The following is a 72089-nucleotide window of genomic DNA, read 5'->3' on the forward strand; positions in this document are numbered from 1 at the left end:
ACCAGCTTTTCAGTTTTTCTTTTCTTTGCGGGTGTTAGAGGGGGTGAATCAGGGTCCTTGACATCGTCAAGGTCTGTTGGCTCCTTCGGTTGACCGGCTGCAGCAGCAGTCGGCTTGACGTCTGAGAGATAGCACTCCCTTGCCGTCTTCTAATCCCCATTGAGGGAGCCAACAGAGCCATCATCCTTTTCATACTTGAGAAGCATGAGAGCTGGGATGATGACGGCCTTGCACTCGTTCAGAGTGGGTCGGCCAAGAATGATGTTGTAGGCGGTCAGCTCTTTAACCGCCAGGAATCGGACGACCATGTGTTGCCCCTTTCCCTTCACCCCAAGTCGAATGGGTATGTCAATTTGTCCGACTGGGTGCACAACCCCTCCGCCAAAGCCAACTAGTGGATGGGAGATGTCGCGTAGGCTATCCCGCTTGTAATTAAGCCGGGCAAACACTTGTAGCTGATGAGATCAGCGGAGCTACCCGTGTCTATGAGGTTCCGACCAACCAGCTTGTTGGCGACCTTGCATTCAATGACGACTGGGTCGTCATGCAGTCGGCGAACTTTGCCCGATCCTTCTCAGTGATGAGAACGTTTGAGATTGTTCCACTTGAGGACGCCTGTCCATCATCAACTGAGTGAATCATCCTCTTCAGATGATCCTTGGTGCTCCAGATGGTCGGGCCACCACTTGCGAATCCTCTTGCTATAGTGTAGACCGGATCCTTGTCGGTATCCGAAATACTAGTAGGCTAGACTGTTTTTGACGACTGCCCCAGATTCATCTTAGAAGTCGCTTTGGACTTCAAGACATAGGACTTCAGCAAGCCCTTGTCAGTCAGACGGTCCAACGTCCGCTTGAGATTATAGGAGTCGTTGGTGTCATGGCCCACCTCCAGATGGAAGTGACATAATTAATTCTTGTTCCGCGACTGAACGGAACTCTTCATAGGATTCGGCTTCTCAATAGTCAGCCGGTCCTTCACCTCTGTAAAGATGGTGTAACAGTCTTTATTGAATTCATACCGTGAGAAATACGGCTTGAATTCCTTCTTCTTCTTTTTGGACGGTTGATCGGGTTCCTCAACCGCGCAGACTTCTTTTCTCTTTTTTCTCTCTACAGCTTTCTGAGCCAGCTGAGCAGTCCGACTCTCCTTTTGCCTGTCGGACTTCTTGGAGTCTGACTGGTTGCTGGACGAGCAGAGGTCGGTGGCCTGAATAAAGCTCTCCGCCTCTATTAACGCCTCTTGAAGGGTGAAAACACTCTTTCGGACAAGGTCGAACTTAAAGGTCGACCCGTCCTTGAGACCCTTGAAGAAGTCTGTATAGGTTACCTCGTCAAACAGTTCCTGGATTTGAATTCTCACCAAGTTGAACCGCCTGACATAGGAGCGAAGCCCTTCTCTATCTCCCTACTGGATGGTACTCAAGTCAAGACTTGTTTTCTTGGCAGGGATGTTCATTGAGAAGTTGGAGGCAAACAGGAAGGCAAGCTTCCTAAAGTTGTCGATACATCCGGCTGGCGGGTTGCCAAACCATTGTTGGGCAATGCCCTTCAATGTATCCGGGAAGCACCGGCACCACATAGCATCCTCCAACCCTTGCATGTGCATGAGGTTAGAGTAGGTCATAAGGTGGTCCTCTAGGTTGGTGGTACCATCATAAGCACCCACCAACACATTCTTAACCTTGGCCGGCTATGCAGCCTCGGTTATCTCCTTGGTAAAGGCAGAAGTTTGTTCACCAAGCTTGAGCAGGCGGAGCTTCCAGTCCGAAGGTTGGACGTTATATGCCGCCTGACCCCCAAAGAGGGTCGGCTGCATGAAGTGCGGAGAATACGGACCGTAGACCATAGGGGGTACATATGGTGCATTCCCAATCATCTGAGGGCCAAAATGGACGGTATTACCGCCTGTATGGCTCTTATGCAAGGATTGAATGTTCCTTGCAGATGTGTTTTTGAAGCTGTCTGGAAAGCTTGAAGTAGAGGTTGACTCAGACAGCTGCTGACTCCTCCGGCGTTCGATGATCTGCCGAGCGTTGGGGGTAGACTTTTTGTTACCCACCGATTGATCCTCCCGGGTGTGCTTTCTTGGACCCTTCTGGGTAGAAGGATCTTAGACCTGTCAAGGGTTGCGGCTGCCTTGTCCTTTGGATGTGGAGTAGGCTGCCTGTTCCTGACTGACTTATTCCTCGCAGTTCGAGGAGACTTCTTAGCCGGCTGACCCTTGCTAGAGCCAGCCGTTTTCTTTTCGATTAGGTCCTTGATCTCACCCTTGAAACTCGTCATGAATTTCATGAGCTCGTCTCTGGTGACTGGAGCCTGACCTCTTACCGACTGGGTTTCCCCTTCTGGCTTTCACCTCGTTCCAGAGTGTCTCTGGGACGGATGCGCTTAGTGGTTAGAGAGCCATCTTTGGAAATGTATGTTTCGACCTGAGGATCATCATCCTCATGGTCTGTAAAGACCTCCGGCTGGTTAGCCTTGGGGTCAGGAGACGGTACAGACTCTTGAACCATCCTTAAGGTACTCTCCCCACAGATGACGCCAAATGTTTTGGGTGGTTTTGTCCATCGGGAGAGTTACAGCTCGAGGACTGGTTCGACTGCGCCTGTACTCGCAAAACAACGGAGACTCCGGGTGTTTGGAGCTCCGCCTCCGACGATCAAGTTAGTACTTGAATGTGAGTAGAAGAAGGTGCGAAAAATGAAATGAGATCTTCTCGGATTCCGAGATCAGGTGTTTTTCAGATGTGGGAGAATGTAGGGTTAGTGTAATAAAATGATTGAATCTCCTAAAATTTAAGGAATATCTCCCTATTTATAGGATCATTGATGAACGTGCCCCTTCTAGGTCATTTGACCTAGATTTGGTGGGCTACGCCGTTTTGCGGCACTCTTGGGAATTGGGCCTTGAAGGCCGCAATTCAGGAAGCATCTGAGGTTAACATGTGTCAGCTGGCAATTGGCCCAAATGGACCTGCCTAGGCTTGACACGTGGTTCTCTCTGATCGGTCCACGTGGACAGGGTAATTTTACCCAAAACAGGGGGTATAATCGTCTTTTTAAGTATTAGCGAAGGGGTACATGCGTCTTTTCATGTAATAGTTGAGGGGTATATGTGTAATTTTCTCACCAAACAGTAAATGCAAGTTGCAAACAGTAATTGGACAGCTCACCAAAAGTAATGAATAAATGATCACGCTTTTTCAATATACTTACAGAAATGCCACCAGATTAACAAAAATTCGTTTATCTGGCAAATAAACTTGTATTTGCCCGCGCGATATACACTCCCTCTATTTTTAAATACCTGTTCTACTTTTCATTTTCGCCCGTTTTTGAATAATTGCTCAATTTCCTTATTCGGAAAACTTTTACAATATTTAATTAATTTCTCTCACTTATTAGACCCAACATAAATCATATATTATTAATTTTATATTATCTCTCCTCCAATTCTCTCGTACTTTTACAATTTTTTATTCTTCCAAACCCCGCAAATATTTAAAAATTCGCGCATGGAGAAATAAAGCAAATATTTATTCTTCCAACAACTCCACTATTTTCATATTTTATTACTTTCTTCAATTTCTCTTAAAAATTCGTGTACGGAGAAATAAAACAAATATTTAAAAACGAAGGGAACTTGTTTTAAATTACAAAGACCGTAAAAAGCAAAATGAGATTAAAAAAAAAAAAAAAAATACAAATGAAATATTAATGTATGAGTAAAACTCTCATAGGGAGTGGAAAACCCATCAACACAACTGTCCTTATCTTCAATTCTTAATTTCAACTTTTGTTTTTTCCTTTATATTTTCACTACTCCTTAATCTATTTTAACTGATTAGCAGCAACTTTTCCACTTCCCAACTCCACCATTTCCGTCCCTTCCTCCTCTCCACTCTCAAAACAAGCAACCTCCCTTCCAAATACCCAAAAACAGAGTCATCTCATCTCCCCTTCAAATCTTCAATTCAAATTTCCAAATACAACAACAATGGCACAATCAATAGAATCACCTTCCTCATCATTCTCCACCATCTCTGCTTACTTCCGGGCCCTGAGTCAAACCCCGCAACGCCTCGCTCGCCGAGCCATCTCCGTCTCTACCCCTTTCGAGGAGCTCAGCCATGTCCGAGCCCGCTCCGGGCCCGACATGCGACGATCCCTCCGTTGGTACGACCTCGTTGGCCTCGGCATCGGCGGTATGGTCGGCGCTGGCATCTTCGTCACCGCCGGTAAAGCCTCTCATTCTTACGCTGGCCCTGCCGTCGTCTTTTCCTACGCCATTGCCGGCCTTTGCGCTCTTCTCTCCGCCTTCTGCTACACCGAGTTCGCCGTTGATATCCCCCTTGCCGGCGGCGCCTTCACCTATCTCCGCGTCACCTTCGGTAACCTTAACCTTTCTCTAACCCTCTGCTTTTGTTCTTTTTTTTTGGAAATAAAAAACGATGGGATTTTAATTTATTTAATAATGAAACAGGGGAATTTGCTGCATTTTTAACTGGAGCAAATTTAGTATTGGATTATGTGCTATCCAATGCCGCCGTTGCTAGAAGTTTCACCGCCTACTTCGGCACCGCAATCGGCACCTCCACCTCTAAATGGAGGTTTACTCTCTCTCTCCTTCCTAAAGGCTTCAATGAAATCGACGTCATTGCCGTCCTCGTCGTTCTCATCGTCACCATCATCATTTGTTATAGGTACATTATACTCCTACCATTGCATTACTTTGACCACTAATAAAAAAAAACGAACAAATTAAAAACATTTAAAAATATATACCGATAATATATCAAGATAAATCTAACGAGATGATTTTTTTTTTTTTTTTCAGTACAAGGGAGAGTTCAGTAGTGAACATGCTTCTAACAGTACTACATTTGATATTCATTGGATTCATAATAGTGATGGGATACACAAAAGGAGATGTTAAGAATTTCACGAAACCAGAGAACCCGAATAACCCGGGTGGGTTTTTTCCATACGGGTTAACCGGAGTATTTAATGGAGCAGCATTGGTTTACTTGAGTTACATTGGATACGACGCCGTTTCGACAATGGCTGAGGAAGTTCATAACCCGGTTAAAGATATTCCAATTGGAGTTTCGGGTTCGGTTATTATCGTCACTGTTCTATACTGCTTGATGTCTATTTCCATGTCCATGCTCCTTCCATACGACGCCGTACGTCTCCCAATCAAAATTCATTTTTTAAGTAATATTTTCACTTTTTATTTAATTATTATTTCATGGGAGTATGGGTCCTATTTGGCTATTATGGTTTAACCCCAACCTTAAAGTAATTCATCAATTTTTTCATTTTTTGAACTTAATAATTAAAAATTAATTATACTATTTCATTTATAATTAATAAAATTGATTGATAAATGACAATAATATATGCGAGATTTAGACCAAGATACATTGTTGTACCATATAATCATATCCAATTGGTTGAAAAAAAAGAAATAATCAAATTCAATACTTAATTCAACTAAATTAATTGACATATCGTTAAAAATCTTGATGTTGAAGGTTATGGAAAGCTATTGAGTAATTATAATCTTAAATTGTCATAAATATGAATTTAATATTCCATGTGATGCATTTGAATATACTTTATCAGGTCATAGGTGCCACACCAAACGGAATCACTTGTATGGTAAAAGATGCTCCAATGAAAAATGATGCATGACTGTTAAAATAAGGAGTCTAATGTCATTGGATATTGACGATTCTAGATCAGAGTAAAGATTTAAATAATATTTAATTTTTACTCTTATTTATTACCACTATTTTTTTATTTTTTATTTTACTCTAATTTCTGTCTCTTTGGTGTTAAAACATACGACTATTTTTTCTTTAAAATCAACTTAGGTTTACTCTTTTTTTTTTTTTTTTAATTTTTTATTTTGTGTAATTTTTAAATCTTTTTGGTAGCTCAACTATAAAAGGTTTGACATTTGCGTGTACACAATAAATTCTAAATACTCATAGTTTGTATGAAACTCATATCATACAAAAAGTTTGATTGTGAGATTTTATTGAGGTATATTTTGACTATGTGGATTATTAAAAACAAAGCAAAAAACTCTTACTGAGTTGGAAAGGTCAAACTATTCTGACAAGTACGCATGTGATAATGAAATTATGATTGTTGCCATTAGTTTTATTTTACTATTTTTGTTAACTTATCTAAACTATTTCTATGAACCAAATTCACATTTAAAAATACTCCTTTTGTTTTTTTTTATTTACATAACTTTTCTTTTTGAGTGTTCTTTTTGTTTTTTTTAAATGCATTACTTTTATATTTGGTAACTTTATCTTATATTTTAGTGCGTATCATTTCTCTCTTTTAATTTAATCCCATCAACTTATTTTATCACTTCTCTCTCTTTCATAGTCTCCACTAAAATAATAAAAATATTTATCCTCTCTCACGTATTTTCTCTTTCATGGTCTCTACTTTACTTTTACTTTAATAATTTATTCACCACTCACAATATTATACTTCCTCTGTTTTTTTATACTATCAACACACCTTTTATCACGCTTATTGATAATGTGATTAAACTAGGTAAACGAATGAATTAAGTTATGAAATTTAAACCGTAGCAACTTATCCCTTTGTTTTTATAGGTGTTAAAATTTTGTAAATTAATTTATTCATTTACCTAGTTTAATATCTTCCTTAACATACGTGCCAACGGGGTGTGTTGCAACTAAATAAAAACGGAGGAAGTATTACTCTCCTAAAACTTTGTGCAATCCAAAGTGATGCAAATATAAAAAAATGGAGGGAGTATTATATTACTCCTTCCTTTCCATTAAGGTTGTCTTTTAAAAACAATATTTCGTACGGAGTATCTTTCAATCTACAAATAAAAAAACAATTCCAAATACTACTTTCGTTATTATTTATAGAGATTTAATACGTAGTATAAAGGTTGAGTAAAAACTATCTAATCATTATAAATAATTTGAAACGAAAATAGTATACTCCCTCCATCTTTTAATACTTCATTTATCATTTTCGGTCGTTTTTAAATACATTCTTCATTTCTTTATTTGGAAAGCTTGTACAATATTTAATTCATTATCTTAACTAGTAGATGCAACGTAAATTATATTTTATTAGTTTTATATACTTTTATCTACTTTTGTTTTTTTACAATTTTTTTTTTTGTTCTTTTACCTATTTTACTACCTTCATATTTTATTACTTTCTCCAATTTATCCTAAAACTCCGCAAATGGAGAAATAAAACAAATATTTAAAGAAAAATAATTAAAAAGCTAAAAAGAGAAATATTAAGGAAAAAGTAACATTAATTATATTGATATGCGCGTGATTTTGTCATAAATTTCTAACTTAATTCCATTTTTAGAAATATATTAAATGCTTTTATATAGCCGACTACACACATCATTACCCATATTTAAAAACGAGGGAGTATTTGGCCTTGTTTGGTAATTGGTTGTTGGCTGTTGGCTGTCGGCTGGTTTGATTGGCTGGTTTGACTGACTGTTTGTATTGGCTTTTTTTTTTGGCTGTTTGACTTTTTATTAGTCTAAAAACATGTTTAGTAAAATTGGCTGTTTGATGTTATTAGTAACTTAGATAAGCCAAAAGCTATTTCAAGTAGCTTTTTCATTTTAGCTTAAAAGCCAGCTTTTTAGCTGGTTAAAAAGCCATTTACCAAACACAAATTTTAGATGTTTGACCAAATGAAAAAGCCAATAGCCAATAAAAAGTCATTTACCAAATAAGTCATTTGTGTTGGATAATGTATATTGATGATCATATGAAATTGGACTAATACAAATTTTTTTTTTTGGTAAATATTGGTGATGGGGTTGTACAGATAGACCCAGAAGCAGCATTTACAGGGGCATTCAAGGGAGAAAAAGGATTGGAATGGGTGTCAAAAGTGATAGGAAGTGGGGCAAGTTTTGGGATATTGACATCATTAATGGTGTCGATGTTGGGACAAGCTCGTTACATGTGTGTGATCGGACGGTCAAACGTAGTTCCATCTTGGTTTGCTAGGGTCCACCCGAGCACATCTACACCCGTCAACGCTTCCGCTTTTCTCGGTAACGTTGCTTTCTCTTCCTTTTCTCACCGTACCTACTCATTACTACTATACGAGTATTATTATTAGGCAAAACTAAAATGGGACACTAATCTTGTGAAGTTGTGTAATTATTGACACCAGCTTATATCATTTGTTAAATTGACACTAATTTGCTATATAAATTACATAATTAATATAAATGATACTAAACAACTAATTTTATTAACTTTCAACCCTTATATAAGTATAAAATTCCTTTTCAACAATCATTTACTTTAAAAAGATCTTAATATATTGAAAAGATAAAATTATATAGATGTTGTATGTAAAGTATTATTGAATGTTTAATGCCTTTAATGTCAATTTTATTTATTTTTTTATTTTTTATTTATTTATTTATTTTTTATTTTTTTTTTGATAAAAAACAAGTGACACAAGTTCGTGTCAATATTTACAACATACTCTTGAGTTGGTGTCGATGAATATAATTTTGCCTTATTATTACTCCACCCGCTTTATAATAATCGCAATATTTTTTTTATATCCATTTTATATTAATTGCAACATTTTTATAGTTTTATATTTGAAAAATACTAACTATTACATCACCCACTAATTCCACCTTCATAAATATTTTATTATTTTTCTTTCCTATCAGACTATCAACCCTGCTCATAATTAATAAGTTACGGAGGGAGTATGATTTTGTTTTGGCTTCATCCTTCTATTTACGGAGTATGATAATTAAATGAGTATACTCTGTTTTTATTATCCTTCTTTTTTCTCTCTTTGGTTGCTTTGTATATTTGATTTTTCGTTTTTTCGTGGTTTTTGTTTGTTGTTTCTCTCAAGTTTGGCCTTTGTGTTTTCGGTTATTATAGGGTTGTGTAAAGCATTTTGCTTTAGTTGTGGATCGTGTAAGTTTTAGGTGAAAATCCCACAAAAAAAAAAAAAAAAAAAAAAAAGCATACAGTATCTTTTTACTGACTCTAAATTATGGGTTTTTGTTTGTTTTTTCTCAATTAGGTCGTTGGGTTTATGGTTATTGTAGTTGGATTATGTAGAGCAGTTTGCTTTCCTTCTAAATTGCTTATTATTATATGGATATGTTATCTTCACCATGATAAAAAAAAATATTACAAGCTTAATAAGTTGAGGTAAACAGAATGCACTTGATATGGGTTTTTATAAATAAAAGTAAAGATACGTCATTATAGCTGTTATAGTGGTTTAACATGCAATTTAATTTTGAATGTGATCGAGCTTAATTGGTCGAGTTTTAATATGAATTAAGAGTCTTGCATCTACGAGTATATAGCTATCTACGACCTCTTGTGACTCTACATGAATAAAAAAATGTAGGATGTACTGTTGGCCAAAACTGAAGAATAATTCGGTTTTAGAAAAAAAATTCAGTTTTATGAAGAGCATGGTTGGAAGATGCTTTTTCAATAAGGACCTAGTACTAATTTAATGAGTGCACCCTACAAAATATTTTTTGAAGTAGATATTGTCGAGTAATTTGATTACTTAATTATTGACGCTACTTATAGTATGTGACACTTTTATATTTGCTTACGTAGCAATTACGGAGTACAAATAATAGTTTGAACTTTAAAGTTGATTTTTTTAAGAAAATGTTTTCCGTATGTTCTTGCCTCATTAGAAATTTTATGTAGTTTCAAGACTAATGACATATTAAAATGACAATCAAATGGAGTTGAATGTTAGAATTCATGGATGCTTATTTGTGTAATGTACTTTCAATGGCCCGTAAATTTCGAGTAAAACATGAAGAAACCGTCGTAAATAAACTCTTTCCAAAACTCTAAAAAAACAAATAAACGTCAGTGTATTCAATTGAACAAGTTGGTTGATCTAAAATTTAACACAAGTGATACATCTAAAACGATTATTTAGAAGATTGCTGATGATATAGTTGTTGTCTTGTATAATATACATAGTTACAACTTCAACTTTCATGGGTAGCTGAAGTGTGTCATGTTGATGTGGGAAATGTTGTCATAACATATTTATTATTGTTTTGATAACCTGAAAATTTATATATAGACAACCTTACGTGTTGTTTTTGGACTATGTGGGAAGATATGGATGAATGATCATTAGTAATGGATTACAAAAGCCGCAAATGAAACAACATGTGGGTCATACTTTTATGATTTTTATTGTTTTTGTGTAATTGTCGGCCATTTTTCATTTGCAATAAAAATCCATTCATGTATAATGTGGGAATTGTAAAAGAAAACTTGTTGGATTATTAAATTTGATATTTTTACTTTTGGGGGGTGGGGGGATGGGGGTGGTGGTGGAGGATAAGTTTGTTGTTAGGTCTTGAATGTGTTAGTTGCGTACTCGTGTCTGATACGGGTACATATTAAGTGTGATGATTTCAGTGTAACCGCCTTATTTTTAATATGGTATAATGTGTTAAGTGTCGATATCTATATTTGAGTGTCATGGATTTGAAACGAGTATTTGATGTAAGATGAAGAGTGCGGGGAAGATAATATCTCATGTCTTTTTTATAATTTTATTGCTTATTTTTGGGTTAGAATTTGGATTGGTCGGTGACACATCACACATGAAGTGCTATTGGACAGAACATCTGATTTTAGAGAGGAAGTGCTCTCTTGGTGTAAAGCTTTAGGGTTCAATTTCAGCAATAAAGTTGCTTTTAAATCTCTTAGGTTATCATAAGCATGGCTGTATGAGATCCCAAGGGACTTCAGGCTTTAAATTCATGGGAAAAACGTTTATGTTTTTTCTGTGGCTCAAAGAGTCATGAAAATTGAGTATTTTAAACATAAATTTTTGAAGTATTGTATATTATTTGTTACATTTGAATTATATATTTAAAGCATCAAACCTAAGAAAATTGTTTTGATTAATTGAAATCTGATATGTTACACCACTGCACTACTACAACATTTGTATAAAAATGTAAAATGTAAGTATAATTAGTGAAGTTTTAAGCTAATTTTAAGTGCTTTAAGTTTTAAGCTAATTAGTTAAATAAAGTATTTCTCAGAAATTTCCTTTTAGGGATACCTTCAATTTTTGGGTTGCTAACTACCTTCAATTGGTAGCAAATTTATTTTATAACACGTGGCACATAATCTTTATTAGGAATGTTTTTTAGTATATACGTATAGATTAATTAGCCAAAAAAGGAAATCTGGTTTATTGTACCTTTAAATCATCTTATGGTATAAGAATTACCTCAGTTAATCGTCAATTGCTGAATCTAGTGATATGCATTTATTGAATTAACACGATTTATGTACCTATACTTGTTTCAAGCTCCATTTGAGACCTCTGATGATTGGAAATATACAAATACGTGCCAAAAGGTTGTGTTTCCTATTTTGTAAAGACTAGATACCAAGGAAAGTTGAGCTAGATTTTGATTTAGAAGGCTAGTCATTGTTCTAATGTTCAGTTTAAGATTCTAGGAAAGTTTAGATGGGGTAAAGTGAATATAGTAGCTACTTTAGTTACTATTTAAGTTGCTTGAGAACGCCGACTTTGTTAAAAAAAAAAGCATTGTTCTTAATATCCTTTTGATCTGTACCATTAGCTCTTATGAAAGTGATGCTTTGGTTGCAATATGCTCTCTTGATGATCTTCCTTTTTTGAAATATGCTTTAGTGGATAGACTATTTAAGTGGAATACTCTTATCACTTTTGAGAAGTTTTCAAGTGCTCAATCTTTAGTAAGTTATGCTCATTGGTGGATGTTCAATGGAATCGAAAATGTTCTTTTCAAATGAAAGTATATTGCTTGTGAAGCTTCCCCTCTATGAGGAGGGCGGCTAGAATCATAAATGTGCGTATCACAGGGTATTTGAGAATTTATTAAACAGATGCGCTACTTGTATCTTTTATTGTTGCGAATTTAGTGTTTCTCCTTGATGATAGCATATATTTGCGAGACTTTGTTTCATTCAAGTCGTAGAGATTTAAAGAACTTATATCATCTGAATATCTTCTCTGTAATCTGAACTTATTTTAACTGTATGTGCAAGTGTAACTTATATTATCTGAACTTTCAAGACTTTTTAGATTACTTGATTAAGTTGAATTTAATGTTACATTTGATGAATTAACAAGGTTCATATGTCCTTAATACCAATGCCCCTCCTCTTTCAGGAATTTTGACAGCAGCCATTGCAATGTTCACTGATCTTGATATTCTTCTGAACCTAGTATCAATTGGCACGCTCTTTGTCTTTTACATGGTCGCGACTGCTGTAGTTTATCGACGATATGTAGCTATAGGAACGACTAATCCTTGGCCTACATTGTCGTTCCTCTGCTCTTTTTCAGTCACCTCTATTCTGTTCACACTAATATGGCATTTTGTACCATCTGGTAGACTTCAAGATTTAATGCTCGGCGTATGTGCCATCATTGCCATAGCTCTCTTGCAGTTATTTCAGTGGCTCGTTCCTCAGGCACGTAAACCTGAGTTTTGGGGTGTTCCTTTGATGCCATGGCTACCATCAATGTCTATATTTCTCAATATTTTCTTGTTGGGCTCACTCGATGGACCGTCGTACATTCGATTTGTATTTTTCTCTGTTCTTGTTACTGTTGTATATGTATTGTACAGTGTCCATGCTAGCTTTGATGCAGAGAAAAAGGGGTGTTTGAGCACAAAGAACGACAGGATGGTCTTAAAGCAACAAGAAATGGGTGGTGTTTGAGTTCCTAAATGAAATTATCATTTAGTCTTAGCTAGTACTACGTATAAAGTTCTTTGTAACATTCCTTATCTATCCTCTTATAATTGTCTTTTGACATTGTTATTACTTAGCTTACTCTCATGTACAAGTCAAAAGAATTCAGTAGAGGGAATTTTGTTAAAAAGTGAAATATAAGGAATGAGATGAGAATTGTACGTCGTTTAGCATTAGTAATCACATTGTCTCACTTCCGACTAGAATTCCCTGTGTTTTGACTAAAATGTGTTTAATAACAATTTTTTTTATCTTAGGCGTGAAAACAAGTGTGATGATGATCTAGACGTTCTAGTAAAGTACAGTAAGCATATGTGAATATTAACTCTAAATGGAAGTAATATTTACCAATATCGATAAATAAGCGTTGGCGGCGCGTAATAAGTCTCATGTGGTCTTTAAATAATTTGGAGAAGATGAAGTCCACTAAAAAGATTTGGAAGGGGATATTGACTTGTGGATAGAAAGTTTCTTTGTCGAAAGTGGAGAAATATCATAGAGATTTTCTTGCAATAAAGGAGGTCCAAATGATTCTTTTTGGTGACTTATCTTGAAGATGCCATGGAATCACAAGCTTTGTGTAATTCTAATTGGTGGCAATTTGATCCTAAAAAGAAATGCCATATAAACTGAGACAATTTTTAGCCCTTTGACTTTCTAAATTCAACAATAATTCCATCTAATACAGTAAGTTTGAACTATATGGACTTTATATCACGAATATTCATATCTATGTACATGCACTGCAACATGTAAGAAGTGTTATTCTTACTCTTATCACCTCTAATTTCTTATAGTATCTGCAGGCTACGATTCCAGATAAGGATTGAGGATAATTTTTAAATCTCACATAATTAGAATTCTCCATGAAGGAATTGTAGGAGTTTGATGTTAGGAAAATTTGATGTCAGCGGTACTAGGTATGGTCGGTCTTATTTGAAAGGTCGCAACTATTGATTAACTTAGGCCCCGTTCTTTAGACCTGCTCTGCTCTGCTCTGCTTTGCTCAGATCAAATCTGCTCTGCTCAAAAGAAATCTGGTATGTTCTGCCCTGCTCTGCTTTGCTCTATTTTCAAATAATAATTAATATTGTATTGATGATAATAATTAATTATTTTAATAATTATTAATATAAAAAATAATTATAATAATTACTAATATTAATAATAATTAATATTTATTAATCATAATAATAATATCAATAATAATATTTAATAATTCAAACTATTAAGAATTAATATTTAATAATACTATTAATTAATAATTTCTAATAATTATAACAATTCTTTCAAAAAAAAAAAAATAATAATAACAATTTCTTTTTATAAACATTTGATATTAGAATCACAATGTATAGAAACATTTTATGTGGGTATTGATTGTTAGTTCATTGAATTGAATTATTTTTCAAATCTTTCCATACAATTTAAGAATTAAAAAAAAGAGGTTGTTTTCAAGTAGTACTTTGTATATCATTATTATTTTGAGGGTTAAAAATATATGATTAAGACATATTTATAAGTAATATCATTATTACTCATTAAATCATTTTGTTTTAAAATTTTTGTGAAAGGAATATAAGTAAATTGTTGTCTTTTATCTTTATACTATTAACATATGTTAAATACGGTACACATTCATTTATGTTTTCACTCACCTAAATCAATGATATATGCACTTAATAATAATAATAATAATAATAATAATAGTAATTGTAATAGTAGTAATAATAATAATAACAATAATAATAATAATAACATTAATAATAGTATTAATAATAATGTTGAAATTTGCTCTGCACGGCTCGGCTCTGCTCTGCTATCCTGAAATCTGCTCTTCTCTACTCTGCTGAAATTTAATCTGCTATACTCTGCTGACCCCTGCTCTACTCTGTCCAGAAGCTCAAAAGAACAGGGTCTTAGGGTAGTCTTAACTTTAGAGGGGTCCTTCCCAAATGAGACCCTAAGATGTTTTTGTCCAACTTGACCGGTTAATAGTGTCATATGTATTGTTTTCGTTAGGCATTGATAAAAGAAAAAAAAAAAAAAAAAAAAAAAGTCTACTACGACACTTGGAACAGTGCGACACTACAACTCCTTTAGATAGGAGTACTCTTTTGGCTGGCTGTGATGCTAAGGCTATTTATTTAATTTTGATATACCTTTTATGTTTGAAATTTAGGATTTGTTAGATTTTCAAAGTTGGTTAGGTTTGTTTAAGTATGTTCCCCAAGCTTTTAAGGAACCAGTTCATGAATATAATTCTATGTGAATTTAAAACAACTTCCTAATGTGTCTTTATGCTCTATTATTTATTGTGTATCTATGAAGTGACATGTATAATTTTTGGTGTCGTTTTTTCCTTCTAAAAATCATTTTTAATTCCAAAAATAAATATATTCTAACATTATTTTTCTTTTTATCTCTTTGATTGACTGCTTAATTATGACAATAAAATTTTACCAAACATATACATTTAATTTATATATTATAATAGAAATTAAAGATTCTTATTACTAAAATTAATATTATTTGCTCAGAATGATTTTTGTTTTCTTATATATTACAAACACATGAATTTAATTTACAGATTGAAATAAAATAAAAAAATGTTATATTGCATCAAATTGACTTTAACACAAAAATCTATAACTATAAGGCCCTGTTCTTTTCACCTTAGAAAAATAATATTAAGTAAAAATAATTTCAGTTCAGTAAAAATAAGTTCAGTTTAGTAAAATTAATTTCAGTTCAGTAAAAATAATTTCAGTTCAGTAAAAATAAGTTCAGTTCAGTAATATTCAGTTTTCTTAAAGAAGAATTATAATAGAAAATCAGTTTTCTTAAAGAAGAATTCAGTTTTCTTAAAGAAGAATTATAATAGAAAAATAATTTCAATTCAGCAAAAATAATTTCAGTTCAGTAAAATTAATTTAAGTTTGGTAAAAATAATTTAAGTTCAGCAAATGTAATTTTATTTCAGCAAAAATAATTTCAATTCAGCAAAAAATAAGGTGAAGAGAACGGGGCCTAAGTCTGTAACTATTTTATTATTATATTTTATAAATTATAACAAAGGTAAAACTAGGAATGACATATTTCATCTTTTTTAAAAAAAAAATTTGCGCCAAAATAATTTATTTATTTTGTGTCAAATCTTCCTAGAGAATATTTAATACTATTCAATAGTGTTTCCCTTATTATTTGGTAATTACATTCTATTTATACACATTCAACAAGTATATTATTCGTTTTCTTAATACTATACAATAATATTTTCCTACATATAACTTTGTGACGTAATCTATAATTATTTTATTAGTCGTACATGTAATACTCCCACTAAATTCTTTAGTATGATATAATTTTATTTTCAATTTTGTATTTATTTATGAATTTTTTATTTTTATTTTGCAATTAGATGCTCTTTAGTATGATATTGATGCTCTCTCTAAGAATTTTATTTTGTTTTTTATTTCTCATATAAAACGGGTAGGTAATACCTGGCTCACTTAGTGGCAAGGTGAGATGCTAGGGGTTGTGATGAACTTGTATGTCTAGATTCGTTCCCTCAAAGCTTAATCGTTTTGGCGGAGCTTGACCTTATCTAATAATATCCCTGCCGGTTTTTTCAAATAAAATAATAAATAATTAAAAATAGTGTTAAACTAATAATAAATAGTGAAAATTACTGTGCACGGCACGAGACCTAATCTAGTAGGATATAAATTTAGAGAAATACTTATTAATGTAGAACTCGAAACTATTAATAGAGAGAAATAATTTCAATCTAGATTAGGTAATGTGCAGTGTGCTTTTTTTTTTTTTACTTTCATTTTGTTAATATCTATTTAAGAGGTGATAATTGGGTGTGCCACTAGGCCTGCAAAAAAACCCATTTCTCAGGCGGGGCAGGAAATTATGTGTCGTAACCCGCCCAAACTAGCTGGGACCGGGCAAAAAAAACCAACTAAAATTGCATAAAATCTATCGCATTCCAAAGCTCACCCAAATTTTTTTGAAAATCGGGCCGAGCCTGACCTAATTTCAAGCCAAAAACCAGCCCAAAATCGGGCCAGGCTTGCTCACTTTGATCAACTCTAATTTATTTTATAATTTTGTTAGGGAGCTTATATTATTTGAATGAGAATATATAGTCTTAGAAATCCCATCATATGTCAATTACCTCATACTCTCTCTCTGTTCTTGTAAAGTATTACACTTATCAAATACTACCTTTTTTTTTTTTTTTTTTTTTTTTTAAGTGTTGTTACACTTTCTTTTTACAAAACTACTACATCCGTTTCTTCTTAGTTGTAACAAAGGGGTACTATTTTTTTTTAAAAAAATACTTTGTTGCAACTATAAAGAAACGGAGACAGGGGTGGCGGAGGGGCGGTGCAATTTGAGTGACCGTACCGGCCCCCTAAATATTGGGGCCCCAAAATTAGATAAATAGTTATTGTGAATATTTAAAAAAATAGAAATCTCCTTGGCTTGCTGGTTAGAGCAATGAGTTATGAAAAGGAAGTCAGAGGTTCGTCTTCCCCTAACATCAGTTTTTTTAATTAAATACCCTTGTGTTTGCCACCTACTGACCTGTTGTACAGCTTATAACCCATGGGCCCATGTTTGTTGTTTTTTTTTTTTACCTTTACTCCTTACTTATTTTTATACTTTTTTTTCCCCTTCTATTTCTATATACTTTAAGCTATTTTTAGTATCTTTGCTTCTCTCTCATTCTAATGTCTAATCACTTACTTCGTATGAGTTATGACTTATCTCTTTAGTATCTTTACTTTTTTACATAAAGTTACACTTAATTTTCTTTATCAAATTCACTAGTACAATCAACGATTAGTTTGTTGATTGTTTTTTTTTTTTTTTAATTAAATACCCTTGTTTGCCACCTACTAACCTGCTGTATGGCTAGTGCTGTCAAATTTCAAACCGAAACCGTTTAACTGTCCGAAACCGACCGACCCAAATGAAAACCGAACCGATTAAAAATCGATTTTTTTAAAACCGAAAACCGACCCGAACCGTATTTTAGTAAACCTGAAACTGAATCGACCCGAATAATGTTAAACCGTATAAGGACCGAACCCGTTAACAAACCGAACCAAAAATAAACCGAACTGAAAGAAAACCGAACCGAAAAAGAACCGAACTGTATCTAACCCGAAACCGGTTCCAACCCAAAACCGTTTAAACTGGCAAAAAAACCGCTTACACCGGACCGTTAGCAAACTGCTACTCGTTTGCACCGAACCATTTAAAAACCGAACTGGTTATAAACCGAACCGTTTATGAACCAAACCGCTTCTAAATCCAACCGTTTACAACCTTTTGTATATAATTAAATGGATTTTTTTTTTGACGGGAATATAATTAAATGGATTAAATATTAGAAATCTTAGAATATATTTTTTTTTTAAATAGCAAGGCAAATCATTCATTAATGATAATCAGTGTTCACAAACAAGAGCAAAACAAGCAGGCTCAGGCCCTGCCTCAAACTATTAGCAACACTATTGCCTCTAGTCATGTATATAAATGATTAAATAAGAAGTATATAATAACCTAATTGTAAACACAGTAATACATTAATACACTAACTCTTATAATCTACTTCGTAATAAACTAGTAAGATCAGTATGACTAAACTTGAAACAGAACATAATATGTATTTATAAAATCAATGAGAATTTGTTTATAATATGATGCCTAAATAGTAAATATGAAATGATTCGCGACTTTATATAAAACTTGTGAACGAAAAACGTTAGCAAGTACTATCAAATTTCAAACCAAAACCATTTAACTGCCCGAATCCAAACAACTCGATAAACATTTTATTTTTTGAAACCGAAAACCGACCCGGACCGTAATTTAGTAAACTTGAAATGGAACCGATATGAATAACGTTAAAGTGGTTAAACCATCGAAGAACCGAACCAGTTATAAACTGAACCGAAAAAGGACCGAACCAGTTATAAACTGAACTAAAAAAGAACCGAACTGTTTCTAACCCGAAACCGTTTCCAACCGAAACTGTTTGAACCGGGATAAAAACCGTTTACACCGCACCGTTAACAAACTGCAACCCGTCTGCACCGAACCGTTTACTACCCGGACTGTTTACAACCCGAACCGAATTAAAACCGCTTAAGAATAAACCGAAACCGAATCGAACCGATAACTATTTAAACCGAACCAAAACCAACCCGTGAGACAATTAAACCGATTCCAAACCGACCCGATTGAATACCGAACCGATTTCAAACCGAACCGAAACCGAACTGTCAAACCGTTTTGACAGTGCTATGTATGGCCTATAACCTATGGGCCATGTGTTTTTTTTTTTACTTTACTCCTTACTTATTTTTTTACTATTTTTTTGGATTGAAAACTACTATACTTTTCCCCCCCTATATTTCTATGTAGTTTAAACTATTTTTAGTATCTTTGCTTTCTCTCATTCTAATGTCTAATCACTTACTTCGTATGAGTTATGACTTATTTCTTTATTATCTTTACTTTCTTCAATAAAATTACACTTAATTTTCTATTTCTCAAATTCACTAGTACAATCAACGATTAGTTTGTTGATTTATTTATTTATTTATTTTTTCATTTTTTACTTTCTATCGTATCTTATCTATGAATTAAATTACCCAAGTTTTTAGATACAACTTGCCCTAATTTTTTTTTTTATTATAATGTCTTTTGTTATATTTTTGAATTATTATTCGAAATAATTGGCCTTGAAATTACTCCTAAAAATGTTATGGTTTTATTTCTTGTAATTTAACATGTAATGTGACAATTAAAATTAATATTTACAAAGTATAATTTAACCGAAACCTCCTTTTAAATTATAAAAAAGGGAACCAAGTTTAAAAATCGCACAGGGCCCCAAAATTCTTTGCCCCGCCCATGAACGGAGGTAATACATTTTAATAATATTTCTCTAGCTTATTTTATGGTCCTCACTCAAACCCACTACTTTTTTTTTTTAATTTTTATTTATTTATTTTATAATTTTTTATTATTTCTTCCCCTCTCACATGTCTTATTTTTCAATAAAATATTAACTCTAATATCTTATTTTATCCCAACAACTCCATATACCTCATCTTATTATATTAAAGTCAATCAAATTGTTTAAATTATATGCTGTAATGGAGGGAGAAAAACATTTAAAATGTGAAAGTTAATGTGAAATAGTTAATAAAAGGGATAGAATATATTAGGTAAGGACCACTAAAATCTACTTATTTAATTTGATTTATTTCCAATTCGAAGTATATCTTGTTGTTACATAAACTTTGATGATTATAGTCCTTTCTTTTTCGGAAGCGATAGCTGAATTTTTAGCTAATTAACCTAAAGAAGGAAACCAACTAGATACAAATTAGTTCGAAAGGCACTATGTGGCGCAAAGAGAACAACACAAGGGCAATCTCAAAGTCTCAATGCCTTAGAGTATAAGAAAATTGTTCCACCATATTACAACATTGAATGATGGAAATCAATTCAAATATTTGTGATTTTGGTGGTAGATAGGAGTCTACGTACTTCTCCTTTTCTCTTAATAACATGTTTATTATTGTTGAAAGTTGACAACTATTTTTGTTCTTTATGGCTAATGGCCTAACGCAACAACGTGTACCATGAAGTAGAAGATTCGAACATGGGATTAATGTAACCGGCCAATTATAGATTATCATACAACTATATGAGATGATAAATGGAAAAAAAAATTAAAAAAAAAGACTTATAATTGTATAAGCTTTGTTAGTCGTCAAAAAAAAAAAAAACCTAGAGTTGTAACGTAATCCCTCTTAGTTTAAAAGTGCATCATTTATTTGGGCATAAAATTTTAGGCAAGTGAAATGAAGTGAATAATTTAATGGGTAAGGGAGTGAAATTGAGAATTAAATATATTGATAAAAGATTTGTCAATTGATAGATTATTATAATAAAATGATAATGCATATATATGGATCATTAAAAGAGAGAAAAATAATTTTAAGAAAACAGCAAGTAGCATTGGGTTATTGAGAAGAAAGAGAAATAATTAAATATGGAGAAATGAGAGTGATGAATACTTCAAGTGGTTAGAGCTTTCTTCTTAGTTACAGGGAATATTAGAATTGATTCTCATCCTTCACCTTTTTGGGCTCTCTAAACATAAAAATAAATAAATAAATAAAATAAAATAAAATAAAATAAAAAAATAATTATATATATACATAGTATATTGAGAAATATGTCCATGTAATTGAAAACAATACACTTATTAAGATACAACCATTTTATGTAAGTGATACACTTATTTATGTATAGAGGGAGTATATAACTACACTCGACGAACGAAATCTTAATTAATTTTACTACCTCCGTTAAATTTTAATTGCAACAAAGGAATAATTTACGTCTCACAAATAATACTCCTTTATTGGGCCAATTGACCAGATTGATAAATAAAAACAAAAACTTTTGTATACATCCGATGTACAGTAATATTATTGTATATTGAGGTAACTTTTGTTGAATTTAGGGTAACTTTTATACGAGTACATAAAGTTTAAATAACTTTTACTTATACTAGGGGGCTTTATGCGCGCTACGCGCGCGATGCTAGTCTGACGCTTAGCGTGTAATGCTCGTTTAGAGGTGAGGCAATGTGGGAAAATAACGTATTGTTTTGCGTATATGTTATGATGTTGGATTGGAGGTTTGCATTGTTGTTTTAATTAAGTGATAATAATGTTGCTAAATGTAAAGTGTCACATAGGTTGTGTTATAAGTAAATATAGTATATTAGTTATTCAAAGGGATTAGTATTATTTTTAATTGTAGAATGTTTTTTTAGTAGAAATGAAAAGGCTTGTAGGTTTGTAGGCAATTGCATATTGATTGGGCTTTGGTTGTGAATTGGGCTCATTATTGAAGGGACAAAAGTAGTGTTATGGTTACTATGTTGGTTAGTTGATAGGTGTTGTGGAATTGGTTTGATCTACAATATGAGTTAGGCAATTTTTTTTTAAAATTTTGTTACTTACAATGGCATTGGCTTAAAAAGCGCACGTATTTGATACTTTAAAATCACATCTAAGCTATAGTATATTTGATGAATTCAATAAACTAATCATACAAACGGAGGTCTATCTCTTTCTCTTTCTCTTCCTCTCTCCTAAGTTAACTGCCTCGATATTTGTATGTGATCTTTCTTAATTGGTGTCTCACCTCTCTTAAGCCAATTGACCTTATTTTGATAAATGATTTTCTTTAGTGGATGTTTTCTCTTTTTCTCTCTTAAGATAGTTGCCTTGATTTTCTTAAGTGATCTTTTATGTAGTCTCTTTTTTCTCTAGCATTTTAGTAAATCTGTTTCCTAACCTAATTGTTTTTTCATAAGCTAATCGCCCTATCTTTCTTAAGTGATTGACCTTTCTTAAGTTGTCTCTCTAAGTCATTGTTTCTTCTCTCCCTTTCCTAGGCTAATTGCCCAAAGTTTTTCTCCTAAACTAATTGTTTATAATTGCCCTAGTTTCTTAAGTTATCTTTCTTTATTTAGTGACCTTTTTTCTTGAGTGATCTTTCTTTTTCTTGAGTGATTTTTCTTTCTTAAGTGGTCTCTCTCACTAATGGTTTCTTTCTTTACTCTCCTATACTAATTGACCTAAGATTCTCACCTAAAATAATTTCCTTGAGTTCTAAGCTATCTTTTTTTCCATTAGTGATCTTTCTTCTTGAGTCATTTTTCTTCGTAATTGATATTTCTTAAGTGGCTTTCTTTCATTTTAACATTTTAGTAACAATTTTTTCTTAAGCTATTTTTTTTTATTTTCATAAGTAATCTTTCAAGTGGTTTCCCTCTTTTTGTTAAGTGAGATTTCTAAAGTGGTCTCTCTCAAATGATTTTTCTTAAATGGTCTCTCTCTCTCTCTCTCTCTCTCTCTCTCTAGTCAGTCACTTCCTAAGTTAGTTGCCCTAATTTTAATTTCTTAAGTGGTTTTTCCTTAGTGGTCTCTCTCTATTTTTCTCTTTCTATCTCTTTCACTAATTTTAGTAACCCTTTTTCTAAGCTAATTGTTTTTTCTTAAGCTACTTATCTTAATTTTCTCAAGTGATCTTTTCTTATAAGTGCCCAATTTCTCTCTCTCTCTCTCTCTCTCTCTCTCTCTCTCTAGTAGGTCGCTTCCTAAGATAATTACAGTGATTTTAATTTTAAGTGGGTTTTCCTTAGTAGTCTTTCTTGCTAGCAATCTCTCTCTCTCCCTCTCTCATTTAAGCTGATTGTGTTTTCCTACGCTAATTGCCTCAATTTCCTAAGTGATCTTTCTAAGAGGATCCTCTCTCCCTCTCTCTCTCTCTCTCTCTCTCTCTCTCTCTCTCTCTCTCTCTCTCTCTCTCTCTTATAAGCTAATTGCCTCGATTTTTGCGTATGATCTTTATTAATTAGTCTCTCACCTCTCTAAAGCCAATTGACCTTACTTTCAAAAATGATAATTCTTAAGTGGTTGTTTTCTCTTTTTATCTCTTAAGATAGTTGCCTTGGTTTTCTTAAGTGATCTTTTATGTACTATCTTTTTTCTCTCGCATTTACGTAAGTCTTTTTCCTAAACTAATGTGTTTTCATAAGCTAATCATCCTAATAGGTGATGGACCATTCTTAAGTTGTTTCTCTCACTCATGGTTTCTTTCTCTCCCTCTCCTAAGCTAATTGTTCTAAGTTTTATCCAAAACTATTTATTTATAATTACCCTAGTTTCTTAGGTTATCTATCTTTCTTTAGTTATCTTTTTTCTTGAGTGATCTTTCTTTTCCTTGAGTGAGTTTTCTTTCTTAAGTGGTCTCGCTTACTAATGGTTTCTTTCTTTTCCTCTCCTAAGGTAATTGCCCTAAGTTTCTCACCTAAACTAATTGCCTTGATTTCTTTTTCTTCTTGAGGGATTTTTATGCTTAATTGCTTCTTCTTAAGTGGTCTCTCTTTCTTTCTAGCATTTTAGTAACTCTAGTAGGTCGCTTCCTAAGCTAATTCCACTTATTTTAATTTCTTAAATGGTTTTTTCTCAGTGGTCTCTCTCTCTCTCTCTCTCTCTCCCCTAAGTTAATTGTCTCGATTTTTGTATCTAATCTTTCTTAATTAGTGTCTCACCTCTCCAAAGCCAATTGACCTTATTTTCATAAATAATTTTTCTTTAGTGGATGTTTTCTCTTTTTCTCTCTTAAGATAGTTGCCTTGATTTTCCTAAGTTATCTTTTATGTAGTCTCTTTTTTCTCTAGCATTTGAGTAAATCTTTTCCTAATCTAATTATATTTTTATAAGCTAATTGCCCTTTTCTTAGGTGATAGACCTTTCTTAAGTTGTCTCTTTAACTCATTATTTCTTCTCTCCCTTTCCTAGGCTTATTTACCTAGTTTAAACTAATTTTTTTATAATTGCCCTAGTTTCTTAAGTTATCTTTCTTTCTTTAGTAACCTTTTTTCTTGAGTGATTTTTCTTTTTCTTGAGTGATTTTTCTTTCTAAAGTGATCTCTCTCACTAATGGTCTCTTTCTTTTACTCTTCTCAACTAATTGCCTTAATATTCTCACCTAAACTAATTGCCCCGAGTTCTAAGCTATCTTTTTTTTCCTTTATTAGTGATCTTTCTTCTTGAGTCATTTTTCTTCTTAATTGATATTTCCTATGTGACTCTCTTACTTTTTAGCATTGTAGTAAAAAAAAATTTCCTAAGCTAATTTTTCTTAGTAATCTTACAAATGGTTTCCCTCTTTTTGTTAAGTGATTTTTCTTAAATGGTCTCTCTCATATGATTTTTCTTAAATGGTCTCTCTCTATCTGGTAAGTCACTTCCTAAGCTAGTTGCCCTGATTTTAATTTCTTAAGTGGGTTTTCTTTATTGGTCTCTCTCTCTATTTTTCTCTCTCTATCTCTCTCTCTAATTTTATAACCCTCTTTCTAAGCTAATTTTTTTTTCTTAAGCTAATTGCTTCAATTTTCTCAAGTGGTCTTTATTATAAGTGCCCATTCTCTCTCTCTCTCTCTCTCTCTCTCTCTCCCCCCCCCCTAAGTTAATTGCCTCGATTTTTGTATGTGATCTTTCCTAATTGGTGTGTCACCTCTCCAAAGTCAATTGACCTTATTTTCATAAATGATTTTTCTTAAGTGGCTTCTTTATCTTTTTCTCTCTTAAGGTAATTGCCTTGATTTTCGTAAGTGATCTTTTATGTTGTCTCTTTTGCTATCGCATTTTAGTAAGCTTTTTCCCTAAGATATTACGTTTTTTTAAGCTAATCAACCTAACTTTCTTAGGTGATGGACCTTTCTTTAGTTCTCTCTCTCACTCATGGTTTCTTTCTCTCCCTCTCCTAAGCTAACTACCCTATATTTCTCTCCTAAACTAATTGTCCTTAATTGCCCTAAGTTCCTCCTAAACTAATTGTCTTGATTTTTTAAAGTTACCGTTCTTTTTTTTTAGTGATCTTTCTTCTTGAGTGATGTTTTTATAAGTAATCTTTCAAGATGCTTCCCTCTTTTTATTAAGTGATTTTTCTAAAGTGGTCTCTCTCAAATGATTTTTCGTAAATGCTCTCTCTCCCTTTCTCTCTCTCAAGTGAGGATTTTTCGTAATTGATCTCTCTCTCTCTAGTAGGTCGCTTCCTAAGCTAATTGCAGTGATTTTAACCTATTAAGTGGTTTTTCCTTAGTGGTCTTTCTTGCTAGCGTGCTCTCTCTCTCTCTCTCTCTCTCTCTCTCTCTCTCTCTCTCTCTCTCTCTCTCTCTCTCTTTAATTTAAGTAACTGTTTTTCTAAGCTAATTGTGTTTCCTAAGCTAATTGCCTCATTTTCCTTAAGTGATATTTCTTTAGATGACTCTTTATTTTCTCTCTCTCTATTTCTCTCTTATAAGCTAATTGCCTCGATTTTTGCGTATGATCTTTATTAATTGATATCGCACCTCTCCAAAGCCAATTTACCTTATTTTCAAAATTGATTTTTTTAATTGATTGTCACCTATAATATCACCTCACCATGTAAGTCTTACTACTTAACAATGTTGTTATTTATTAATTCCTTTACTTTTTTCTTTTTCCAAGTCCACACTTCATCAGAGAATAGAGCGTGATCACAAGAGTAATCTTCTCCCTACAATGTCAATCATCTGTTAAGATGAACAAAAAATGAAATCGAACCTTTGTTGCTTTAAAGCTGCTACAACACAGATGTTGCTGCTATATGGTGCTGCCGCAACGATGTTGTTGCTGCAGTGGTGCTGCCGCAATGCTGCTGTTGCTACAGTGCTGCAACAACGCAGATTTTGCTGCAGCAGTGCTGCCGCAACGCTACTGTTGTTGCAGTGCTTCTACAACGTAGCTGTTGCTGCTGTGGGGCTGCCGCAACGCTGCTGTTGCTACTCTGTGCTGCAATAGTTTTTAGAGCTGTTTCCATGTGTAGCAGCATATTCACTAAGCTTAATGCGTGACATCTGATATGTAGACGATTTACATTGCAAGCATAGGAAGCATACATTATTATTAATGTCAAATTTCTCCAATTGACAAAGAACAAACATGCATTACATATCAAACCATTTAATGTTCAAATCCAACTTCTTCATAACAAGAAATGTTTACTATTTTTCTCTTGAAATAAGAACATTAAACAAAGTAATGAAGTATAGAAAATCATTTACTAATTATTTAGGTGGGTAACCTTAATGAAGTCACTCGTGTTTGGCCTACCACCTATTGTATCAACAATATGATGCTAATTTACAAAATTCTAGCATATACCTTCTATTGAATTTCATAAATGCTGCAAAATTAATAAATAAAAAAAAGGAAAGAAAGAAACATGTAGGATGTAGTACTATACTATGGCATAAAATCTGAAAGAAACTCCTGAATCAAATTATCAAAAAGAGAGTTTCATCTAATCGAAATCACAAAGCTAGTCCAGCATAGATCTTCAAATCATCTTCGCAGTCAGGGTTGCCTTCATAATACTTAGGATGGCTCTCAACCATTTTAGCTACACCCTTAAACATTGCAGTAAGAGGGAGAGAAGGGAAGTCATAAACTTGCTTCTGAGGTTTAATTTGAGCCAGTGATGCCATTGCTGTTGCACCTGATTCCTCTAAATGAGATATAGTGTTTCTCACATGGTGCTGCTCCATTCTTGCGATGTCAGCTATGCCTAGAAAAATGTAAAATGGAGGAAAAGAGTGATAAAACTTAAGTTGACCATTTTTGTATAAATTCTGACAGCTAGAAAAGGAAGAGGTGCTAATTTTAGATGGAATAGATACCAGCAATGGAGATGTGATACGTTTTTCCACAGCAAGCACAACACCTTGGTCTTTATCCCAACCGCAGTAGAACCCAGCTGACTTTTGGAAGACAATGGAGTTTCCAAGTTAGCTATAAAAATCCTCTAAACCCCCCACTCCACCCCAACACACACACACACACACACAAAAAGTAAGTAAAATAAAATATCACACATAGCACGGAAGCTGTAAAAATGAATAGCATACCTTGATAGCCTCAATAGCATACTCAACCTGAAACCTTGATTGTGGCAAAAACCACAACTAAAACTACACAATGTGAACACCGCTATTAGTGCCCCTTGATGACTATAACCCATGGCAAAGTTTAAACAACAATGTTATTCGATGTTCACTGTTCAAATAAATAAAAAAGTAGTACTGAGCCAATGATGAAATCTATACGTATATATGCTATTGAGAACTCAAATGACATGCTTAAACATATCGTATAGAGAAGTGGCATAAATCAGCGTCATTGCTTCAGCTCTTATAGATTTGGTTTCTTCTATAGGATTATAGTAGATTTGAGCTTGCGAACCCAACAATATCTGAGGAAATTTAAGATAATTTAGAGTAAAATTTGACAGTCTACAGCTCAATTGCATCAAATCGAAAAAAACTCTATGACCCAAAAATATTCTACTCAATATACTAACCTTAAATTGACTAAACTGATGAGTAATAGATTAAACCAAGAGGAAGGATTGCGAAAATCTTTCTATCACAATGTCTCAAAAAATTTCATTTGACTTTCATTTCATACATCAGAAAGTTTATTGTATACTTTGCATCTAACAGGTCTAATTGGAGAAATCTTGAGCCATGTTACAGAAGGTGCGCATGATGTTACCTGCAACATCTAGCAACTACAAATACTTGTTTGCTCCATCAACAAGAGACTACAAAACATACCAGATTAAGGTTTACCATAATGTCATAAAGCACAAGGTAATTAAACAATCAAAATAAAGTGAAATAAAATAATAAATTATCATGCTGAATTACTGTCGTATTACAACTAATATATGATAATGTTTCATCAAATCAGCAATACAATCAGTCACTACTGCTTGTCATTAATTAATTTTTTCATCTGATTATTGATTAATTAAAGAGATATTTTATGAAAAATAAAATCTGAAATCAATTTTTATAATTTAATTTGGACAATATTGCCTCCAATTTCTATTGTTGACCGCTAAGTTACATTCTACAATGTAATAAAATGTTAAAACCAGTAGCAAGAAAGGAGCAGAAAAAGGGATCCTACTACATTCAGATACAGGAGAAATGTATACAGTTACTTTGAGCAAGAAGCAGAAGTTAGGAAGGCATTCTAGTAATTTGAATGAGAGTCCCACAAAAAAGGCCTGAGAATATATTTATATATGACATGAAACCCAGCCATTCCAGCAACAAAAAACTATGTACTACGCATACTCACCTTATCTATTTCACCTAACTTGTTGAAAATCCTAGCCTTGTGCTCATCTGACAAAAAAAATTATACTGATCTAAAATCAAACAAATGAGGGAAGGCTACCTGAAGACCAGTTGTAGGAACGGCAAGAAATGCGGGTCTTGCGAATTAGCGACCCATTGAAAACTGAAGGACGACTCTATCCCTATCAATAATTGTCTCTAATATTAAATGAGCAGCATGAATTAATCAGATATTGTATACTTACTCTATTCAGCTGAAGTGGCAAATGCACCAGTTTTACGAGCAACACTCTCAACCCCTAAAATGTATAATAAACTCAAAATGAATGACAAAGCTCAAGTAGAAATTAATATTATAATGCTAGAATTAAGCTTACAAACACTCTCAAGCGATCCAAAACCCCTAAGATCACCTTCACACGACGCCGAAGGCGGTAACGGCGGAAGCACCGGAGGTGGCGGCGTCGGAGGAGAGTAATCCCCATGAAATTGATACGAATTCTCAACCCCACTTCCAATAATCGAAAACCCATCATCATCATCATCATAAATTAAATCAATTGCAAAAGTATAATTCAAATTCAACCCAACTATAATAATCATTAAACCCATAAAAATTCCCAAATAAACCAAAAGAAATTTAAAACCCTACAACTAAAAATAAATCAATTCCAGATCATAGAAAAAGGGGAAGAAATTAATGTGAAATACAAAAATTCACAATCAATCCATCTTACCTTAGCTTCAATGGTGGATAGAAAGGTCAGAGCACGCTTCAATGGAAAAATCGGAGTAAGCTTCAATGGAAGACTGGAAGGAAAATAGAAGAGGAAAGAGAAAGAGAGTAGGAAGAGAGAGAACGGGATTGAGAGGCTGAGAGTAAATTAGGGAAAAAGAAAAATGAGGAGAGAGACTGAAAAGTATGGAGGGTAATATAGTCACGCCACTGTAGATAAGGATTTTCAAGAACAAAATACAGGGGTAAATTCGCCCGTGCACTGTTCATAAGCAATCCCTCATTTCAGCTGAATCTCTTATTTGTGATCCCCGGCTTTTATAGGGTAGGGATATTAGGATAACTTATATAGCTAGGTAACTTTCCTTCATTATAGGGTAACTTTTGATCGTTTTAAGGTAATTTTGAAGCGAATTTACAATATTTTATTATACATCCGATTATTTTTTAAATGTTTGTCAAATAAGAAAGACCCCTAGTGACAATTTGGTAAAAAAATAACTCCGGCGATAATATGGTAAAAAAAGTTAACTCCAAGCGACAATTTGGTAAAAAAAATTATTCTCAGGCAACATTTACTCCAAAATATCTATTTTTTTTTTGACAAACTCTTCAAATTTCCTAATTCAATTCATTATTATATATTTTAAAATTATTTTTGAATTTTAAAATTTAATTAATATGTCATTTTCTTTTATTTTGCTATATCCCGATATCAAATTTATTTTCAATCTCACTTTTTAAGAAAATCGATAATACGGGGTAAGGAAAATTACGTGAAAATTAATATTTAAACAGTAATTTTTCTTCAAATTGTTAATTCAGAAAAAGGGGTTGGAGATTTAGGTAAGAAAACCACGAAAAACGAACTAAATTTGACATTTACGAGTAGTTTGTCGGAATATAATTTGGATTAATTGTCGCCTGAGATGATTTTTTATTTTTACCAATTGTCGCTTGGGGTTAGCTTTTATTACCAAATTGTCGCCAAAACTATTTTATTTAGCAAATTGTCGCTAGGGGGTCTTTTTATTTACCAATTTGGTCAATTGGCCTCCTTTATTGAAACTAAAATTAACAGAGGTAGTATTTTACTAGTATTAATTTTTTTACTCCTTGCATTCTCTTTTTCCGTCCCATTTTCAATTTAAGAGATTCTAATGGAACTAAAACCTAATGCTTTAATGGTATTGACATTGTTAATGCTTTAATGGTAGGGCTGGCAATGGATCGGAGGTGGATCGGGTGGAGCGTAATCCACCTCCATCCGCCAACGATCCATCCGTTATCGAACCCATCCATCATCATTTAATTCTTCATCCACATCCAATCCATCCATTATTCGCGGATGAATCGGGTGGATCGGGTGAATAATAGGTGAAATAAAATACACTATCCTTTAGTCATATAACTAAAATACATAAACTAATAATTTGATATATAGTTGACGAAATCTTTAAATTTTCTAACATTCACACAATTACACGAAGTTTAACTTATATTACTAGTATATATGAAGTATATACTTATGTAGTATTACAAATTGGTAAAAAAATATTTGAAATTTTGTAAAAAAATATAAGCGGATGGATGGATGGGTCGGGTGATGGATGGATGAAGCTTCACCCGAATTTGACCCGATCCATCCATCATCCATATAAAATCCGTGTTTTCTCGGGTTTTTATCCATTTAATCGGATCGGGTGGTTCGGTTATCCATGGATTCGGCTGAAATTGTCGCCCTAAATGGTATTGTTACTTTGTTAGACCATATACTACGTAATTATTTTTATTCATTTTTAAGGGGCTGAACCTAAATCCGAAGGGATAATAAAAAAAGAGAGTGGATAAGCGAATGAAGCCAAGAAGCCCATTTGGAATAAAAGATAGATGTTTAAAAGGCCCAAAACAGTAAGGTTAACGATTGAGTAATCGTCGCCAGAGATCTCTACGAAAGCGCAATGAAGTAGGAGAAAAAAAAGAATATACACACATCATATCAATTACTTTTACAATCTATTTGGTACCACCATAATTTTCTTTTTTTTTTTTTTATATTTTTTAAAATCATATGATATATGTTATATAATGAATAAAAATTTAGTCAAACTTCTTAAAAACATGATAATATTAAAAACTAACAACAGAAAAGGAAAACACCCTTTTTTTTTTTTGTTTTTTGTTTTTAATTTTTTATTTTAAAAAAATAAAATAAAAAGCAAAATAAAATGAAAACGATGTCAAACAAGCCCTTAGTTTCTAATCATCAATTTATCTATATATCTATCTATATTATATTATATACTAAAGTAATTACCAGAGGGGACACTTGGCATAATTTTGTGAAAAAATTTCCCTCCAAAATGCTATTTTTTAAAAAAAAAATTAAAATTCTTTTAATAAATTTTTTTTATATATATGTGACACATAAGAATTTAAAAGATATACATTAATAAACTTAAATTTCAAAAAAAAAAAAAAAAAGGTATTACATAAGTCATTTAATCTAATTAACTCTATTTCAATTGACTATTATTACTAATAAATCTAACTTTATAAATTTGTGCATTACACGGTGTCAAAACTAGTATTATACTAAATAGGGTACAATAGCTCCATGGCTGACCTAGGTTACATGGACACTTCATCCAAGTGCCGTGTCCGTATCGGATATCGTGTTAGACCCCGACACTCGTGGGACACGCGACGATACGTCTCGGACCGTATCCTACTATTATATAAGTTGTTCAACTTTTTTTTAATAAGAAAACTTAATTAAAGTAAGATAAATAAGGTAATTGGTAAATAATATGAGTGTCTTCATATATAGTGTCATCTAATAAAAGGACAAAATAACAAATATATGGTTAAATTCTTTTTTTAAAATATATGGATATGAATTTTAACATCTCGTACCCGTGTCCCTTATTTTGAGATAGAGGTTTTCTCGTATTCGTATCATACCCGTATCCGTTTCAGTACCCGTTCTTGTGCAACCTAGTGGCTGACACATGTCCCTGTCTTAGTTTTTTAGTTTTAAAATTTAAATTTTTTATATTAGCAAATGATTCATATTAGTAAAGTATTTATATGTGATCATATCATATACATGATTTTAATGTGAATATTCCACGTAAAACTTCCATACATAAAAAGAATATAATAAAATATTTTACCTTATAATTTTCTACCATATAATTTTATAGATATTACAAGTATATATAGCATATTTTTAAGTATCATAAGTGAAATATTTTGATTATAATCCTTTATTATTTTCACTTATGAAGACTTTTCCTATTACATTATGTTCTAATGTATTTTTTATTTATGTTAATTGATTCAAATATTGTGTATTTCCTACGAATGTAATTTTAGATTAAGATATCGAGTTTCCAAATTGTGAAGATTTAGGAATCCGATACCTAAATTTCATTACAAAAGTTAATGCTCATATTTTCAAAATAAGCTATATATAATATGTATACTTTATAAGTAACTAATATTTTTCATTTATCTTAATAATTATCTTCTATTCATATACACTCCATAGCATATAAATACCTATTTATTAGTTCATATATTTAATTAGATGTTGTTGGTCGTTGTATATGAATATGATATGATAATTTCTGTTACTATGCTTGTGAAAAAATATACCTATTGGTGGATAAAATGCATGTTTATTATTTTTGGGTGGGTAAATATATTGATGAATACCAAAGGTCAGGAAAATTGGGTATTAGGTGTGGTATAACAAGTAGAATTTTAGAACCTTTTTTCTCCCCACGAGTGATAGAAAGTGAAAAAGCCTATATGAGCATTATTTATTTGTATTAATTTAAATAATAAGATAACAAATACTTGTAAGAACTATTTTTATAAATTTAACATGATTACCATGTGTTATAAGACAACTTGTATTTATTATTTTGGGTACTATGTGTGGGTAAAATAAAAATTTATTATTTTGGGTGGGTAAATTGGTAGATACTGTAGACACCTAAAAATATCTCCCCAATACCAAACCCGATGATGAACAACCTTTCACCGCCATTATTGGTCGGGTCAAGTATTTAATCTCGAAAGTGCTTAAAATCCATATTCAATTAACATATTCAGTCAACAAATCAGTCAAACCATTTATTTAAACTCAGTCCAACTCATATCCTAGCCCAAACCCTTTTAACCCATTTCGTGTTATTTATTAATTAAGGCCGATTAATAAATAATAAAAAACCTAAGCCTAAAATTAACCCAGAATAGCCGAAATGACTCCTAAAATATCACATTCTTAGTCATGAAGCAAAGAATAAAATGAATCTGGAATGTTTTCAGGAAAACGTGTGCACCGTGTCACGGCAGACACACCGTGTCACGGTATTATACGCCGTGTCGCGGCATTTCATCCCGCGTTGTGTCGCGGCACACTGATAGGCTAAAGTCGTATCACCTAAACCAAAGTATTACCTAAGTCCTCTAACTAGTGTAGATAAGGAAGTAGGGTCGAATTCACAGGGAAATAAGTCTTCCTATTCCTAATTAATTAAAATAATCTAAACTATCAAGTAACCAAATTATTTTTAAGTGAATTAAACTAAGGAGAATAATTAAGGAGAAATCAATATTAAAAAGCCTAGGGTCATAGGTTCATCAATAATTAATATTCCGGGATAAAGCATAACAATCAACAATTAATATTGCACATATAACATGATTAATAGGCTCTCGCAATTTATTAATCAACATAGATCTAACAGGCTCTCGCAATTTACTAGATCTAAGTTCCTATTGAAAATAACCTTTAATATCAAATTAACATCTGCTTGATTCATCAATTTAATATTGCTATACTTTTACAGTCAAATCACATCTGCTCAATTCATAATCCAATTGTAAAGAATTAAAACAATTCAATAAGAAATTATCATGTAATATCAATAATCAACAATAACAAATTATCCCTTCATATTAATTATGGATCCCCCAAGAACCCTAGAATTAAACTACTTACACATAATTAAATCTAAACAAAACAAAGCATATGAATAAGTCATGATTGGAATCAAACACAAATTAATAAAGCAATTAAAATCAAAGCAATGAAATAAGCAATAAAGAGAGAAGGATTAATACCGAAAGAAGGAAGTATGAAATTGCACTAAAGGAAAAAGCTTGAGTTTAACAATAATCCACAACTAAGAATCTCTCTAAAGATTTAAGTATGAAAAGAGTAATAATGAAAAACGTAGCTAAAAGAGATTACAAGAAGATTTTTAATACTAAGCTCGAAAATTAGCCAAACGACAAATCCTAAACCGCCTAAAATTATACGCGCCCGATCGGACGAAGGGCCGCCCGATCAGGCCCGCCTTTTTTTCTTTCTTCTTTGTTTCTGGGCAACCGCCTGACCGATCGAGCCATAGGTTGCCCGATCGGGCCCGGTCTCTATTGGCCGACTCTTCTTTGTTTCTCTTCTACTTTGGGCTTCAACTCATAAGAGGCCCAATCCTTATCTTCCTTGGTCTATAGCTCGGACCAATTTCACAAACCAAGCCCTTAGTCACTGATACGATCGGTCTTAGGCTACAATCAACGGTCATGAATGTGCTACAAGGTTCGATATTTCGTAGTGGCCGGAAAACCATAGAAATTGCCGATAAATTCGGAAAATTCCTACAAAACAAATGCCAACTCTACAAAACACTCGAAACCACACATTAGTACCAAAGGTAGCTTTGAAGAGCTCAAATATGCATATAAATGACCGTGGGACGGGAGATATAATAGCATATAAAACACATATATCAAACTCCCCCAAGCCAAACCCTTGCTTGTCCCTAAGCAAGGCAATGAACGGAACAAATCATAACTTCACCCCAAATCAAATTCAAAATCCATAATGCAACTCAAAGCCAATCTAACAAACATGCATCATAATCAATCACTCAAATCCATCCAATTACCTATTTTCCCTAACAATTTTCAAGTAGATCAAACCACAAAAGCATATAAAATTCAAGACTAGTGCTCACACACTCGACTCTCATTTATGTGGCGAGTAAAAGATGTACTTGATTGCTCTAAAACCAACCCCTTTAATGTGAACAATGCCCTTCCAAACTCACAACACTCGTGTGTTTAAAGAGATAAGCACTCAACCTAGATATTCAACTCGGAATATATCAAGTCATCCTTTGCATTGATAAACAACTACTTTCACATTCACACGACTCTATTCACAAAGGTTGGAAGGTCTTTAAAGCTTGTAATGCAAGGTTAGAGTAAAGGGTAGGAAATATTTGGGAAAATGTGAGAGTAAAGCTATGCTTAAGGGAGCCAAATCCTAATAAAACCAACGTCAAAAATAAATAATGACTAAAACATCTCCGACATAGCTCAACACTACAAAACTTCACCAAACAACCAATCCAAAATTTCACAATTTTTTCTCAACACTTACAACTTCACTCATAAAGATATGATATTATAGAACTTGAGTGAACAAACAAACTTTGAACTCTTTTTCCTTTCTTTCGAACTTGAATTTTTCTTTGAAACTTATCTTTTTTTTTTTTTTTTTTTCTTTAGAGCAACCTTCAATTAGAACACTCGATCATTGAAACAATTTTTTTCTTTTGCTCTTTTTTTTTTTTTATCTCACATTGGAATTTTCAACTTTGAACAACAAATTCTCATTTTTCCAATCACAATACCAAAAGAACAAATTGCTCTTCTTATTCTCCCAATTGGTGAAAATTATGTGCACACTACAACTCACTCACCTCACTAACTAAAAGTTCTCCCAACCCAAGCTTGGGACTAGTAACCAATGGAGCTTAAATAGGCTTGTAATGTGGCTAATAAACAACAAAATGTCAAGGCAACAACATGGGTAGCAAGAAGGGAACAAATGTATCTAATATCGTCTGAAGGCCACCTAAGAGAACAAATGCCTTCGTCCTCCTCATTGTGCATAATAATGAATCGTACAAACATTACTCATAGTTGCAAATCAATACTCAAATTCATTGATATACCAAGAACTAACACGCATTCCTAACCAAATCAGCTAGTCAAACACTATATTCACAAGCAGTTGGACAAAATTGACGCATGTTAAGATGTCAAGGCAATCAAACATCAAATCATGACCAACTAATCCGCAATGTTCATTATCAACAACCAAGAGTCAAAGCAATTTTCATCAAGGGGCTCAGGGAATCACGACTCAATTTTTCATCGGAACGTATTTTTGGATTTAAATTTTTTTTTCGAAAGCAATAAAACTAAACTAAGAAAGCAATGAAAAGAGAAAGGAAAAAGCAATACCATATATACAAAATCATCTCCCCCCAAGCCTAATCAAACAATGCTCTCATTGTCTTAAGAGTGTAGCTAATGGAAGCTACTCCTCATCATCATCCATTCGAGCATAACCACTCCCACCTCCATGGCTAGAGCCGACACCTCCTTCACCCGAACCACCTGCAAAATAGTTAGGATCCACATTCTCCCCAAGCCTACCAAATGGAACATTGGTCCCGTATCCATGGACTGAAGAATAATCCACATAACTACCAAAATCACCGGGGGTAGAATATCCTCCTTGAGGATATTGAAAACAATCGGGAACCAAAGCCTCGGGTGGAATAGCCCCTCAGCGTGCATAGTCATCATACATGGGGTATAAACCCTTCCCTAGGTTCCGTTCCACATGACCAACCCGTCTATCTAGAGAACCTACCTTAGTGTCAAGGTTTTGGACCATACCCTCTACCCTTCCTTGGCCCATCTCGATCTTATCAAGTTGGCTCCTTAAAGCCGAGAAGTCATAGGGTGCATTAGGATTGATGTTGTAGTTAATGGATGAGGTAGGGATGTCATGCATGTAAGGTTGTGGTGGTGGTTGGAAATGGGGTTGTGTTTGAGGTTGAGATTGAGGTGGAGGTTGGGGAGCATCTTGAGCTTCTCCATCATTGCCTAACTCGAAGGTCTAGGTGGTTTTGCCCCTATCAAACTTGGTTAAGGCGGGGTTTGGAAATTTGAAGGCTTATTCACTCCTACCCGACTCCCTATGAATAATCCACCACACCTCATTAGGTCGATTCACACTATGAAAAGGTTGGATCCAATTAAGGCCTCCTAGGTAACTAAGGTCCATTAGGGTAGGGCCGTCCACTCTCCTATGGTCATTAAGCGTAAAACCCATTAATTTAACCGCAATGTGGGTGACTAACCCACCAAAGTAGATAGGGGTCCTAGCCCTCGAAGTCTCGGATGCCTTACCACTTCATTGGAAGTGTTGAGCCATCCTAAATGGGATGTTTAACTTCTCGCACTCCGAATGTAAGTAGGAGGCTAACAACTCTAACTCATCCCTCCTCACATTTGTCGGTTCATGCCTCCCAAAGATGATGAGGCCAACAAATATTTGCCAAAATTTTGGCACGGGATGGTGAATAATGGTCCCTTTAGCATGTTGGAGGTTTTCTAAAACCTTCCCCGTGAGGGCCAAATAGACCTCGGCACAAAAATCTCGAGGTGGGTTAATTTGGTCTATCGAATTTCAAGTCAAATATTTTACCAAAGTCCTTCAAAGATAGTCTCCCATCATTATTAAGCAAACGAAATTTAACATGATATACACTTGAACTTGATTTAATTAAGCTAAAAGTAAAAATAAATTCTACCGTTATATAGTCATAAGTATCACAATGCAAGTTAAACAAGCTAGACATGTCAATTCCTTTGAATAATTTCTCTACTTGTTTATCAATACCCAATCTAATTAAAGTAGGATAGTGAACAAAACGGGTAGCAATTACCTGCCTAGAGAAGAGGTTGAGCATCCTAGTCTATTGCTCTTGGCTTGTGACCACCATCTCGCTCCACCCCGGGATTTGAAGGTCTGGGTCGACCATCAATGTTGATTGTTACCGAGATTGTTCTCTTCTTTGGTTCCTTGATCTCTTGGAAGCCATTTGTATGAATTTTCTTCAAAATTTAGGATTTTCAAGGAGAAATTGGGTGTAAAATATAAAGGAAGGTGAGAGGATCAAGAATATGGTAAATTTTTGAGTTTTAATGAGAGAATTTGAGAAGATCTTGGATAGAAGTTGAGTTTGAAGGTTTAAAAATGGAGGTTAGAGAGAGAAAGTGAAGATGAAAGAGATGAAAGAAAGAACACAATGAAAAGAAAAGAGGAGAAAGGGAATATGTTGCCCGAGTAAAAATAGGCGCGCCCGATCGGGCGAATATCTGTTGTTCTGAGATTTTACGTACGCGCCCGATCGGGCGAGCTCCGCCCGATCGGGCGCAAACTTGCCCTGGAATTTTGTCACGATCACTCGTCCGCGAAATCTTTTGAGATCACTCGATTTCTCCGTTTTTGCGCCCAATCGGGCAATTTTCCCTCGAAATTTTTCTCTTGCTTACGCGCCCGGTCAGGCGAGCTTCGCCCGATCGAGCGAATTAGCAGCACAAAATGGCCTTGCTTATGCGCCTGATCGGGAATCCTTGCCCGATCGGGCAAGAAAAGGCTCGTTTTTTACCTTTAATCTCGCTCCCGATCGGGCTAGCTCCGCTCGATCTGGCCTCTGCCCAGTTCGGAATATACGTTTTCTAACTTTTTCTCTTTAAGCTTCCCTACTTGATAGTTCAAAACCTGCACAACTCACTTTAAAAAGGTAAAATTTGCACTTTCCTTACCACTCTAAAAAGAATAAATAAAAAAGTAGTCCAGAAAGCAAGAAATACGGGTTGCCTCCCGCAAAGCGCTGGTTTATAAAGGTCCTGTGCAACCATTGTAACTTAGCTCTAAGATGAGAGTGGAGTTAGGTGGATTTCCTCCACTACTCCAACGGTAGCTCCTTCATGGTACACCTTCAATCGTTGACCATTGAACTTGAATTATTCACCTTTTTCATTCACTAGCTCAACCGAACCAAATTTTTTCACCTTAGTGACAGTGAAGGGACCTGACCACCTAGACTTTAGTTTTCCTGGAAAAAGCTTTAATCTAGAATTAAAGAGTAGAACCTAGCCTTGTCACCCGGCCGAACTCTCTTGGTAGAATCTTCTTGTCGTGCCACTTCTTGGTTTTCTCCTTGTAAATTCGTGCACTATCATACGCCGACAATCTAAACTCACCCAACTCATTGAGTTGGAGAAGTCTTTTCTCCTCCGCAACCTTAGAATCCATGTTAAGCTCCTTGATTGCCCAAAAAGATTTGTACTCCAATTCCACGGGAAGATGACATGCCTTACCGTACACTAGTCTATAAGGAGAGGTACCAATTGGTGTCTTGAATGCGGTATGATATGCCTAAAGTGTATCATCTAGCTTCATGCTCCAGTCCTTCCTTAACTTAGCTACCACTTTTTCTAGAATCGACTTGATTTCTCGGTTAGAGACCTCAACTTGACCACTAGTTTGAGGATGATAACTAAGTCCGGTCATATGATATACTCTATACTTCTTTAGAAGGTTGTCCAATTGTCTTTCATGGAAGTGAGTACCTCCATCACTAATGATAGCTTGTGGGACACTAAACCTTGGAAATATGGTCTTCTTGAAGAGTTTCATGACCACCTTGGCATCATTTGTTGGTGAAGCAATGACCTCAACCCATTTGGACACATAATCAATGGCCACGAGTATGTAACAATTCCAATCGGAAGATGGAAATGGTCCCATATAGTCAATACCGCAAGCATCATATAGTCAATGCTCATACATGTTTAAACTTGATTAATAATGGACCTAAATGCGTCAAATGCAATGATTAGATCCAATAGATCTTACATTGTTCAAAACCGAGCCAATCAGATAAAAAACCATCAAATTTCCATGCAAGGCCTATAAAGATAGATAGCCCTTTCAAAGTGCTTTCCAAAGGTATATTATAAGCCCAATTCCGAGTTAAAACGAAGAAGTTATGATCAAAACACTAAACCGGACCCTAAAACCCACACCTTGCACTCCAACGGTCATATATTTTGATCCATAAAAGATTTTAACCTAATTCAAACGGCATTGGAAAGTAGACATTCAAATATTTCCAATGATATCTCACACTCCTTAATCCGACTTTGCAATCAAAAGTTATGGAAGTTTAAAAACGCGTTTTTGTGTAAGGCAAACCGCACCGAGCGCAACTCAGTGAGTTGCGCGTGCCTGGCGCGTGCAAGTCATTGAGATGCGCACGGCATCCAGCGCGACTCAGAAAACTGCGTGCGCCACTTGACGTCGTGGCTCTAAAACCCTAAACCTAGGTTCCTACGCCTATAAATAGGGGTCTTCGTTTAACCCTAAAGAGGACGGAAAAATCAGAACTTTAATCTTAGCATTCTTAAAACCCTAATATCTCAAGTTCTCTTACTATCATACTACTTTTCTTCTCCCTTCCAAAATACTTTCCAACCCTAATTGAATCCATTGAAGTCTTTGGAGGTACGAAGAAAAAAGAAAGTCCATAAACGCATTAAACGGAGATTTAGCATAAAAGAACAACGGTTAGTTTCTTGAGCACTTAGATAAATCACTTTTCTTAAACCGTATAAATAACTTTAATTGAATAATAGTGTTGTTTGATCACTTTGAAAAAACTTTTAATTAATTTAATTCACATAGCATTCTTGTGTTAATTAAGACTAGAATTTGAATAATTAATTGTTTGGTTTATCACCTAAGTTAAGGTGAACATTGTTTATTTCTTGTCCTTTTCACAAATTTGAATAACAAAAGCATAACGACTTTTGCAATTTAATTCCTACGTGATTAATGCTTTTTAATAAAATCAACTAACTTAGTTTTAGGTATCAAATTGCGTATATTGTTTGGTGATAAAATTGTGAAAAAGGAAGAGCTAGTAGAGGCCGCACTAGGGCTAGAATAGCGATTCCTCCCTAAAAGGAACGTTATTTTAGTACTCTTGCTCCCGAACTCATTTTTGGTACAAGTAGACCAATTTGGGCATGGGTAAACTTATGATTCATGCTAAATATCTCTTGAACCCTACTTGGGAGAAAGGCATGAACGAGGTTTATGAGTTTTCCTAAAACTAATTGGCGACTCTTTACTAGTTTCTTACAAAAAAGCATAATGATAGGATCAACTCTAATTCAAAGGTCTCCCAAACAGTCAGGAATTCAAATCCTAATATACCTTTAAAAGTATAAAGTCCTATGCTTTTAAAGGGCCATGGGCATAGAGGAGAAGGATCCCCTACGATGGGCACACCCTCCTTATAGTGGCGACTCCATTGGGGACTTAGAGGTTACAAGATTAGTTCATAGTTATGGTCCAAGGTTTCCAACATCAGGTTACCTATGGGTTGTAACGATGGCTAACTTGGATAATCTCTAGTTAGAAAGCAAGACTTGAACGCATAATATCTTCCTTTTTCACAAAAGTAAAAACCAAACAAGCAATATTGCATCATGCATAATCATAGCGCATTATAACCCTTGGGAATTGGCTCATTGACTAGGGGTTGCCAATACTAGGCTTCTATCCCGAAATCAATAACAATCATCCCACCCATATCGCCAACAACATGTTGGAGGACTATGTCATGGGTCAACACGTTGAGTGATTGATTTGTGCATCGTTTCTTAAGATATGGTACCTTTGGACACCCAAACCTTGACCTTAGAATGACATTGTATGCTCGACGGTTCCTTTTATGTGCTTATGTGACTATATGGATATGTGTTTAATTATATGCTTCTTGTCTAATCTAATTAATTCCAACTTATTACCTAGAGATATTAAAAAAAAATCGTAAAAACACTGTGGTTCGACAAAAAAAAAAAAAAAAAACTTTTATCGTTCTTTTTGCGTATTCGTATTAAAAATTAAAAAAAAATCAAAATGTCGAACTTACCAGGTGGCACGCGCAACTATCAAAGTTACAAGCACTCTACAAGCGCAAGTCTAGAAGTTGCGCGCCGCTCTTCCGCGCAAGTCTAGAAGTTGCGTGCGGCTCTTCCGCGCAACTCTGTGTCTTGCGCGCCCATTGTTCAACATTGACTTTGACTCAAATTTTTTCTCTTTGAGCGCTCAAAAAATCCAGATATCCCTACTTCCCTCTATTTACAGATTTGAACTCGCTAATTATGCTACAAATTAAATGTCATGCAAAGCTTATTATGAATCATTTTAATAAATTTAAATGACAAAAGGAAGAACATTACTTCCTACTTGATCAAACAATTCATGATAAATATGTGCAAAATCCCACAAGTTGGAAACACAAATCTTGGGGCTTTAAATATGAGAAACATCCCCTAGCATATGTATACATGAATTCTGAAAGTCACCTAAGTCTACACTTGGGGGATACAAAAATACAGGTCTATTCTAAATTTTATTAAGAACATATTTTTGGAAAGTGATTCGAATGATTTTATACATTATTCTAACACTCCATCAAACCTAAGTTTGATAAATATTCATTTTCAAACTACGGCACCTGTTTAATTGGAAGAACTTCACTTTCAATTAAGAAAATATGCCAATGATGACAAACACTAAAAAATACAGAGATAACAAGATTACATATACGAAAGTTTGCCCACATTTTCATATATTTGTTGAAATAAGTTGCATATTCCAACTTACCTTCATCAAACTTGGACAAAAAAATCACACTCAATTACGAGCTAGACTTTTCTTTCCATTTTGGGTCCAGTTTCGAAAATAATATGATTATGTATTTTGCCCACTAGAAAAGTTGCGTCATTTTATTTTCAAAACAAACTTTCATTAAATTTATTGGACCCTCTCCAAATTTTGAATTCTAGTTCAAAATAACGTGTTTCTAATAAAAAAAAATAGTCTTCAAAATTTCCTTTTTAAATTTTGTTTCATTTTCTCAAATAAATAAATTTTCAGATTCTCAATAACCGTTTGGATAATGCGTGTATATACATAAATATTTCCAAAAGGAATGAACTAATATTCGACTTCTCCTTGACTCGAACTTGTTCTCGCCTAGTCATCCTGTGAATATTGGCTTAGGGATGGTAAATGAACCACCTACAAGACTAAAATCAAAGATCTTTACAAACTTTTAGACATTAGGTAAAGATTACTAAACCTTAACTACAATTGTTTTTGGTTTATAAAACTAACAAGGAACTAACTTGCTTCCTTAAACATGGCTTTAGCTAAAAGGCGTTAGCCATGTCATTGTCCTAAAGTGTTCTCAAAACACAAAAACCTGGGATACATAGACTCATTCCAACATGATGATGATATGAATGGCCTAAACAAAAGCAAGTTATTAGAACTACCCCAAATTGGGGGCTCTAAGACTTGTGAAATAGCAAGAATGCGCATAACCCGATACATGGGGGCTCCAATATCCATAATAAACAAAATGAGATATTCATGCCATTCGAGCTACTTTCGAGAATCACCTAAACTACAAATGGTTTACGTAGATCTCGAGCCTTACAATTTTCAAATGCATAATGATGATTTAATAATCATTTTGCTCCTTTGGAAACTAAGTTTGCAACTAAACTTGGCTATAAAAACAAATTACAAACATATAACATATTCGAGTCATTTTCAAGTTCAACTTCAAAAACTAATCTTAGTGCATAATTGTTGTCTCAATACTTCAATTTACTCTAAAGATTGGAGAGTACGACTAGTATAGAGTAAAAGAAACAAAATCATGAGTATCAAAATAAAATTCAAACGCATACAACATACATGCTCATACAAAAGTTTAATACTCAATCTTTATCATGAAAATTGTATCAAGACACATCATTAACATAAGACAAACAATTTCATGAGTTAAAACGTAAATAAAAGATCTTGAGTTAAAAATTAAGGGGTCTTCATCCTCTATTGTTGCACATTGGGATTTCACAAAGAGGATAATATCTACTTTCTCGAGCTTCAATCAGTAACAAAATTTGAATTTAAGGAAAAGAATTCGAGGGTAGCGAGAATAGAGAAAAAATTGAGCAACATTTCATTTTTCCTCTTACTTGTTCCAACGAATGACCAATATTACTAGACTTAGCAAATTTCATTTGTTAAAACTATGAATGGTCGAAAACGATTTTAACACACTCGTTTAAACGTTTCAAAGACCCTAGTTGTTGTAACAATAAGACAAAACACGAGATTTTTAGACCCATTTCGAGCAACATGAAAGGGTCTAATTCTTAAAAACAAACAAGTCATCGAAGCTACCCAATATTGGGGGCTACGACATTCGAAAAAATAAAATGGGGGCATAAAAACTCGAGATATATCCAAGTTACATCAGTTCGATGATGTCTTCGAGAATTTGCTAAATTTACTAGTTTATGCAAATCTTGAAATCATAGTTTTATAAATGAATAATAATAACTTGTCATTGTTAAAACCAATTTTGCAACTTAGGCATGACAAAAATAAACATGAGTCGCAAGAACAATTTCATGCCATTATCAAAGTTCAAAATTTCGATCAAAGTTTTAGTGCATAATTGTCGTTCTAATTATACTTCAATTTACATTAAAATTTACAAGTGTGTAACTTGGATCCCAACGACTTATTAAGTTGCGCGTGGCATCCCAGCGCAACCCGGTTTCTTGCACGCGCCTGGCCAGCGCGACCTACTGAGTTGCACGCGGATACTGGTCACTTAAAAGACTGATACTCAGATTTTGATCCGTTTTGAAATTTTCCAACGGTTTTTGTGCGTTGTTAGACGTAATAACGCACAGATCATCAAAATCTTTTAATTGCTTTGCATTTTGTAGTTTATTTTCTTCTTTGTTAGCTTTTTGCATCATCCTGCGTGCACACCGTGCTTTGTGCCTACCCTAAGCATACGTTTTGGACGTTTTTCGTGAGCATGTCTTAAAACGTTCCGTAGTGGTGCTTTACGTAAAAGCTCCCCTAGACAGGTTTGTCATTTTACTGTACTGACTTTAGAAATGTCATGCTCTTTTCATTTTTTTTTGGCGTCCACAACAAAAAGAATGGCGTATCGTACAGCGTAAAATTGTATGGCGTATCTTACAACGTAAAATTTTATGGCTTAGGTGCTGCGTAAAATTGCATCCTCTTCCCTAGCAACGTGATCTACCTCCCGTAACGAAAACGGTAGAACTTCTTTTCAACTTTAGACGTTAGCTTTACGAGTTGACTAGCGCGTCGAACCATCGTGAACAGACAATTACGAAATGGTTTTTGTCCCAACAAGAAGTGCAATGATGTTACAAAAACTCGTTCTTTATGATAAATCAAAGTTGAAGTGTTTATGGACTACGAAATGCATTATGAAGTAAGTCAAAACCTATATTTGAGACCAATTTATCTTATAGCCTTTTCCAATTACATATTAGGCCTAACACGTGCTCATACATGTTTAAACTTGATTAATAACGGACCTAAATGCATCAAATGCAATGATTAGATCCAATGGATATTATATTGCTAAAAACCAAGCCAATCAGATAAACCAACCATCAAATTTTTATGCAAGGCCTCTACAGATGAATATCCCTTTCAAAGAGCATTCCAACGGTATATTATAAGCCCAATTTCATGTTAAAACGAAGAAGTTATGATCAAAACACTAAACCGGGCCCTAAAACCCACACCCTTGCACTCTAACGGTCATATCTTTTGATCCATAAAAGATTTTAACCTAATTCCAACGGCATGGAAATTCATATCTTTCCAATGATATTTCGCACGCCTTAATCCGACTTTGCAATCAAAAGTTATGGAATTTTAAAAACGCATTTTTGTGTAAGCAAAACTGCACCCAGCGCAGCGCAACTCAACGAGTTGCGCGCGCTTGTCGCACGCAAGTCATTGAGATGCGCCCGGCATCCAGCGCAACTCTGAGATTTGCGCGCGCCACTTAATGTCGCGACTCTAAAACCCTAAACCTAGGTTCCTACGCCTATAAATAGGGGTCTTCATTTAACCCTAAAGAGGACGGAAAAATCAAAACTCTAACCTTAGCATTCTTAAAACCCTAATCTCTCAAGTTCTCTTACTATCATACTACTTTTCTTCTTCCTTCCAAAATACTTTCCAACCCTAATTGAATCCATTGAAGTCTTTGGAGGTACGAAGAAGAAAGAAAGTCCATAAACGCATTAAACGGAGATTAGCATAAAAGAACAACGGTTAGTTTCCTGAGCACTTAGATAAATCACTTTTCTTTTATTGTTTAAATAACTTTAATTGAATAAATAGTGTCGTTTGATCACTTTGAACAAACTTTTAATTAATTTAATTCACATAGAATTCTTGTGTTAATCAAGACTAGAATTTGAATAATTAATTGATTAGTTTATCACCTAAGTCAAGGCGAACATTGTTTATTTCTTGTTCTTTTCACGAATTTGAATAACAAAAAAATAACAACTTTTGCAATGTAATTCCTACGTGATTAGTGCTTTTAAATAAAACCAACTAACTTAGTTTTAGGTATCACATTGAATATAGTTTGATGATGAAATTGTGAAAAAGGAAGAGCTAGTAGAGGCCGCACTAGGGCTAGAATAGCGATTCCTCCCTAAAAGGAACGTTATTTTAGAACCCTCGCTCCCGAACTCATTTCTGGTACAAGTAGACCAATTTGGGCATGGGGTAAACTTATGATTCATGCTAAATATCCCTTGAACCCTACTTGGGAGAAAGGCATGAACGAGGTTTATGAGTTTTCCTAAACTCATTGGCGACTCCTTACTAGTTTCTTATAAAAAAGCATAATGATAGGATCAACACTAATTCAAAGGTCTCCCAAACAGTCAGGAATTCAAATCCTAATACACCTTTAAAAGTGTAAAGTCCTATGATTTTAAAGGACCATGGGCATAGAGGAGAAGGATCCCCTACGATGGGTACACCCTCCTTACAATAGTCACTAGCATCAGTAGACACCCAAATGTGTCTCCCTAAAACCAAACCTAGTGATGAATACCTTTTGCGTCGAATGATTATCGAACGAGGTGAAAGTGTGAAAAGTCAAGTGTTGCGGTTGGTTTTTATTAAAAATTCTTTCTTTCTGTTTTCGAAAAACAACTCTATTTTATGAAAACAGCCAATCCAGTTTAGTTTGGTCCACGACAAGGGTCCAATAATAGTGTAGTTGGATGGGGGTGGCAAAGAGCTTTCCAACGATATATTATAAGCCCAATTCCGATGAATAATGAGGAAGTTATGGCCAAAATACTACACTGGGCCCGGTTTGATCTTTACATACGGCCCAATGATCTAGGGGAGGGCCCAATATTAATTATTATTCCTAAAGTTATTAGAATTAATTATAGTCTTCTAGAATTCTCTAGAAGGTTCTCTTTAGTCCTAATAGAATTAGAATTAATAATTAGATTTTGATAAGTTTTATTTGGAATAAAATATTATTTTATGAAAAATACGATTTCAGTTTTCATACGGACTTTACAAATTGATTTTGATTGATAAGTGGACTCCGTGTTTGAAAGCGCGTAGGAATCCAGGCTGTCGCCAAACGACAGGCCTATCGCCATGCGACAGAGCTTGTCGCCACGCGACAGAGTGGAGTTTTATTCCTTATCAAATTCTACCTATTTCGGAATGTTTTCTTATAAATAGGGTCCTGAACCTCCGTTTTTATTCATCAACAATCATCAATTCACAATCATCTTTCTCTCTCTAAAGCTAGAAGCTTTCTCTCTCTATTCTTTTTCTAAACCTTCCCTCAAACAAAATTCCGCATACACGACATCTAGGCACACCTATCCAAGTTCGAAGTTGCCTTCGCCCTAGACGTGAAAGGTTATAATTTCTGAGGGTTTGGTCCCAAATCTCTATTTCAACTATTTGATTTGATTGTTTGATTTTATATTTTCCTTGAAGTTACTAACGTGTGTATTTAGTTATTAGAAAGAGATACGAGGCCTATTCAGGGCAGGTTCAATCTCTTTTAGGTTGGATTTGTACCTTCATCCCCGAACCCTATTTGGTTCAAGACCTTTTGGAGTTGACGATCTCCTGGATCGTTAAGGGGTGTAATCTTCACCTTGTGAACGGTTTACAAGTTCTTAAAACTTGTTGGCGACTCTTTTGCTTTAGCTTCCTTCCCTTTGGATGCCACCATACTTAAGTGTATGATCACAGTGGGGTTCAAGCTTGGGTTTAATGGCTTGAAATATTCCCTACAGCATCACACATGATTTCAAATGGAAGATTCCAATCAGGAGCACAAATGATGGGAGCCGAAATCAAGGCTTTCTTGATCCCGTTAAAGGACTCAAGACACTCGTCAGTAAAATCAAAAAGAGAATCTTTAAGTAGAATTTGGGTTAGTGGTTTAGCAATTTTAGAAAAATCCTTGATAAAGCGGCGATAAAACCCCGCATGACCAAGGAAACTCCTTACCCCTTTAACATTCACTGGTGGGGGTAATTGCTCAATCACTTCTACCTTTGCTTTTTCTACCTGTATACCTTGGTCAGAAACAATGTGACCCAATACTACACCTTATGCACCATAAAGTGACACTTCTCCCAATTTAAAACCAAATTGCATTCTTCACACCTTTTCAAAATTTTAGCGAGGTTAGATAAACAATTATCAAATGAAGATCCATACACACTAAAATCGTCCATAAATACTTCCATAATAGACTCTATGAATTCAGAAAAGATGCTCATCATACAACGCTGAAAAGTGGCAGGTGTATTATATAATCCAAAGGACATCCTATGATAAGCAAAAGTACCATAGGGACATGTAAATGTTGTTTTCTGCTGATCGTCAAGGTGAATTGGGAATTGAAAGAATCCCGAGTACCCATCCAAATAACAAAAAAAAAAAATTATGATTAGCCAATCTTTCCAACATTTGATCAATAAAGGGAAGGGGAAAGTGATCCTTTTTAGTGGCGGTATTTAATCTGCGATAATCAATACACATCCGTCATCCTGTTGCAGTTCTAGTGGGAATTAATTCATTTTTATCATTTTTTATTACTGTCATCCCACCCTTCTTTGGAACTACCTGCATAGGGCTTACTCACTTTAAATCAGAAATAGGGTAGGTAATACCTGCATCAAGTAGTTTCATAACTTCCTTTTGACGACCTCCTGCATGTTAGGATTCAACCTTCTCTATGGTTAAATAACTGGTCTGTGATCATCCTCTAGGTGTATCCCGTGTATGCAAAAATCAAGGCTAATACCCTTTAGATCATCAATACTGTACCCAATTTCCCTATTGTGGGTTTGAAGAACCTCTAGAAGTTGAGAAGTTTGTGGGTCATCGAGTACAGTACTAATGATCACAGGGTGTAGTTCTTGTTCATCAAAAAATACATATTTTAAATGTGAAAGAAAAGGTTTAAGTTCGGGTTTCTTTACCTTCGCAAAGTACGATTCCTGAATTAAATTTTCCACCTTACCATTCTCATCAGGGCTAAGTTGCTCGTTTGATAGAGAATGCTCAATCTCATCCACATCTTTACTCCATATGTCAGCGTCACCTGCATTAAGATCACAACATAGTACTTCCTCCAAAGGATCTCGGGAGAGAACCTGAGGTAAGCTATCATGGCATGTAAAATCAATGACATCAATACTATAACATTTCTCCTCTAGCATAGGTCCCTTCATAACTCTCCCTAAATTAAATGTAATATTATCATCCCCAACAGAGAGAGTTAATTTCCCATTTTCACATCAATTATGGCCCCTGGAGTATGAAGAAAAGGTCTTCCTAAAATAATAAGAATTTGTGTATCCTCAGCCATGTCTAAAACAACAAAATCAACAGGGATAAAAAATTTACCAACTCTAACAGGTTCATGCTCTAAAATACCTAAGGGGTATTTAATAGAACGGTCTACCATTTGTAGAGTAATATTAGTAACCTTTAAATCACCCATATTAAGCTTTGAACAGACAAACGATGGCATGACACTGACACTAGCACCTAAATCACACAATGCTTTATCAATAAAAACATTTACAAGGTATAGAAAATCTACTGGGATCCTTTAATTTTGGTGGAGATTTATTTTTTAGTAAAGCACTACATTCTTCAATGAAAGCTACAGTCTCAACCTCATTAAAGGCTCTCTTCCTAGTCAAAATGTCTTTCATGAATTTAAAATATGCAGGAACCTGAGTGATTAGATCAGTGAAAGGAACTATTACCTGCATATTCTTAACAACCTCCAGAAACTTACCAAATTGCTTATCCAACTTATTCTTTAGATGTCTTTTAGTGAATGGAAGTTGGATAGTAGGGCTTTGCAAATCTTCACCCTTCTCCTGAGGTTTACCCGACAAAAAAATATCAGAAGAGTTAGTTTTTGTCTGGGGCCCTACAGGGTTAGCAACATTAGCACTTGGTACAAGGGAATCAGGATTAGCAATTGTTGTTATAACAGGTTCATCATCTTTGGGCGTAGAAGGCCCATTATAGTGTGAACCACTACATAGAGTAATTGTATTCGCATGATCCGTGGGATATACTGGTTGAGATAGTAAGGCTCCCTGCTGGTGAGTGTTTCGGGTGTTTTTATGTCCCTTGGGAGAGTTACAGCTCGAAGACTGGATCCAACAAAGCCGCTTGTACCTGAAAAACAATGGAACTCCGGATGGTCGGAAGTCCGCCTCCGAAGGTTAAGTGAGTACGGGTTCGGAGTAAAAACGTGGGAAAAGTAAATATCTTCTCGGATTCTGAGATTAGGTGTTCTCTGTTTTCGAGAGTAATAAATGATGTAATGATTAGGACGTGCCCCAATAAATGGGGGAATCTCCCTATTTATAGGGTCCTAGAAAGGTGTGCCCTGTTGTAGACACCTGATTGAGTCTCCCAAAAATAAAACTCAGTAATGAATATCTTTCACGTCATTTAATTATTGAACGAGGTGAAATGTGAAAAGTCTTGTGATGCGGTCATTTTAATAAAAAATACTTCTTTCTGTTTTCGAAAATATTTCTTTTCGTACTCTATTTATGGAAAATGTCCAGTCCAATTTAGTTAGGACCATAATAAGGGTCCAATTATAGTGTAGTTGGATTGGGTTCATGAAGAGCTTTCCAACGATATATTATAAGCCCAATTCCAATAAATAATAAGGAAGCCATGGCCAAAATACTAAATTGAGCTCAAAATGGTTTTATACGACCCATTAATTAATATTCCTAAAGTTATTAGGATTGATTTTAATCTTCTAGAATAATGTAGAAGGTTATCTTAAATTCTAGTGGAATTAGGATTAATAGTTATATCTTTTAGAAAATAAAGAATTTTATTTGGAAAAAACAAGTGTTTTAAAAAGATTAAATCTGATTTTAAAAGATAAGTACGGACTTTAATTAATGTAATTTAATTAGATTAAGAATTCCGTATGGATTTTAGATAACACGTTCTCTATCGCGAAACAACAGGACCCATCGCGCGGCGATGGACTATGTCGCACCGCGATGGGAGCAGCTTTACTCCGAATCGAATTTGATCTTTTTCTGATCGTTTCGGGACTATTTTCTCTATAAATTGGGTCTTTATTCCCCGTTTTGAATCAGGAACAATCATCAACAATCAATCATCTAATTCTTCTCTCTCAAAGCTAGAAACTTGTTCTTTCTCCCTCTTTCTAAGCCTTCCTTTTTCAAAATACAATACCTCATTCACGAGACTTAGACACACCTAACCGAGTTCAAAGTTGCATTCGCCCTAGACGTGAAAGGTTGATGATTTATGAGGGTTTGGTCCCAAATCCCTAACTTCAATTATTTAAATTAATTGTTTGATTTAATATTTTCCTTAAAGTTACTAACGTGTGTATTGTTTTGATAGAAAGAGATACGAGGCAACAAAGTAAGTTGTTTTATTGCTTTATTTTTATAGAAAGCATGCTTAGATTATTTTGATTCCTAGTGTCATGTTAGGATGTTTTTATTGCTTTCTAATATCATGTTTAGGTTGTTTCCTATTTCTTCTATCATGCTAGTATCATGTTAAGGCTAAAGATTTGATTTTATTGTTTGGTGACATGCTAGGGTTTGTTATTAATCTTGTTAGTATCATGCCTAGGATCTTGCTAATATTATGATTTGTTAAGATTGAGATTATGATGATGATGATTGTTGTGTCAAATTATATATATATATAATTTAACGTAATTTGTTAATTAACGAATTATTTTATGTTATTTGTTAATTAACGAATTATGTAATTTATTAATTCGCGAATTGTTTTCACATTATTTTTTAATTTAAGAATATTTTCACATTATTTGTTAATTGACGAATAATTTATATATAATTTTTCAATATTATTATTATGTTGCTTGATATATTATTGTTATTGCTTGATCACGCCCTCTCTTGCAGGATTAAAGAGAATTTGTACTTGTAATCGCGTTTAATAAGATAATTGATAATTTTATTTAAGGTAATGTGATTTTAATTCAAGTGATCGCCAATAATAGATTTATTTGTGCATTAATATTCAACCAACATAGATTAAACAGGTTTAGGAATAATATATTGATTGTATATTAGTCAGAAAGCGCACATGAATATGAGAAAAATAAAGTAGATGCCTATTTTTAGGGCAGGTTCAATATCTTTTAAGTTAGATTTGTACTTTCATCCCCAAATATCCAGTCATGGTTTTAGACCACTATGGAGTTAGCGATCTCATGGATCGTGAAGGGGTGTAGCCTTCACCTTGTGAACGGTTTACAAGTTCCTAAAACTTGTTGGCAACTCTTTTGCTCTAGCTTCCTTCCCTTTAGACGCCACCATGCTTAAGTGTATGATCGTAGTGAACTCAAGTGTGGGATGCTTGAAATATTCCCTACAGTTTTTGGTGACTCCGCTGGGGAGGATTTCTATTTTAATTCCTAAAATTTATTTTGGCAATGATTTAGAATGAGTGGATGAGGCTCGAAACGTTCTAAGTATTCATGTGCGTAATTTTGATTGACATTATTGGCATAAGCATAAAAAGGTCCGCATTGGATAGACCATCCATAATGCGTCAAAACATAGGCTTTTTACACGTAGTAAATTTGGGAAAATTCTTTCACAAGTAGAATCGAAAAAACATTGCAAAAAATGGAAAATTCTAAGAACACAGGGAGCTGCTGAGGCATGTAGGAATTGGCGCTAAGAAAACAGTGTCCATCGCAATGCGATGGCTCTGTCGCGGCGCGATAGAAATATCGCGGCGCGATAGAAATATCGCGGCGCGACAGGGCTATCGTCTCGCGATGGTCCCTATTGTCTCGCGCCAAGTTCTTCCAATACCGAGCCAGAAATCTGCGTTCTTGCTTTGACCGGTTCTAGTACTGTTTGCTTGGTTTTACATCCTGATTGAATTTTTCTCACTTTTCTGAACCCATATGTGTTCTAAATATGGCCATAACCCTCTGGGAATTCACGCTCCATCTACCCAATCGAACGCTCATTGCAACGAAGGGTACATCCGAGTTTGTGAATTCACCAAACCATGGAAACAAGTTTAACTTGTGGGGTCCCATCCATACGCGCCAATCCTTCCAAAGGTAAGGCTTCTGCGCGATGCATCTGGAATCATAACCATGGACCCTCTTTGACTAACCATTATCCTTGAACTTTAGAGAACTAGAGCCATGGTTAGGTTGCAAACTCATTGCATCATATTGTGACTATTTGACTGCTTGTGCATTACTTGCTTGTGCATACTTACATGTGATTAAACTAACCGTTTGGTTTGACTTGTGATTATGAATATGCTTAAACAAACTAACCAATGATTAAAGAACTTTGTTTAATTAATTGATTAATTAATTTGAGCCAATAAATATGTCTAAAATGGAGTCATAGTTCCTTTAAGTCAATCCGGATTTTTATTCCCGTATACTGCACACGCGTCAACTTGTTTTGGTCATAGCCGGAGTTCTAGGAAGAGTTACGATTCATACAACCTATGGATCTGTAGCCCCGAGTTTTATCTTTCATTTGGCGTTTTTGTTCAATTCGGAGTCACATACAGATCAAAAGTTATGACTAAAATACTACAGCCTGTCCAGTTTAGTGCATATACGTGAGGTCTTAACTTAGTCTTTGTTCGAGTCTAGTCACATAGTCTAGTCACATGGTCATGACACGAGTCTTGAACATATCACTTACACTCACAAGTATTCACACACTTTGTACATACTCTTTTCACACCATGACTATGTTCTTTCCGTCATTTGAGTTAAGGGTCCACTCTATTCCTAATTTTTACATATCTCTCCATCTACATCATCTTTCCACTCTCTACATGCTTTCTCCATGCATATCACTCCCACATTCTTCCATGATATCTTCCCATCTATTGCATGTTGAATTGAGTTTGAGTCAAATAATTAACAAAAAGTATCCCTAACTTCCCTTTCCACAGCACTTGGTCAAGAAGGGAAGGGCAACTAATCAAAGACAACACTTTCATCCAAGTCTTACTCTTTGATAAACCGATTAGACAAAAGAGAAAAGCTAAGAAGAAAATGGCGTCTCAGGAAGAAGTCAATGAACTTAGGCAAAACCTGGCTAGTCTAACTAAGATGATGAAGACTATCACTCTTTAAGTCAACGACCCTGCGAAACAACAACAGCTTGAGCGCATGGAAGAAAGCTTGAGCAAAGTCTCCAATGACTACAAGTTTCAAGGGATTAGCTCACAAGGGGTCTCGGTGGACAAGGAACTTCTTCCGCAGAAATTCAATGCCAATGACATCCCTAAGTTCAAGCTAACTGACAACCCTTACTTTCATTTAAGAGATTTCGAGACAATAATGAACATTAAGGGAATTGATAGAAAAGCTTTCCCTACATTATTCTCACTATCTTTAGAAATCGTTTGTCAACAATGGTTCTTTTCCCTCGACAAAGAGAAGATCTCTTCTTGGGATTCTATTACAAACGCTTTCATTGATAGATACAAGTGCAACATCCAAGTCGACACAGACTATAGACAACTTGAGATGCTAAAGCAATAAGAAAACGAAGGGTTCACTCCTTTCTTCAACAAGTGGAGGGAAACTTCCGCTAAGATGGTTGAAGTCCCTACTGAAAAAGAGTCTGTAAGGATGTTCATCAAGAACCTTCAAGAAATATATGCAAAGCACTTAAAATAGCAACATAACTTGAATACTTTTAAGGCTGTCTATGACATAGGCATTGATATCAAAGACGACCTTTTGAAAAATGATGATGCGAAAGGAAAGAAGAATGACCATCCTTTTTCTTCTTCTCCCATTAATGAAGTACACGCTACAAACACCTCTAAACCACGAATCCAAAGGTCAAAAAGAGTGTTCACTCCACTTGGTATGAGTTACGGGACAGCTTTCGAAAAGCTACACCACAAGGGACTAGTCATGCCCATAGGACCCATCAAAGACCCAATTCCAGAAGCTAGGCCACCTAAGTGGGATCCTAATAAAAACTGCAACTATCACCAAGGAAAGGGTCACGACACTGAGGAGTGTTGGAAACTTAAAGAAGCTATTCAAGACCTGATCGATAACAATAAAACTTCCGAGATTCTAGCCATCGCAGAAGATCAAATATCCTTCGCTCCTTATCACACTTGTAGGTGAGCCCATGATCGAGGCAATTCATATAACCTCTATCAATGAAGTGACCATGATTGAGGAGGATGAAGGAATTTTCTTAGATGATACCAAGGAAAACTCGACAAGTCTAAAAGAAGACGTTCGAAAACTACAAGATATCATCGCCATGCTCTTGAATATGGTGGAAGGCCTAGCAAACCGGATGTCAGTCATCGAAAAACGCTATCATCACCAAGACCATAAGAATGAAAAAGAAAAGAATCCTCCTTCTTCTTCCTATTAAGAACTTAAGGAAAAATTCAATGCTCCTAAACCACGGGCAAAACGGACCATTGAAGAATACACACCAATAGGAATGACTTATAATGAAGGTTTTGACTATTTTTACGGTCGAAACCTCATTCATCCCCTCAGTCCAAGTCAAGACCCACCACTTGAGATACGGTCTCCCAACTAGGATTCAAACTCCTATTGCAGATATCATAGAGGCCATGGTCACACCACAGAAAAAGTGCTTCACCCTTAAGGATCGCATTCAAGATCTCTTTGATTCAAATTGCCTTTGTGTTCCTCCACACAACAAGAAGGTCGAAATCAATAACAATGATGGTAAGAGCAGGAAGAACGAAAATCCTTCTTCCGCTTCTTCCTATCAAAATGGAAGTCGCATCAATAAAAATGCTTTAAAGGCCAAAGAACCAGAAAGAAAGTTCACCCTAATTGGGATGAGCTACAATATTGCCTTTGATCGACTTCTTGCTAAAGGACTCATCACTCCAATTGGGCCCATACAAGATCCTCCTCTTGAAAGGAGAACACCCAAATGGAAGCCAGACTCCTATTGCAAGTACCATCAAAGCAACGGTCATACTACAAATCAATGTTGCAAGTTTCAAAATCTCATTCAAGACCTCATCGATGCAAACAAGCTTCTATTCCCTCCAGCTAGCAAGAAGATCGAGTGATGATAAGCGCAAGACGAGATTCAACGATAATATTTCATGACCTCTTTTTCTATTTTTTTTTATTCCTCCTTTCCCCAATAAGTCTAGCATAGGCATTCCTCATCTCCCTCATTAGATTTATTAAGAGTTCGTTGTTTATCCTTTTCCATTTTAATAAAATGAGCATTTATTTCTTTACATATGATCATTGCATTGCATTAAAAAAATAAAAAAAAATAAAAAAAAAATAAAAAATCATTATTGGACTAAGCACAAGGTATACCAATCACTTTCACCCTTCAAATATACATCCCTTCTTGATAAACCACTTTGAGCCTCATCTAACGAAAGATCTTAATTTTTTCAACCCACATCTACCTAACCTTGGTATGGGATGGTGTGCAACTTATGCAATTTCAAAAGTTTGAGTGACTTCAAAAGATTAAAATAACAAAAAGCAAAATATAAAAGTGTGCAAAAGGGCAAGTGTTCCAATGTCATTGATATGAACATGTCTTTGATAAGAACACTTCTCAGATTCGTCTCTTATCGAGTGCTCGGCACTGTGCCTGAGAAACATGATTGCCAAGTGAGTGATAGACCGCATGATCGGGATTGCCCACACTTAATAAAATAAAAAAAATAAAAAAATAAAAAGCAAAAACGAAAGAGCAGAAATATAAACAAAAGAAAGTTCAAAAGTGAGAAACCTCAAGCATACAAATATAATGATTCAAAAGTAAGGTTGCACACCTTGGGGGCTTATCTAGGGTCTTGAGTCTTTATCCCCTTCTTCTTCAAACTTTAGCCTAACCCCGTTACAACCCTTCAAAAGACCTCTTTAAGGTATACACATACTTGTGCGAGGTTCGGCTAGAGCTACGTTCGGCCTGATTCCTAACGGATACGTAGGCAACCTCACATTGGGGTGCGGCCGCAATAATAATTCATTCACATTCATGTATGATCATATTAACGGATCTCCAATGCTCATCCCTATCTATTTAGAGCTAGACTTAGGGGCTTGATCCCTACATCATTAGCTTACCTAGCCTAAGAGTCACCACTATTTGACTCTTTTCAAAATACTTTTCCACACACTTAGCTCTTGCGGCCTAATCGTAGTGTCACTTTCACACACATCACAGATACATGACCAAATAAACCTTCCCTTAGGAACCTTTTGTTAAGAAATCCTAACACAACGTTGAAGCATGCCTTCCCATATCAAAATCATTCATCACTTGCAATCATCATTACATCACAAAATATGAAGTGCTTAGCCTTCGTGCCTAAGTTACCTAAATACTTTCATCATCGAGTCAAAAATTGAGATAGCCTAGGATGTTACAATCCTTGCACCATGAGATATAACATCAGCACATACATTTGACTAAACTCATTCAACATGCACTCTCAAACACTTCACTTCTTCCTGTTCGCGTCTTTCTTTTTCAAGAGAAAGTCGGTACCCTCCACAAAAATGATGGAAAAGTTTTGCTTTTCTGCATTTTCAGTCAAGAACATTACAAAATAATGCACACACATGTCATATCACATCGAGTTGAGTCTACACACACGTACAAAACACATTGAGTCAACCTCAAGTCAGTCAATCACATTGAGTCAACCTCAAGTCAAAGCAATCATAATGTCAAGCACACCAAGACTTAGGTCAACCCTAAGAAAAACACCAGCAAAGTCTTTTGGCAATCTTTGATTTTACAGGAAATAACCATTTAGGAAAAGCTCCTATTCGCAGCCAACCGAACGATCTCAACAAACAATCAAAGCTCTTTGTTCAGAGACGCGTGGACATTTCAATAAGCTCTTTTGCTCAGAGAGGCGTGGGCATCCTATTAAAGCTCTTTGTTCAGAGACGCGTGGACATTTCAATCAAGCTCTTTTGCTTAGAGACGCGTGGGCATCCTATCAAAGCTCTTTGTTCAGAGACGCGTGGACATTTCAATCAAGCTCTTTAGCTCAGAGACGCATAGGCATCCTATCAAAGCTCTTTGTTCAGAGACGCGTGGACATATCATTTCAAGCTCTTTTGCTCAGAGACACGTGGGCATCCTATCGAAGTTCTTTTGTTCAGAGATGCGTGGACATTCCTTTCAAAGCTCTTTGCTCAGAGACACGTGGGCATCTTATTAGGCTCTTTTGTTCAGAGACGCAAGGACATTCCTTTCGAAGCTCCATTGTTCAGAGACGAGAGAACATTCCTTAAAAAGAAGCTCTTTTATTCAGAGATGAGTGAACATCAACAGCGGAGAAGCACAATTACAACATCAAATAGCAGCGAGATGGCGTTCATGAGGCACTGTGGAAGTCGTCGCAACAAATACAACAACAAAATTCGGTTACTCCAGAGACGTGTGCTCGACGATGCAAGATGCACGTTTCTAACTCTTTTATCTGTTTAACTAATGCTAGTTTGTAGATATCGATGTTACAAGAATGATTTAGGATCGCAGAAGTTCTGAATCATTCTCCGTCCCTATCGCTACTTTGACTTTTGTTTTCGAAACTTACATTTCTCCAAACTCAGTCAAAGTGGGGGCTTCTGTAGACATCTGATTGTGTCTCCCCAAAAGCCAAACCCATTGATGAATATCTTTCACGTCATTTGATTATTGAAGAAGGTGAAATGTGAAAAGTCTTTTGATGCGGTCATTTAATAAAAAAATACTTCTTTCTGTTTTCGAAAATATTCCTTTTCATACTCTATTTATGGAAAATTCCCAGTCCAGTTTATTTTGGACCATAATAAGGGTCCAATTTTAGTGAAGTTGGATTGGGTTCGAGAAGAGTTTTCCAACGATATATTATAAGCCCAATTTCGAAGAATAATGAGGAAATCATGGCCAAAATACTAAATTGGGCTCAAAATGGTTTTATACGGCCCAATGATCAAGTGGAGGGCCCATTAATTAATATTTCTAAAGTAATTAGGATTAATTTTAATCTTCTAGAATAATTTAGATGGTTATCTTAAATTCTAGTGGAATTAGGATTTATAGTTATATCTTTTAGAAAATAAAGAATTTTATTTGGAATAAACAAGTGTTTTAAAAAGATTAAATCTGATTTAAAATGATAAGTACGGACTTTAATTAATCTAATTTAATTGGATTAAGGATTTCGTATGGATTTTAGATAACGCGTTCTCCATCGTGAAACGACAAGACCCATCGCGTCGCGATGGACCTTGTCGCTCGGCGATAGAGCCTGTCGCGCCGCGATGGGAGCAGCTTTACTCTGAATCGAATTTGATCTTTTTCTGATCGTTTTGAGACTATTTTCTCTATAAATAGGGTCTTTATTCCCTGTTTTGAATCAGGAACAATCGTCAACAATCAATCATCTAATTCTTCTCTCTCAAAGGTAGAAGCTTGTTCTTTCTCCCTCTTTCTAATCCTTCCCTTTTCAAAATACAATACCTCGTTCACGAGACTTAGACACACCTAGTCGAGTTCGAAGTTGCCTTCACCCTAGACATGAAAGGTTGATGAAATCTCAGGATTTGGTCCCAAATCCCTAACTTTAATTATTTAAATTAATTGTTTGATTTATTATTTTTTTTGAAGTTACTAACGCGTGTATTGTTTTGATAGAAAGAGATACGAGGCAACAAAGTAAGTTTTTTTATAAATTTATTTTTATAGGAAGCATGCTTAGATTATTTTGATTCCTAGTGTCATGTTTGGATGTTTTTATTGCTTTCTAGTATCATGTTTAGGTTGTTTCCTACTTCTTCTATCATGCTAGTATCATGTTAGAGCTAAAGATTTGATTTTTATTGTTTAGTGACATGCTAGGGTTTGTTATTAATCTTGTTAGTATCATGTCTAGGATCTTGCTAATATTATGCTTTGTTGAGATTGAGATTATGATGATGATGATGATTATTGTGTCAAATTATATATATAATTTAACGTAATTTGTTAATTAACGAATTAGTTTACGTTATTTCTTAATTAACGAATTGTTTTCCATAATTTGTTAATTCACGAATTGTTTTCACATTATTTGTTAATTTACGAATATTTTCATATTATTTGTTAATTGACAAATAGTTTATATATAATTTGTCAATATTATTATTATGTTGCTTGATATATTATTGTTATTGCTTGATCACGCCCTCTTTTGCAGGATTAAAGGAAATTTGTACTTGTAATTACGCTTAATAAGATAATTGATAATTTTATTTAGACTAATGTGATTTTAATTCAAGTGATCGCCAATAATAGATTTATTTGTTAATTAATATTCAACCAACGTAGATTAAACATGATTAAGAATAATATATTGATTGTATGTTAGTCAGAAAGCGCCATTGAATATGAGAAGAATAAAGTAGGGGCCTATTTTTAGGGTAGGTTCAATCTATTTTAGGTTGGATTTGTACCTTCATCCCCGAATATCCAGTCATGGTTTCAGAACACTATAGAGTTAGTGATCTCATGGATCGTGAAGGGGTGTAACCTTTACCCAGTGAACGGTTTACAAGTTCCTAAAACTTGTTGGCGACTCTTTTGCTCTACCTTCATTCCATTTGGACGCCACCATGCTTAAGTGTATGCTCACAGTGGGGCTCAAGTGTGGGATGCTTGAAATATTCCCTACACCTGTCTTAGGGTTTGATGACCTAGGATTTAGGGCTGCGCTGTTTTACGAATACCTCGAGAATTGGGCCTTGAAGGCCGCCAATTCCTGAGGGCATATCTGCTTGACACTTGTCGGTCCCTGAGAGGTTCATTTGGAGATCGACCTTCTCAGGTGACACGTGGTGAGCTCTCATTGTGCCATGTTGCTGCGTAGAAATACCCAAATCATTTTCCCCTCACAGGGGTCACGTGGCAGGCCACGTGATGCCTGTGACAGGTGTTAGTTTTGTACTGGTCCGGCATGTTACCGTTTACCATGGGTAAAACTTAGGGTTTTTACCCTAAATTTTTCACCCTTTCTATAAATAGGGGTTGACCCCTCATTGTGTTCACACGTTTGTGTGAATCTTAGAGAGAATCTTTGAATATTTGACTTTGAGAACCTTTGTCCCCATCTGTGAAAGCATTCGATGCTCGGCACCTAGTCCGCCTGTAATCAGACGTTCCAGTTTTCCAAGCGGCTCTCGTACCTTCACTCGTAAGGTAACCGTATGTTTTCTTTTTATTTTATTTTTTGTTTTCTTTTCTTTTTCAAAAATGGTTTTCCAAACGCACACAGCACAACCTAGGTTAGCGATCAGTCCGTCACCGGGGACGGCTGAATCTAGAACTAGGAGTGTCGAATGCTCATTCTTGAACTCCCCTTTGCGAACTTCTCTGAATCCAACCGTATCTGTGCCTATGCAAGACACCATGGCCGGAACGAAGCAAATAAGTAGAATGTATAGGACGGATGGTTCCTGGTACCATTCGGAGAGTTCAACTGTCTATTCGGAGGGCTCCATTAGGGCGCATGTGGATGAGATTTCTAACCATTCGCCCAGTCCTCCTATTACCCCGGGCTCTTCAATTTTGGAGGAGTCTGATGAGGAAATGCAAAGAACTGTCTCCGGCCGATTGATCTGGCTTCGGATAAAGAGAAGGGGGAGGACACTGGTGACCCTAGCCACTAGGCCTCCGGCTCGGACTCGGAGTCCGAGAGCTCCGATGACGACTCTAAGTCGTCCAATTCTAATAGCGCCTCCATAGATTCGAAGGAGGCGCACTCTAAGCTGGAGGCCGCAAGGGAGTCCCTATCAGTTGACAGGGGCGAAGGCTGGGCCAAGCCGTCTTCTTCGCGCCCACTTAAATTTGCTGCATATTATCAGTATGTCCCCCAAGGTATACGGACGGCGATGAAAGATAAACTTGGGCAGTTTATCTCTGACTATGTCATGGGACATGGCTTTCTCCTAAGCGTCCCGAACGCTATTCATACGGTAGTTTGGCCAGAAGGGTCCAGCTACCATGACGAGTGTTTCGGCTGCTATGAGGAAGCCATCCAAGCAAGTCTTAGATTGCCTCTCCATTCGGCGTTGGAGAGGATTTTGGATGGATACCAGCTGGGTGTCAGGCAACTTGCCACAAACTCTTGGGTAAATATCTTGGGGTATGTTGTCTCATGCGAGATACTTCAGGTAGAGCCAAACTTTGAGGCGTTCGCCCATATGTTGTACCTCAGCCGGGCCCCAAAATCAAGCGAATCCGGATGGTTCACCCTTACCAGCCACAAGGGCTTCATGATGACTGTTGGGAAGGAGTCCAAATGGAAGGACTGGAGGAGGAAGTTTTACATAGTCTCCTCCCCCGACCGCCTGAAAAATAAGAGGTACAACAGATGGAATAGGAACCCTCCCCTCCTAGCTGGTAAGGAGGCTTTGCCGCCTGTCCCTAGGAAGGCGAAGGTATAGATATTGGATCGGGGCCTTTTCACCGTGACCGTTCGAACCAATGAGAGAACGGGGGAGAAGGAGGTCACCCCCCAGAGCTATATTCCTCGTTATAAGTGGCTATCAGACGGGTTATATTTGGCCGCTTGCAGCCTTAGCACTGATAGGCCGAGAGGTAACTGGCCGATTGTTACTTATTTCTTGTTGAGTCTTGATTTCTATGTGTTGATTTCTAACACTTGTTTCTTTGTGCAGACAAAGCCATGGAAAAGCTCTCGGCCACCAAGAAGCCGGATGCTGTCTCAGCCGCACACTACCGTTCGTCCGTTCTAGGCAAATAGAGAAATGAGGAGTCTGAAGAAGGCAGAACTCCAAGGTAAAAAAAAAATTTACTACTTAAAATTGTATAGAAGTGCTTAGCGCCGCCTGCTTTCTAACTTTGTTTGTTTGGTGCAGGGAGGCTCGTCCAAAGCTTCCCCATCTATTCAGTCGAACCCCAAGCTTCAGAAGAAGGCTGGGGGTGATGTGTTTAGCAAGGCTAGAAAGCACATCGCTTTCAAGCCTGGAAAGAAGTCTGGAGATGGCTCCCACTCTACGACTGGTAGGACCCAAGTAAGGCCGGATGCCCAAGGGGTATCGAAGAGTGGCAAGCCACTCCACACTGCTGTCGGCCTAGCAGAGGGTGGGAGCAAGGCTCCCCTAGAGCAGGAGACGGAAGGTATAACAGCATTCGACCCTTTACCCTATCCCTGTAGGGTAAAGTTTAATAAACAGTCGTCTAGTACTTTCGAAGATACTCGATCATTAGGCCGGATATACAACATATACTTACAAAACGTTGAATGTGCAGAAGTTCCTCCTCCAAGGCCGGATGTCCAGAAGCTAGCCAAGAAGATGCTGAGGGCGCTTGACCCTGAGAAAGCATCCGTCAGGGGGGTTGGCTCCCTCAACCTTGACGCCATCTCGGCGCTTCGTTATGAGGTATAACAGTTGTGAAATTCTTCTTATTTTGAATAATCCATTTAGCCGTTTGGTTCTAACTGTTTCCTCTTTTTGGCTGAATGCAGGCTATGCTGCGTGTAAACGGTCTCAAAAGGCCATTTAACGAGGAGTCCAAAGAGGTAAAGGTTGCGAAAGCTCGGGCCGCCTGATCATTAGATACTGCAAAATTTTAAGATTGCTCAAAACGAGCTTCTGACCATTGATATGATGTATTCCTGGGCGTCCGCCAATTTGCAAATCAAGCAGGATTTGGAGGCGGATAACCGAGCTCGAGGCTGAGGTCAAGGGCCTCAAGGCCAAACTCGAGCCCCTCGAGGAGGCGGACAAGAAGGCTGGCCGGCTGCAGGGTCAGGTGGATAAGCTCAAGGGTTGGCAGCAAAACCAGGAAACCCAGCTTAGGAAAAAATACAACACCTGAGCTGAGGAGGAGAATAAGGCCCTGGTCAAACAAATGATGGAGGACTACGACGCCATCATACGGATGACCTAGGAGACGTTCCATCCAGGTTCTGACTTCAAAACTTGGTAGACCAAGTTTGATAAAGCCAACGACGAGTTCAACGCCCAGCTCCTAAAGCAGGCTGAGGAGGAGGCGGCCAAAGAAGCTGAGGCGTCTGACTCCACAGATGAGTCATCCTCGGGGGATGATGATGATGATCAAGAGGAGGAGGAGGAGGATAAAAAAAAATGATGAACAGCCGCAAGGAAACAACAAGGAGGATGCGGCTGTTAATGGTGAAGACCTCCCTCCTGATGCTTAAGCTTTAATATGTCTTTCTGCGGCCGAATGGCCATATGCTTTATCTACCGGCCTACGTGCAGAGTAATCATGTATCTTTACCGACCAGGGGGTCGGGTTATTTAACAATTTCTGTCTACTGTGCCGGTTAACTTTTACAGTCGTCTATTAGGACGGCTAGTTATTTGAATGAATCATCCGGTCATATGGCCGGTTTTTATCGTATTGATGTCCTTGCTTTAAAATTTTTTTTAAAGCTTTTGATTTTTTTTGTCATGCATAGATTTAGGCTAAGTTTTTAACTTTCCTATATACTATGCGATTTAGGCTTGCAATACCGGATGTCTTTGCCCCTGGCCGGATATTCACTTGGTTTAGAAGGTGGATTGATTGACTTAAAAATTATTGATACTTAAAAGAGTATGATGGGTTTCTAAGTCAATCAATCACTATGGTGATTGCCCCAAACCAAGTGGACAATCGACCATCTTGAGCAGACGGGTACATGCTTGCAATATCCGGCAATAGGCCTTAATGAATTGTTAAGTCTTTGGACTTAACTTATAATCGATAAATAGAATATGTCCGCCTGTATTTCCTTAGAGAAAAAACATGCGGTATCGCAAGAATCTCAAAGCCTCTAAAATGAAATAGTAGCCGCTTCCCGCCTGTATTAGAACAGTTGGGAAACTTAGACTTTTTAGCTTTCAAATTAGATTTAGTCAAACTGCTGCGAGCGTTTCTTAATCCAGATAGTCGGTAGGGTCATTTGTTTTTAGTTTATAGAGCAATGTACCACCCAAATGGGAGATGCTCTCTTCGACGATTTCACCCAAATAGGAGTCGCCGGTTGTCGTGCTCATGTTAGAGCAGACGGTCATACTCATGTTGGAGCATACGGCTGGTTATTTTTAGAACATATCCGGCCATTGGCCTCGCTTAAAATGAAAGGTTAACCGCTAAGTTTTTGAAACTTATCTTATGAATGTTAAGTGAGTTCAGGCCGTCTGCACATTATGCGGGCGGTTCCCTCAAATGTAATTAAAGCAAATAAACATAATTGGAAAAAGGTAAATTTCTCATTAATGAGTTTTAATTCAAAGGTTTACAAAATTTCAGAAGTAGTACTTTTTCAAGTTATCTACATTCCAAGTTTTGGCTAGCTTCCTGCCATCTAGTGTTTCCAAACTGTAGGTGTCGCCTCTTACTTCTTCATAGATTCGGTAGGGGCCTTCCCAATTTGGGGTTAGCTTTCCTTGTTCATTTGCCCTACCGAATGTCGACATTTTCCGTAACACAAGGTCCCCAACCTTTAGGGGGCGCTTGTCTACTCTTTTGTTGTAAGCTCTAGTCATTCTCAAACGGTAGATCTCATGACGCAAGGCGGCACCCTTGCGCTCAGGAAGTGAGTCCAATGCTAGCCGCATGGCCTCCCAATTTGCTTCTTCGTCATATAGCATGATTCGAAGAGTCGGCTCATAGTGCTCAATGGGCAAGACGACCTGTGTGTCGTACACCATGAGAAATGGGGTCTCTCTAGTTGCCCATTTTGCTATTATTCTGATGGCCCATAGGACGTGTGGTTGCTCATCCGCCCATAGACCGCCAGCTCTTTCAATTTTCTTTTTTATACCGTCCAAGATTAACTTGTTAAAGGCTTCAACCTAGTCGTTTTCTTGGGGTCGGCCGACTGATGCAAAACAATGTGACATCCCTTGATCTCCCAACCAAGTCTTGAGATGGGGCGTCTCAAACTGAGGACCATTGTCAAAAACCATGAACATAGGCACCCCAAACAGGGTGATGAAGTTCTTCCAAATGAAGGAGATGACGTCCTTTGCCTTGATGTTTTTTACCGCCTTCGCTTCCACCCATTTGGTGAAGTAATCCACGGCAACAAAGATATACCGCCGTTTGCCTGATGCAGGAGTATACGGCCCCAGGATGTCCATGCCCCATTTGGCGAATGGTACTGGGCTATGTATGGCCGTCAAATCCGCGGCTGGACGGTGTATAAGTTTGTCGAATTTTTGGCATTTATCACATCTCTTCACCAATGTCATGGCGTCTTCCTCAAGAGTGGGCCAAAAGTAGCCCTGCCGTTTGGCCCTTTCCGCTAGAGACCTGCCGCCTATATGTGAGGCGCAAAAGCCCCCATGCAAATCTCCTTCCCCTTTTCGGGGTGATGCATTTCAAGAGGGGTTGTAGGAACCTTTTCTTAAAAAACTCTCCTTTGCGAATTTCAAAGTTGGCCACACGCTTTTTTAGTGCGGCTACTTCTGGAGCTGAGTCTGGCAGTGTGACGTCTAGCAGATATGCCCGGATGTTATCCATCCATGTAGAGGTTCGGTCAAGTACTCCAATGGGATCCTCTTTAATGCTTCGTTTTTCCATCACTTCCTAGAAGACTAACCGAGGTGTATCACAAGAGGCAGATGATGCCAGTTTAGCGAGAGCATCCGCCTGATTGTTTTTAGACCGAGGAACTTGACTTAGATTGAATTCTTCAAGTGTCCGACCTCAGCTTTGACCGCCTGCAAATATTTGATCATAGCCGAATGGATGGCCTCATAGTCACCATGGTATTGGCTAACGACCAACTGAGAGTCAAAGCAGGCTTCAATTTTAGTTGCCCCTGCCGCCTTACACATGCGAATGCCGGCTAGCAGAGCTTCGTATTCTGCCTAATTATCCGAGCCCTGGAACTTGAACCGTAGTGCATACTCGTACTTATCTGCCTCAGGAGACTGATATATAATCCCTGCACCACAGCCATTCATAGTGGAGCTCCCGTCCACATACACTTTCCAAACCTGATTGGTGTTATCCGGCGCAGCCGGCCTTGTCATTTCGACAATAAAGTCGGCGAATGCCGACCCCTTTATTGCCTTCCTTAGTTCGTAAGAGATTTCCACACTTTGCATTTCAATAGCCCATTTGAGCATTCGACCCAATGATTCCAGTGTTTTCATTGGCCACTTGATCGGTTGATCACCATTATCGGATGTGCCAAGTACATATAGAACGTCTCTTTGGGCAGAGGGCTGACCAACCTTGGCAAAGAGTGCAAATGTTGCTTTAGCTTTAGAAAGGTCGCCTCAGCATTATCCCCCCATTCAAACATACCCTTCTTCCTGATTGCTTGGAAGAAGTAAAGGCACTTGTCGCCTAACCGGCTGAGGAATCTCCCTAAGGCCGCCAGGCAACCTGTTAATTTTTGTACTTCTTTGACAGTGCTGGGTGACTTCATGTCAATGACCGCCTGTATTTTTTCAGGATTGGCCTCTATCCCCCTCTAGTCAATCAAGAATCCAAGAAACTTCCCAGACTCAACACCAACGACACACTTCTTAGGATTGAGCATGACCTTGTACCGCTTGAGTGTGGTGAACGTTTCTCGGAGGTCAACAAGGTGATCCGCCTGCTGCTTGGATTTGACTATCTTGTCATTAATGTAAGCCTCTACATTCCTCCCGATCTGATTAAAGAAGATTGTATTAATCATTCGTTGGAACGTAGTAGGCGCATTCTTTAAGCCAAACGGCATCACGGTATAGCAAAATAACCCCTGATCAGTGACGAATGTCGTCTTCTCTTAATCCTTTTTCCATAGAGGAATCTGATGAAAGCCTGAGTAGGCGTCCATGAAACTCATCAGGGCATGTTCGACTGTAGAGTCGACCAGACTGTCAATCTTTGGAAGCAGATAACTGTCCTTCGGACATGCTCTGTTTAAGTCGGTGTAATCAAAACACATGCGCCAAGTACCATTCGGCTTTTTTACGAGCACAACCTTCGCAACCCAATCAAGGAAGTTACATGGTCGCATGAACCCAGCGCCTAACAGCTTTTTGACCTCGGCAGCTGCCGCCTGACTTCTTTCCTCGTCGTGATTTCTTTTCTTTTGTCAGATGGGCTTCTCTTTTGGATCCACGACGAGTTTGTGGACAGCAAGATCCGGGATGATGCCTGGCACCTCTTCCACTTCAAAGGCAAAAATGTCTTTGAATTCTTTCAGCAGAAGGTGCAAGTCTGCACCCAACTTCGCAAAAGAAACCGTCCCCACCTTAACAGTTCGCTCTAGACGACTGTCATCTAGAGGAATATCAATGTTCTCGCCAGCCGACTAGGGACGGAGGTCGTCTGACCGCTCCCCAGTCAGTGATTGTTATTGCTTTTCTTTTTTAACCACCACCAGCTGATTAGTTTTTCTTTTCTTTGCGGCTGGTGGGTTTAGATTAGGGTCCTTGATATCATCAAGGTCTATTGGCTCGTTCCCCTGTCTGGCTGCTGCAGCTGTGGGTTTGACGTTTGAGAGATAACATTCTCTAGCCGTCTTCTGATCCCCGTTTAGGGAGCCAACAGAGACATCATCCCTTTCATACTTAAGCAGCATGAGATATGGGATGATGACAGCCTTACATCGTTCAGAGTGGGTCGGCCCAGGATGAGTTTATAGGCAGTCAGTTCTTCAACCACCAGAAATCGAATGGTCATGTGCCGCTCGTTGCCCTTTTCTCCTAGCTGGATAGGGAGATCTATTCGTCCGACTGGGTGCACAACTCCTCCCCCAAAACCAACAAGAGGGTGGGAGACATCGTGCATGTTGTCCAGCTTGTACTTGAGCTTGGACAGGCACTTGTAGCTGATGATGTCATAGGAGCTACCTGTATCTATAAGGATCCGGCCAACCAGTTGGTTGGCGACCTTACATTCAATGACAACTAGGTCATCATGCAGCCAATGGACCTTGCCCCGGTCTCGTTCGGTGATGACGACCTCTGGGAAGGCCCTGGTGGCAGACGTCTGCCCTTCATCAACAGACTTGACCATCTTCCTCAGATGGTCCTTGGTGCCCTGGATGGTCGGGCCACCTCCAGCGAATCCTCCTGCTATAGTGTAGACCGGCTCCTCATCGGTGTCTGAACTACCAGTGGGCTGGGGAGTTTTTTTGGAGGACTGCCCCAGATTCGTCTTGGAAGTCACTTTGGACTTCACATAGGATTTCAACGCTCCTTTGTTGGCCAGACGGTCAAGCGTTTACTTGAGACTATAACAGTCATTAGTGTCATGGCCGACATCCTCATGAGAGTGGCAGTGTTTGTTTTTGTTCCGATTTTCAACGGAACCTTTCATTGGATTCGGCTTCTTTAAATTCAGCCGGTCCTTTATCTCCATGAGGATGGAGTAGTTGTCCTTGTTAAACTCGTACCTTGGAACGTACAGTTTAAATTCTTTCTTCTTCTAGGACGGCTGATCAGAGTCATCAACCGCCCAAATCTCTTTTCTCTTTTTGCTCTCTTCAGACTTCTCGTCAGACAGCCCTGGAATTTGGATTCTCACCCAATTGAACCGCCTGACGTAGGAGCGCAATCCTTCTCTATCTCCCTGCTGCACATTGCTCAGATCGAGGCTTGTTTTCTTTGTAGGGATATTCATAGAGAAGTTCAAAGCAAACAAGAACGCAAGCATCTTGAAGCTGTTTATGCATCCAGCCGGCAAGTTGCCGAACCACTGTTGGGCTATGCCCTTCAGGGTAGCTGGGAAGCAGTAACACCAGGCGGCATCATCCAACCCCTGTAGATACATAAGGTGAGTGTATGCCAGAAGATGATCATCTGGGTTGGTGGTACCATCATAGGTGTCAACCAACACATTTTTAACCTTGGCCGGCTGTTCAGCCTCGGCTATCTCCCTAGAGAACGCAAAGGGTTGTTCTCCAAGGTTTTGCAGCCGGAGCTGCCAGCCCATAGGATGGAAATTGTATGCCGCCTGTCCTCCGAAAAAGGCAGGTTGAATGTAAGGCAGAGCAGGCGGCCTGTATAATGGCTAGGCCACATACTAAGCCGAATTGATTAAATGGGGACCCGTGTGGATGGAGGGACCGCCTGACGGAGTTCCATGTACAAATTGTGAATTCCTCACTAAGGTATTCTTGAAGCTATCTGGGTGAGTCAACGTGGAAGCCGACTTGGACAGCTGATGATTCTTCTTTTGCTCAATATAAAGTCGAGCATCAGAAAAGTCTTTTTACTAATGTCCGACTGAATATGTCGGATGGCCTTTCTCTTTGCTGTTTCTGGAAAACGGATTTTAGAAAGATCAATCAAGGGCTGAGCCTTCTCCTTCGTTGCAGGGTAAGGATTAGGCTGTCAGTCTTTGACTGACTTAGCTCTCTCAGTTTGAGCTAGTTTTTTGGCCGACTGCTCTTTTCTAGGAGCAGCCGTTGTTTTGGTGATCAAGTCCTTGATTTCACCCTTGAATTTGTCATGAATTTCATGAGCTCGTCTCGGGTGACTGGGGCTGATCCTGCCGCTTGTGTCTGATCAGACGGCTGTCCAGGGGGCTTGCTTGTTCCCACTGGTCATTTTTCCACTCCCGTTTGTCTTTAGGACGGATGCGTTTAGAGATGAGTGACCCATCAGGGGCCACATAGGTTTCGACTTCACAGTCGTTGTCAGAGTCATGGTCCGTATGGACCTCTCCATTAACCGGAGGCTGGTTGGTATCTAGAGGCGGTACAGGTTCTTGTGAAACCATCTTTGAGGTACTCTCCCCACAGACGGCGCCAAATGTTTCGGGTGTTTTTGTGTCCCTAGGAAGAGTAACAGCTCGAATACTGGATCCAACAAAGCTGCTTGTACCTGTCCGAAGGCCGCTAATTCCTTAGGGCATATCTACTTGACACGTGTTGGCCCCTGAGAGGTTCTTTTGGAGACCTTCTCAGGTGACACGTGGCGAGCTCTCATTGTGCCATGTGGCGGGGTAAAAATACCCAAATCAGCGAGTCTGCAAAGTAGAGGAAAGTTGTGCAATTTGATTATCCATATGAGCTATGATCGAATCAATTTGCACATCCCTACTCTGCGTGTGCTTTTGCATACTGGCTAACATCGTTTTAATTTCTAACAAGGCGGGGTCAGTAAAAGAAGATGGAGTTTGTGGTTAGGTTTTCTAGCCAGAGTTGGGATGTTGGTAGTATTTGTGTTGTGGTTGATATGGTGCTTGTAGTGGAGGTGGAGGATTTTGCACATTGGTGCTCTGGTAAGATAGATATGGATGGTCCCGAAGGCCAAG

At 36.5% G+C, this 72089-nt stretch overlaps 1 protein-coding gene and 1 long non-coding RNA gene across 6 annotated transcripts; one reads left to right on the forward strand and one right to left on the reverse strand.

Annotated features, from left to right (window-relative positions):
* The first annotated feature begins 3855 nt into the window (after window positions 1-3855).
* On the forward strand, window positions 3856-13095 carry LOC145576499 (cationic amino acid transporter 7, chloroplastic-like). The gene is made up of 5 exons (XM_081634251.1): window positions 3856-4392; window positions 4485-4704; window positions 4839-5187; window positions 7871-8102; window positions 12254-13095. The coding sequence occupies exons 1-5, from the start codon at window positions 3999-4001 to the stop codon at window positions 12808-12810; spliced, it is 1752 nt and encodes a 583-aa protein (XP_081490377.1). The 5' UTR covers window positions 3856-3998; the 3' UTR covers window positions 12811-13095.
* A 13450-nt stretch (window positions 13096-26545) lies between these two features.
* On the reverse strand, window positions 26546-29516 carry LOC145574697 (uncharacterized). 5 transcript variants are annotated; one of them, XR_014098141.1, is made up of 6 exons: window positions 28638-29516; window positions 28044-28092; window positions 27625-27741; window positions 27398-27460; window positions 27170-27246; window positions 26549-27057 (listed from the first exon to the last, which is right to left on the reverse strand). It is a non-coding gene; the product is annotated as an uncharacterized LOC145574697 (long non-coding RNA). The 5 variants fall into 5 exon arrangements; XR_014098137.1 differs by having other exon boundaries at window positions 26553-27057; window positions 27170-27250; XR_014098140.1 differs by having other exon boundaries at window positions 26546-27057; window positions 27398-27741.
* Between the last annotated feature and the right edge of the window lie 42573 nt (window positions 29517-72089).

Source organism: Chenopodium album, chromosome 13 (assembly GCF_948465745.1).
Source record: "Chenopodium album chromosome 13, dcCheAlbu1.1, whole genome shotgun sequence".
NCBI classification, from domain to species: Eukaryota; Viridiplantae; Streptophyta; class Magnoliopsida; order Caryophyllales; family Amaranthaceae; genus Chenopodium; species Chenopodium album.

Bases quoted from the DNA above. Each gene is read 5' to 3' on its own strand.
- LOC145576499 (XM_081634251.1), top strand. From the start codon at position 3,999: ATGGCACAATCAATAGAATCACCTTCCTCATCATTCTCCACCATCTCT. The intron at 5,188-7,870 runs GTACGTCTCCCA...GGGGTTGTACAG, and splicing joins TGCTCCTTCCATACGACGCC to ATAGACCCAGAAGCAGCATT. The intron at 8,103-12,253 runs GTAACGTTGCTT...CTCCTCTTTCAG, and splicing joins CAACGCTTCCGCTTTTCTCG to GAATTTTGACAGCAGCCATT.